The sequence below is a fragment of the Dermacentor andersoni genome, chromosome 2 (genome assembly GCF_023375885.2).
Source record: "Dermacentor andersoni chromosome 2, qqDerAnde1_hic_scaffold, whole genome shotgun sequence".
Lineage (NCBI taxonomy): Eukaryota > Metazoa > Arthropoda > Arachnida > Ixodida > Ixodidae > Dermacentor > Dermacentor andersoni.
The window spans coordinates 102287471-102359099 of NC_092815.1; the positions used below are offsets into that span (position 1 = coordinate 102287471).

The 71629-nt window shown below is 48.3% G+C and overlaps 3 protein-coding genes across 11 annotated transcripts in view; 1 reads left to right on the plus strand and 2 right to left on the minus strand.

Annotated features, from left to right (window-relative positions):
• Positions 1 to 206: 206 nt before the first annotated feature.
• Sec23 (transport protein Sec23) lies at positions 207 to 9383 on the minus strand. The gene is made up of 3 exons (XM_050188314.3): positions 7460 to 9383; positions 6189 to 6494; positions 207 to 2505 (listed from the first exon to the last, which is right to left on the minus strand). Exons 1-3 carry the CDS (start codon positions 9281 to 9283, stop codon positions 2281 to 2283), a joined length of 2355 nt encoding a protein of 784 aa, XP_050044271.1. The 5' UTR covers positions 9284 to 9383; the 3' UTR covers positions 207 to 2280.
• A 225-nt stretch (positions 9384 to 9608) lies between these two features.
• Positions 9609 to 35187, plus strand: LOC126541524 (folate receptor gamma-like). The gene is made up of 6 exons (XM_050188319.3): positions 9609 to 9873; positions 9943 to 10152; positions 25036 to 25233; positions 26889 to 27024; positions 32489 to 32568; positions 34530 to 35187. The coding sequence occupies exons 2-6, from the start codon at positions 10012 to 10014 to the stop codon at positions 34767 to 34769; spliced, it is 795 nt and encodes a 264-aa protein (XP_050044276.1). The 5' UTR covers positions 9609 to 9873; positions 9943 to 10011; the 3' UTR covers positions 34770 to 35187.
• Positions 35188 to 71029: 35842 nt separating this feature from the next.
• Positions 71030 to 71629, minus strand: part of dlg1 (MAGUK family member discs large 1) — a 735259-nt gene continuing 734659 nt past the window's right edge. For all 9 annotated transcript variants that reach the window (XM_055076706.2, XM_055076707.2, XM_055076705.2 and 6 more), the window contains one exon: positions 71030 to 71629. This exon is cut by the window's right edge and continues 3694 nt beyond it. The gene's annotated coding sequence lies outside the window, so the exon portion shown is untranslated.

A 71629-nucleotide genomic window follows, 5' to 3' on the forward strand; every position in this document is an offset into this window, starting at 1 on the left:
GTGTATTCCCACGGGCAAAAATGCCCGGTAATTTGAACACATAAGCATTTGCAATGGTTAATTCGAATATACTGCGCTCCGACAATACTCTCAGCAGCATGCCAAATCACGCAGCGGTGCCTCCAACTAGCCTTTCTCTGACCCCGCGATAGAGGAAAAGCTTAGGAGAGACCAGTACATCAAACTGATCAATATCCAAGGCAAAATAAATAAACACTTCTGTAATTTTATTAACATAGGTTCAATGTACAGTCCTCTTGATGCAAGTTTTTTATCTGCTTTGGTAGACCCCAGCTGAACACCACACGTACCCACAGCAGTTCTGAACTGCAGTTTGCGAGACACATATTCGTTCACAAGAGCTGTTCGCTATTGCATGTGTCCAGTATCTTAAAAAGTGCACACAAATCCTTGCATCCTTTGTGGACACGAGCTACAGCTTTTCTTTCTTAGAGGCTCAGAATGAGATTTACTTCTACTAAAAATAATAATCTTTTTTTGTAAAAATTATTTTGACAAGCTTTTTCAACCGAATTTTGTAGAGTACACTGGAGTGTCATATGCCAGAGCATTAATAAAATTAGCTTGTTGGTACGTTACCAAACTGCCTGCATAAAGTATGGAGCATGCAAGAGAGGCAGGATGCACTCTTCAGTCTCTCTTCTTTGCGCCAACATACACACAATTTGTTGTTCACCAATATATGAAAGCCAAATGACCTATGGTAAGCAGTGTCTTCACTCATAGGGGTTGCGTATGCTTGCTGACTCTAAAAACTTCAACAAAAGGTGAATGGGTTTTTTAAGAGAGCATAGAGTGAATGTGAAATGAATGAATTCATTTAATTGAATCATTTATTTATGAACAAATAAAAACACTTATGCCAGTATGAATCTTTAGGGTAACCATACAGAAAATCTTTAGGCACATTAGAACCTGCAGCAGAACAGTATCGAGGCTTATATATAGAAACCCAAATAGAAGAAATGAAAATAGCTAGGTGTACTACATCAATTTACACTAAAAAAAATTAACTCTCTTCAAGACTTATCCCGAAACAATAGTCATATGCCTTGTTTGCATTTCCTTTCTTGAAAATGCTGTACTCGCTATTTTCCTGACAAGAATGCTATGCCAAACTGATAGCGTGCATGCTATTCATTAACTGGAAGTACAAGGCGTTAAGTACAGTGCAAAGTACAGTGCCTTAAGGAAAGGAAAGGCATACAGGATGACAATTATTGTATGGGGACACGATAACCCCAAAGGGTGCAAACTTTTCTTAGTGTGTACCACTTACCAGCTTGTCAAATGAATGTAGCACAGTGCCTTTAACATAACCCAAGATTCCATCAAAAATTTAATTTATTCCCACTCTGTTTTTACACATCATACAACTACAAGAATGTGCAAGAAAAGACGTCAACTACGCCAAGATCATAACGGCATTGGAACATCAGAGGACATAAAAACAAAGAAAAGAAATAGAGTAATGCAGATGACTTTACTTCTTGGGTTCATCCTGATATATGTTGGGGCCAATATCTCTACACAAGATCAATTTGTGAAATACAGGAATGTTGTCAGGCTATGGACAGTGTGGCATAATCACACAGTTATGAAGGAGACTGTGTAAAAGAATGACAACAATTGTGGGGAAGATAGTTCTGTTGTCAGTAACAGCTTACAACAAAAGGTTGGGTTAACTAACTCTTTTACAGTCCCAGACAGTGCCAGACCATTACGACTACATGCACTGTGTGCTCTATTTTAAGGAAGGCCACATTGAACTCCTAGATGAGGAGTGTTGCAGTTACCAAGTGATTGTGGCACACTGTTGAATTGCACATCACAGAGCTTAGGTCCATTGCATTTATTCTCAGCCATTTATACCTCACCAGTTTCATGGGCTCACTTGTGGTCATTAAAACGGCGACCCACTGTGTCACTGCCTGAACAGCGTGTTTGTTGCAACCGGCTTTGTGCCCTCACTAGTGTTCTTTTTGATGCGGTACAAGACACCTGCATGACTGTAACCACTTTCTGTGGTGTTACTACAACCTGTGCCATCTATACAGCAAGATGTGAACTGACATTAAGTCTAGCAGGCCAGTTTCTTGGCTTGAAACAAAGCAAGAAAACGGCACAAGAACTCTGACGGCATGGATTGGATCAGGTTTGCAAGAAGGTACTGTGGCAAGCAGTCTTTGATATATTCTCAAAACTTGTGAACAATGCTGAAAGGCATCTGATGAAGACAGGAGCCTGCTGATGCGAGACTCAGGCAGAGCTGGAAACCGCCAGCTTTTTGAGGTGTTCCATAAACACCTGCAGGCTGACGTCATCTGTGAGGACAGGGGAACCACCGGTTTCCTGCTGGCCCCAGTTGTAGGCGTTGTTGTGTGTCACTGACGGGTTCACCTTGGAGAGCAGGAACCGGGCCTGGGAGCCACCTTGGTCGCACACAATGTATCGAGGCATCGGGAAGCGTGTCTGCAGGATCTCCTGTAAAGCCAGGCAATGGAGAGCAACACATAAAAAAATATCCCTAAAAAATATTGATTGTTTCATCACACCACGAATTCCCAGTAACCACGTACCACAATTGCTGCCAACAGGAGATGAAATGTTAAGGGCCCCGAACAACCTCTGACACTTTTTACAGAGCAGCTGTTAGGTGCCCGTTCCAGCGGCGAGCATCAACGTTGGCCTCGGCATAACCGATCGAACGCGCACAGCAAAAGATGAAAGCAAATGCGGAGCACAGCAGGGGGATGAAAGACACGAGGAGGAAAGCGGAGGAGGGCACGACAAAAAGGGTGACGAGGAAAACAGAGTGCTGGCACGACCGGGCATGTGGCCAGCATGGAAACAAAGCGCTGGCGTGGGCTTTAAACCCACTGCGCATGCACTACTTTGCCTATGCTGCCACTGCCGCTAGAGAATGCACTCCACACGAGCCACGCGTTCCCATGTTCACACTTTCTTTCTGGACAATGAGCAAAGCAACCGGTGGAAATGCTTAGTCTGCCGCTGATGCTAACCGAGCTGCCCAAGCAGAGGTTCAACGCCGCCACCGAGAGCACCTTGTCCTTCAGTATCGAATTGTTTGCCATGATATATCACAAATTGAAAACAATAAACAACAGGTGCATTCGAAATTTGCATCAGAGAGTATCGTAATTGTCGGTGAAATTTTTACGGATTTTAAATAAACACAGGCACTTTCTTTTTCATTCTGACATCTTAAGTTCCAGAAAACTCCAATCTGATTATTAGGCACGCTGTAGTGGGGGACTATGGACAAATTTTGGCCACCTGCGGTTCTTTTAACGTGCACCAAATGCACGGTACACAAACATTTCTCCATTTCGGGCCCATCATAATGTGGCCGCTGCAGCCGGGATTTGATCCCACAACCTCATGCGTAGCAGCGCAACACTGTAGCCACTAAGCATCCACGTCAAGTAACACAGGAATTGCACGAAGTACACCATGACAATATTTTTTTTTTCGTGAACATGGAAGCACTATGCACCACGTGGACGCTACAAACTAAAAAAATTCGGGCAGAACCCACATCATGACGAATGTCAATGCGGTCAGTAGTGAAGCATTGTACTGACACATAGCATTGTCAGAGCCAAAACATGTCTGCAGCAGGTCTCCTATCTTGCGGTTCTCACCGCACACACTGCGCCATCTAGCAGCAGCAGCGTCGCGAAGTTCTCACATGGCGCAGGTTATATTCCACCAAGCACCAAAAAAATATTTTTTGTACCTCGGCTGTTTTTTGTACCTCGTCTTGACATGCACGAAGCATCCATTGTCTATGCAATACGTATTTTTTCATACGTGCAATAAACATCAGCTGTGAGTGAGCGCGTGTGGTGTTTATTCTTCTACGTCCTTTGTGCTTTTAGCGCTCTAAGTTTTTATTATATTACACATAACCAGTGACCCAAGCTGGCGTCAAAGAGGTTCACTGAAGTGCGCACATACCCTCTGTCCCAAGTTGGTGTCAAAGAAGTTCAATAAAGAGTGGCACAGACCAAGTGACACATACTCAGTGCTCCATGTTAACACCAAAGAGGTTCGTTGAACCGCCACACATAACCAGTGCCGCACACCCAGTGACACAAGTCGGGGTCAAAGAGGTTCGCTGAAGAGCAGCACATACCCAGTGGAACATGCACAGTGACCTAAGTTGGTCCAACAGTTGGTTCCAATCCCTATTCCTTCAGCATAGCAGCCCAATGCGCTACCCATTAGACCATGGACTGCTCAGTGACCTAAGTTGGCAGAAAAACGGTTAGAGACACAGACAAAAAGGCCTTGGAAAGTGCTTCAAGTACCCTAAGAATGCTGTTCACATTTTACCAATCCTGTGCTCTTTGGCCTTATCCGGTCTCCTCTTTGCAAGTCGTGACGACAGCAGGGCCCCGCGCGTGATGTCACCAGGGTAAAAGTTGTCAGTTGGTCAGCCAATGAGGCACGATAGAACCAACGTGTAGTTAGCCGACAGTGTACTTTTATAAATGTAGGGGGCTCAGCCTTTGTGCAGGGCTGGGGATGTGGCATGGGTATCTACCACTCTCAATGAATCTCTTTCAAGATGACTTGGAGCACTGTGTATCTGTCACTCAGTCTGTGCTACTCTTCAATGAACCTCTTTGATGCCAGCCTGGGTCAATTTGGTATGTGGCAGTAGATGCGTGCCACCCTTCAATGAAAATATTTGATGCCAACTTTGGTAACTGCCACTGGGAATATGCTGCTCTATAATGACAAGAAGGATCCTTTCGCGATAGGAAATTTCGACTAGCCGAATGTACCACTAGAGATCATTTTAAATTTCTCCCATACTGCACTGAATCAAACCCATCCCACATGCATTCTTTAAAGACAGCAGCCCAACGGTTTGGCAAGCTGCACCAAAAATGCACTAGGTATGTGTCGCTTTTCAGTGAGTCTTTCACACCAACTCTTTAGTGGGCATTGCCACGAATGCACTGGATAATTGCCACTCTTCAATGCAATGCATGGGGAAAAAAGGTGCACTGCAGTGATTAAGGGTTCTGGAGCACTGTTAGACCTCTTTTATAGGAAAGCTCACAGAGGGTAGGGATGCATGCCAGCAAGTGGTGACATTGAAAGTGAGTGGCAACCACCTTCCCACACTTCAGAGCAACTGCCACTTAATACTGAGCCAGGCAGCTCAGTGCTAAAAAGTGACTCCTTTCTCCAGGATTCCTTTGTCACCACAGTTATGATGAATTTCTGACCTCCAGTCCGCAAGAGGACTAAGTGCCGAGTGTGATGCTAAGGAAATATGCAAGGGCACAGAGGGTATTCCAACTACATGTTATGTCATTGCTCACTTGTGTGAGGCCCAAGACTGTTTTCAGCAAGTTTGCAATGCTTTGCCATTTCTGTTAAGAATTTGTCTCAGTTGCAAACGATGGCTCAGCCGTTACACAATTCACAAAACAGGTCATCCGATGCCTGAAACAGCACTCTACAAACTTGGTAAACTTTCTCATGAATTGCTTGAGATGCACAGTACGTGAGAAAATTTCACTGACTATTTCTATATTCTTTGTCAAGAAGTGACGCACCTATACTTTGTTACATGCTTAGCAGGCAACACTGCAGAAGCTACTGCAAGTAATGCAGTCATAGAAGTCTCAATCCCCGCATTTTTCAGTGCAGTTTTTCTTTTATCTGTGATGCTTTCTATGGAACAAGTATTTCATATACCATAACTTGTGGACATAATGTTACGTTCAATGGCATGTTATTTGTGCACCTTAGTGCTTCCAGTATGTGACATACTATGTTTCGGTCGCAAGTGCGAGCAATGAGCTGTGGCTGTGGCTGGTTGCAGAAATGCCTCGCTCCTCTCATTTTGTGGTAAATTGGTTCAGATCTGCAACACCTTCCATGTATGAATTACGTCATATTTTGCAACACTAAAGTACAAGACTTCATCTTTCACCAAATTACATAATGCATGCCTATACCTTTCTTTCATACATAAAGTACAATTTTTTTGGTCATAAATGAAAACAGTTAGAGTAGTCTCTTTGAAATTTTCAGCATTGGCTGGTTTCTATGAAATGGAGTATAGAAATTGGCAGTAATCGTCAATAACGCAAGATAACAGAGAAAAAGTGCAGCAGTTGGACCTGTGCATCGTCTTCGGGAGCCTGAAGCAGCTGCCGGAAATTTTCATGTTCGGGTGAGTTCTGGTAGCCAGCCTTGCGCCATTGAGCGATTGTTTCACCGTGGAAGATGACAATGTGGAAGAAGGTGTCCATGAGCAGGATCCTGTCAGGCTGGATGCTGCTTGTGTCAAGCAGAACAGGTTCAGGTGGTCCATTGAAGGAGTATGCGTACAGGATGGGCTGGATCATGATCAGAGATTGGGTCATATCCTCACGGTTCAGCATGTGCCTGTAGTACGAGGTCTCATCGGGGCTATTGTTGAATACCTGCAACAGTTATACAAAGCAAGCAATTTGCGCTAAGTTGTGCTGACTGAGTTGCGCTGCAATTTGCGCTGACTTTTACTAAGTTGTGCAAACTGTCTTCAGGTAAAAAAAAGTCAAAGGCATCAAAACACTGTTTCACTAGAAAAAGACTTCTCAGCACATCTCCAGAAGCCAAGATTGAGCATTGATGAAACAAATATACAAGTACGCCAATGTAGCTTCATAGCCTGAAACACTGCAATACAGTTCAACCTCGACATAGCAAGCATGGATACAACGAATCATCAGATGTAATGAAGTAAATCTAAAATGTTTTAGTGCCTATATTATTGTCCCGACATGGCGGCATTTGTGCAGCACAGAGACATGAAGTCATCACGAGAAGCAGAATGTGGTACTGACAATACAGGTCACACAACCTGCCATTAAGTACAGGAAAGAAATACTGAGTGCCCAGGTTTGCCTGTCTGAACATGCACATCTACGAGGGTGCTGTGTGGCACGACTGCGAGGTGGCACACCTGTGGCTGTTCTACTGTAGTTTCCATGAAATCAGAGCACTCAGAGCACAGTGCTTGTTAGCTTGTCTCATGAATAAAGTAAATGGTTACGTGTAATTGGCTACTGAAATAAATAACTGAATTACTGTGAGTGTTACTGAGGAAAAAGTAATAAGCCAATTACAAGCGTACCAAGAAATGTAATTGGTTACAAGTATTTAATTACATGTAATTCATTACATACAAGTCTGCCATGAATGCAGTCGAGTTCTTGGGAAACCATCGCACAGACTTTAACTGTTTAACTACAATATCACTGCTTCCAATCCCTATCCTCAAATCCTGTAGGGTGCACGCATACATCATCCAGGCAACTTTTGATGAACACTGGTCATGGCTGCAAGTTTTCACAACCCTTACATGCCATCAAAAAACATTTACAGTGCGATTTACAGTGTTGCTTACCTGTATGAACTGCGATCTTCGAAGGTGAAACATAAACTGGGGGTATAGGGAAAAGTTCTCTGCATACCGGAAAGAACTTGGGTCGTCTTTGGCATATTCGCCAAACTTTTGGCACAGCTTTATGAGAGTCCGATCAATAAAGCGCAACACGTCAGCTCCGTCATCCTCTCCCTGTGCTCTGAAGCATGCCAGACGTGCCATAAGCACTGCTGCAGCCTCCTGGTCAAAGCCAGCAGAAATGTGATGCAGGTTGGCTGATGCATCTGCCCAGTTCCTTGCTACAGTTGTTACCCTAACCCTCTTCTGACCACTCGGATGCTGATACTGTGTGATGAACTGAAGGCACCCCCTACCACCCTGAGGAATGGGTGCATTGTGCTGGTTCGCCACCTCAAGGAATATCCCCATGGTCGTGCTGGGACTGAGGGTGCACATTTTCCACTGGCAAGTGCCGCCAAGGCCGGTTTCGGTGTCCGAGACACTGGAGCTCTTGACATTCGTCGAAATGCACGGCCCTATGCAGCCACTTATTTTCAGCTCCCGTGACGCCTTAACCTCAAGCAGTGCATTGAAGCCCATGCGAAATTCGCCGCGCGAATCTTTGGCGAACACCCGCTGGAAGGTCTGCTTGAACAGTGAGGAGTTAAACGAGTCACCCATAACGATATGGCCGCCGGTCATGTTGGGGCAGAACTTCATTTCGTGGAGCCCTGTCTGGTCAAGGGCGCAGGAGAAGATGTCAACAGCGTGTCCGTTTGCAGAAGCCCTGTGAGCCAGAGCCTCGTAGTGCTTGATGGCACGGCGCATGTGCTTGCAATTGTCTTTCGAGATGTCGTGGTGTGAGCGGATGGTAATCTTGAGCTCGTCGCCGACAATCATTCCTGGCCCTTGGGTGCATGGGCCGCCTGTGAAGAGCATGATTCGTGCGCCCGTGTTTGGGTAGCTGCACTCTAGCAATCCGACGGCTATGGACAGCGCCACACCCGTGGACCGGAGCGGGCGCTTGCCCTGCGACACGGGCCAAGGATCGCGCTGCAGGCTGTCCAAGAGGTCGGACATGTTCATGTCGCACTTGTGCACCGGCTGCAGGAAGCGGCTCGCCGGCGGCACGGGTTGTGGGTGCTGCGGCTGCTGTGGATGCTGTGGCATGCGCGGTTGCTGTGGTGCAACGCCCTGCGGTTGCTGCCCGAACTTGCCTACGCCCAGCATGTCCTGGATCTGCTTGGCCGTCAGGTCCTTGGTGCCTCGGAACACGTAGCTCTTGGCACACCCATCGCTTCCTAGCTCGTGCACCTGAACCATCTTGCCGAAGGTAATGAGCCCGATGAGAGCATTAGCAGGAAGCAGTGAAAGGGACATTTGTAGTGACTCCTTGAGCGCCGTCAGCTCGTCATCGTCGATGCAGGTGTCAACAACGAACAAGAATATCGGCGGTACGCAGGCGGCCCGCATGATGGTGTACTCGATGGTCGAAAACTGCGGGATCAGCTCAGCCGGCTGGTGCTGCTCTGAGATGGAAGCGTACTGGGGAGGAAACGGGTTCCTCTGGAAGCAAAAGTTGCACACCCACAGTTTTGCGCGGTAGTCCACCTGGCACAGAGGGTTGAGAATGGCCCGGCACGTTTGCCGGGTGCACTGGACGGGGTCATATTGGATCGGCGGAAGGTCTGGTCGCTCTTTGAGCGGCGTGAATAGACAGCCAAGGGGAATCACCAGCCGCGTCGCCTCCAGCCGGCTCGACGGCCACACATTCCAGCTAAACCTTATTCCGTCGCGATCTTCGTTTTTCTGTATAAAGTCCTGATACGTCTGGTAGGTCGCCATGTCGGCAATTTCCCCGACACCACGGTGTGCCACGTAATTGAAAGGCAGACGGTTCCCGATTTCTCGAGGAAGAGAAGTGTCACGCAAATATTCGGGTGCTGCCCCCTAGGAACCGAAAACAAGGCCGCAGCTTGTGGCCAGATTAATCGGAATTTGTGCCAAATAACTTTAACCGGTCAGGTTGTTTGTTTAGAAAAGAACTGTGTACTTAAAACAAAAAGAAGTAATTACTGGCAATAATATTGTGGACGTTTTTACACGAACTAGCTTTCATTTAGCGTTTCTTAAGTTAAAATATTAGACGCACGATGGCGACACGTGCACTAGGTCACGGGTCAAGCGGTTTCGTCTGATCAAGAAAACACGCTATCAACGGACGCGTTGAAATTATACGCCAGTCATTATGTTGAGAGGCGCGCTGATCGTACACTCGCTAAACGCCTACAGCCAAACCGCCCTAACCCTTAGGCCTTGAATCTCACGCGCATCGAAGATCTCGAAGCCAGTCTACTTTTCACAACAACATTCGCCCGGAACGCGAAGGAGACGCCGAAACACGGCCCACATTTTCTGTCGAAGTATTTATACAGGTTAGTAGACACGTTCGCAAGCGATCCCTGCGGCAGCGTCGACCCGCCCACTTTTTCGTTCCTTTGCAGGTAGCAGCTAGCAGTCAAACTTGTTTTGAGGCTCACTGATAAAAGTGCTGCGGCAGCGTTCACGCAGCGATGGAAGTTCGCGTCATTTCGAGAGTGCTGCTCGTCGCCCTGTTGGACCACTGCTTGTCGGCAAGTGCAGATGTATCGGCATGCCTGGATGCTCGAAACCACAAGAACGAGCCCGGCCCGGAATCGAGCCTTTACGGTCACGTAAGTTCGTAGCTAAACGGGCTTCCATCTCGGTCGAGCGCTCAAAGGCGCTTGTACTCTGTCACGTGGCCTCAGATGCGCCGCCGGGCGCGCGCGCGCGCGTGCCCGAACTGTGCCCGAATGCTGGCGTAGCTGGCATGACCTGTCCACAGCGCGCGCTTAAAATACGAGAAGCCGGCTGATTTAAAATACGAGAAGACGGCTGATTGTTTCAAGCGCCCACCCGCGCATGTGCCTTCATTGGGACTTAGTAAACTGAGCACGTCTAGAAGCGGAAACATAATTAACTCAAGAGTTTTCCTTTAATGCCTCTTGCGCCGTCATTCGTTAGCATTGAATCGGAACGGTGTACGTGGTGGGACGTGCTTCATCGAAGATTTCCAGCATGTTGTAGCTTCATGTTTGAACGCCCCTGCAAATGTTAAACTTTGCCGTACCCGGACATGCACAGAAGCTAAAGCAAATATAGTTGCGGAAAAGAGTTCTGGTGTCTCGCCGCCACCAAATGCCCGCCTCGAAATTTGTCTTCATCATGCGCTAACATGATGTGGCGAGTCCTGAGCGTGTGCGACCCGTATTTGTAATGGATGATGCTATGCGTACGAGTGCGCCCGTGCCGGAATTGGCTGGCTGCACCACGCACATATTGCCGCACGGCAATATTGCCACATCCCGAGTAAAAGGCTTGTCATTTGAGCCGCACAGTAGTTCGCCAATCGAAACGCACACTCGCCGGGAATTCCGAGTTTGGTTTAGACCTTTACTTGTTTTTAACCTAACCTAACCTAACAGCAACATTAATTTGCATGCTAACACGTGCTTAAAAAAAGACAAATTTCACTGATGCGAGAATTGCCATTCGCTAAATGGCGCTGCATCGTCGTGCATCCTGCCATTTCCGGCATGGGCGCACTCCGTAGTGCGCATAGCATCATTCATTTGTAATAACGATTATGTACTCCAGCATTTTGCTTTCTTGTTTTTTGGTGCGAAGGTATAGAGCTCGTAACACGTCTTCAATCCGTATGTATAACCCTATAGTGTTCTCGTTGTGATTGTGCGCTTGCACTGACGATATTGTTTGCTAACGTTGCGATGTTGTAATTAGTGAGTCAGCGCAAATAACTAGTGCAGGAAGCGCTTGTTTCAGTGAAACATGCGAGCACTCATACATATCCACATAAACACGAATGAGCGCCCAAATATATATATATATATATATATATATATATATATATATATATATATATATATATATATATATATATATATATATATATATATATATATATATATATATATATGATCTTGCGCGCTCAATATTTGAATCTCATCTTCCTCACCTGTACGTGTCATCACGAGCTGTGACGGCTTTGTCTTCGAGAATAAAGAAGTTCAGAAGTGGTGGAGGTTCTTTCTCGTTCCTCACGTCCTCTCACAGTTTCTCCCTGGAGCTGCGCTCGGGTCGTCGTATCACGTCGTACCCCACCGTTTGCTACAATGTCCAGTCAAGACACGCCTGTACAAATACTGGTAAATACCAGTGCACGAGTCTGACAAGGAGAAAACGACTTTTGCCGCCCCATACGGGCTCTGCGAATTCAACCTGATGCTTGTCGGGCTCTGCAACGCACCTGCGGTATTCGAGCGCATGGTAGCGTCTTATGTGACCTCGAATGGAAAACCTGCCTGGGCTATCTTGACGATATAATTGTCTTTTCTTCAACGTTCTCACATGTCGAGCGAAGCATGTTATGCGAAGCACTGTGAGGGGAGCTTTCCAAGTTAACGAAACGACCATGAGCGCACCAAGACGTAGGCGGCCATTTCCTGACCTACATGACACATACATGATATTCATGTCATGCCCAATTATTTATGTTGACGTAATAATTCTGCGTGCGCCCGCAAGGTGGAGAGAAGTAATTAATAAAGGGGAAAATGAGACATCCACCCAAGAGTAGCAAATTGCGACAAAAACTTCGAGGCTTTTCTTTCGAGGAACCCGTATGGGTTTCATTTGGAGCAATTTGCTACGTTTCGGTGGATGTCTCATTTTTCCCTTTATTAATTACTTCTCTCCACCTTGCGGGCCTCCGCAGAACTATTACGTCAAACTCTTGCCTTTGCTTCGAGTTGTTGACAAATTCAACTTCGCTCTGCCATCTGCTAGCCGCCTGGTTGGCTCAGATGGTAGAGCGGCTGCCCCGGAAAAGCGGTGGTCCCGGGTTCGAGTCCTGGACCAGGACGAATTTTTCTTCAACGGCGAGGCTTTTCTTTCGGGGAACCCGTATGGGTTTTCCTTGCAGCAATTTGCTACGCTTGGGTGGATGTCTCATTTTTCCCTTTATTGATTATTTATGTTCGTCATACACTCTTGTCATATTATGCCAGCTTTGGTACGTATACCAAGTTAACAAAACGACCATGAGAGCACAAAGACGTAGGCGGCTAGATAGATACTGTCAAAGTGGCAAATATTCGCCAAGAAATGCTTCGCATTTAAAAAATGCCGCTTGGGAAGCAATTCCAAAGTTTTGGGACGCTTAGTAAAGAAGGGATTCGGCCAGACTTGGAAAATATTGCCGCAGTCCTCAACTTTTCCCGCCGATGACGTGAAAAAGACGTAGCAATTTTAGCGGCCTCGCCTCCTACTTCCGCCGATTTATACGCAACTACACGAAGCTTGCGTTACCGCTTTACGAGCTCCTTGGAGCTGCCGTACCCTTCGTTTGGACAGTGAGATATGAGAAGCAGCGTCCTAGGCTCTAAAGCGAGCCCTCGCGTCCGAGCCGGTACTGTGCCATTTTGTCACGACTGCACCTACCGTCGTCCACACTGACGCTAGCGGTCATGGTATTGGCGTTGTTCTGTTACAGCGTGACCATACTTCTCGTGCGCGAGTAATTGCCTATGCCAGCGTTGCGTGTCCACAGCAGAGAAAAATTATTATACCATTACTGAGCAGGAATGTCTTGCTGTTGTTTGGGCTGTGCAAAAGTTCCGCCCGTATCTACACGGCCGCCGCTTCACGGTCGCTACAGATCACGCGTCGTGCTGGCTCTCCTCGCTGAACTTATCGGGTCTCCTTGGACGCTGGGTGATTCGCTTACAGGAGTACGACTTCGATATAACATACAGATCTGGAAAGATGCACCAAGACGCCAACGATCTCTCGTTGCCCGCTTCCAATCTCGCATCTTCTACCAACGCCTGCCCGCAAACAAAGCCCGTCTCGCGAGCCATCTTCGTCCCCTTTACAAATAAAAACTCTACTGGCCAGGCGCTGACTGGCATCACATGCTCACCAGCATGCAGACCCATACTGTCAGTCTACTCTTGACCGCCTCAGCGGTTCCTCCTCTCGCCCGTTTGAGTCGACAACTTGACCAATTTAAGTTGCACAACGGGGCCTTATACCGCTACATTTATCATCCCGGTAGCAACAAATGGGTCCCCGTAATTCCTCGTTCACTGCAAAGCGATATTTTACAAGCTTTTCACGACGGTCCAACGGCAGATCATCTTGGATATCCCAAGACTTACGACAGGATCCCAAGCCGGTTCTCGGCTGAGGAGAGGCCTGGCCTCTCCTCAGCTGTGGTCTTTTTCGTGGCTTGTCAACGCCGCAAACACACCACGTCTGCTCCCGCTGGGCCCCTTCAACCCCTCCCTTGCCCTGCCTCTCCCTTCGAGGTCATGGGAATGGACTTGTACGGGCCTGTTCCTCTGACCGGCAACGGTAATATCTGGATTGTGACAGTTGTTGATCACCTCACTCGCTATGCTGAGACAGCTTCTCTACATTCTGACACAGCGTCTGAAGTTGCACTTTTTCCCTGCGAAGCGTCGTTGTACGCCATGGAGGACCACGCGTTCTCCTCAGTGACTGCGGCAAGGTCTTCCTCTTTTCCATCATTTCCGAAGTCCTACAAGCAACCAGCAGTGTTCATAAGACAACTTCAAGCTACCACCCACAGACCAATGGCTTGACCGAGCGTTTCCATCGTACACTTTCCGACGTGATCTCAGTGTACGTCAGCCCGGACCTCAAAAACTGGGATGCATGTCCTACAGTTGGTAACTTTTGCCTATAACACTGCACATCGACGTACCACCAGCTTTTCGCCATTCTTCCTTGTCTACGGTCGCTCACCAACTTTCTTCCTTGGTGCATCTTTCCTCTCGGCTACTTTCTCATAGGGCAGTGCGTTTCTCCGAACAGTTTGTTTCCCGCCTCGCCCACCACCCCAGGACGCTCGAAAAGGCGCTGCGACTCGACTCACCGCAGTGCGACGTTCTGCTCTGGCGACGAATTATTACTCTGAACACCTAGCTGTATGTACGTGTGCCCGGTTTATGTGACAATTTCTACAGTCGTTTTCTTGGACTCTACCCGATTATTGAGCGAACTTCTCCTTTTAATTACCGCGTCTCGAATCTTTATACTCCCTCCGACCGTCGTCGCCGCGGAACAGATTGTGCACGTGTCTCGTTTGAAGCGTTATGCACGACGCGTTTCATAGTACTCTTCTGCGATCAGGCTGGACGCTTGCCATGAGGGTAAAATTAGAGTGAGCACAATATTTGCTGCTCATCTTCCTCACCTGTACATATCGCCAGGAGCTGCGACTTCTTTGTCATCGTGGCTCGCAATTGCAAGGACACCGTTCACATTCTGCCTCGAACCCTTTCCATCTCGCCGTGCATTGCCGTTTGTGTAGGTGCGTAGGTACATACATCTGTCTTTTGTGGCACGACGATTTTGTCCCCGTCATGGTTAGCAGCTGGCCCGCGAGGTCATCGAAGCCTCAGTTGCTCAACTCAGGTGTTCTTTGCTCTCAGTGATGAATCTGAATATCTTGCCAGCACATATGCTGATTACCGTTAGTCTAATCTTTTTACTGCGCTGTCACGATCGTGATGCCCTCATGCCTCTCACCCCACCGCCACTTCCTTTTTTTTTTCGTTTGTATAAATGTGAGAATTTATTTAAATTTAGAGATTAGACTAGAGACAGCTTATGGTCTTGTTTACCCTTCCCATCTGTCTTCATTTCAGTAGTGCTGCTACCATACAATGAGGACAGTTATCGTAGTGAGCGTATAAGCGGTCTCACATTGTTCTCACGCTCAGGTGTCTCCTCAGTAGCCCACATGCTTTCTCTCTCTCGTGCACAGATTCCGGAAACATGTATACACAGATGGCTCAGTAAAACTCAACAGCGCTGCTGCTGCAGTCATCATCCCGGCACAATCTGAGGAAATCAAATTAAGAACTTCATGTGTGACCACATCGACGGGTGCAGAACTCGCGGCACTCCGTGCTGCACTTGATTTCATTAAGCAGAAACCACCGCAACAATGGACAGTCTTCAGTGACTCCAAGGCAGCCCTTCAGTGCATACGAAGCCCAATGCGCCACGGACCCAATGAACAACTGGTCTCAGAAATTCGGCACATATATCATCAAAGCTATGATAAGGGACACAACATAATCTTTCAGTGGCTTCCAGGACATTGTAACATCAGCGGGAATGACCAAGCCGACGAAGCCGCCCGATCTGCACATGAAAGTGGTCAACGAGTCTTCATTCCGCTTTCGCGAACAGACGCTGCGGCTGAGCTGCGATTGATGTCGCGTGAGTGTACTTTGCCCCTGTGGGACTCAAATGTTTTCACCATGTGTCGGTTGCGTTCGTTGTCTCCGGACATACGGATGCACCTCCCGCCTGGATTACCACGACGTGAACAGACCATGCTTTACCGTCTGTGGCTAGGCGTTGCCTTTACAAACGCCTAGGCTTTCCTCATAGGAATGGCCAACAGCCCCACGTGCGACACATGTAACATCGACGAGACGCTCGCACATATTATCTGTGTCTGCCCGCGATACAGTGCTGAGAGACAAGTGATGTGCAGGGTACTGGACCAGCTGGACAATCGTCCGCTTTCAGAACTAAAAGCTTTAGGCCAATGCTCCGAAAGAACATCCACGTTGAAGGCCTTACTCGCGCTATTAACGTTCTTGCGGTCTACGGGGCTTCACGACAGACTCTAAGAATGCCGCCCCCTACCGTTCTGTAGTGTACGCGCTTTGTTCGTGCTTGTCTCCCTTTCTTTCTATCTCCCCCTTCCACTCTGTTTCTCTTTTTATCCCTCTTAACCCTTCCCCCTGCGCAGGGTAGCCAACCGGAACTACCTCTGGTCAACCTCCCTGCCTTTATCTGCATTATTTTCTCTCTCTCTCTGACACACACACACACGACGTGCAACAGGATGCGCTCTTTATTCGGCTCTGAAAAGCAAACGCAGCAGAAGAGTTATTGACATCACAGCCGTTGACGTTACATAAATTGTCCGACTTCCATTAAGAACTATAGTTTCTTTTATTTCTTGTTACTGAGTGTTACGTACAGTCCCACACGGTTGTCGAACTTATGATATTTCATAAGCAGCATAACAGCCCAATAAGAGGACCTTAGTAGTGTTGGTACGAGCTCCGTTTAACCTGCGTTTCGCAAGTAGAACAATTCTGTTTACATAAAAATACATCAGATGGGGATGGTAGGGAGGTTAATTATCTGGAACAGATACATTGGTTTGCTACCCTATACATACTGGAAGTGGTACGTGGACACTGAAAGGTAGAGAAGAAATTGAATGAAAGCACATAAAAGAAGGAGGGGCATATCAGAGTCGTTGAGCTACTGTACTTGAGCATGAGAGATTCAACAGCGCCTTGACCGCCTTTTGTTGTGACGCTTGAATCGGTCGGCACTCCAAGATCCTCTGCTTCGAAAGCGGTCGGTCGTCGAGACGGGCTGGGTGGTCGCGAGTGATCGCCTGTAGGCTCACTTATACTAGGCTGACCCGACACTGATTTCGCTCTGCCTACTGTCGGCGACAGCGTTTTTTACGTTCGTGTCGGCGCCTCTGTCACACTTGTGGGGATGCGCGACTCTCACGCATCCCCTGATATGTTGTTATCCCGCACGGCTCGCGTGGCCTGGCGCCCGCGGCGGTCGGAGTGGTACAAGCGCGGTGCGAGAGATGGCGCGAGTGTCGCGCCGCTGCGGGGTTACTTGGGTGCGGGGGAGACAAGGCGCTCGCTCTTGGATTCGGGACAGCGAGCGGGACGGGCGTGCCGCGCGTGCGCCGACCAATGCTTCTGCGAGACCGCCTCGCGTGGCCGCCTTGGAATGCGCCACCGTTCGCGTGACAGTACGCGCGAACGACCAGGCGTTGAGATCCAGCATGGGGCGAACATATTCGCTCGCTATCCGGTCGCGGTGAGTCGGACTTATAGATTTGTCGCGCGCCCATCGGCATGTTTTGTGGATACCAGCTCGGCTAGCTGGCATTGATCTATGAAAGGTGCAATAAATGCCCTTGTGATTGTTTGCACTGCTGTGTTGTCGTTCCTTTGTCCCAAGAGTACGGGAGGAGAACCCCACACACTGTACCGACGCCGAGCTTTGTGCCGACCGTCGGCAGATTGTCGGCGTCCGTACAGTGTGACAGAGGCGCCGACACGAAGGAGAAAACGCTGTCGCCGGCAGTAGGCATATAGATAGAATAAACTTTATTTTCCAACGGATAAGGTGGTCTACCCACCCCCCGAGACGCAGGTCAGGGGGCGAGTGCCGCCGCCTCAGATGCAGGCAGAGCGAAATCGGTGTCGGGTCGGCCTAGTGTGAGTGAGCCATCTGCGCTTCATCGAGGACAACGACAGAGAATATGTATGCGATAGCTTACTCGCTGCCGCTGTCTTCACAAGAAGTACTGCTGGCCATTTCGATGAGGAAAGCAAAGGATTATGTAGTCATTGTAGCTGTGCGCATAACCCCACCCCCTTCCCGGGAAAATGGAAAGGCTACGCCATTGCTTATGCGTAGAACCAATGTTGGTGCCCACGTTCCGTTTATCCGTAAGTGCCGTTTCAAGTTTAAACCCTACTAATATAGGGCGTTTAAGGAACGTAAGAGAATAATAATTTTCTCTGGTAACGCTAACGGCTGCGTTCACTTTCCAGTATAGATTCAGTTCCCCGAGAATAACCGGAGTAGAACATTATTGCAGACGCAGTTGGCCGAGCGAGCCAGCACCATAGCCATGGGCGCCGCCATATTCGTTCATATGATAGCGCCCGTCATTGAGCGTCTTCAGATTGACGTTTGCTCGCTTGTTTACAATGGCCACGGCGGCCGCAATCACGGCTTAGATAGCCGCTAGCCGCTATTTCGGCCACCAGGATGAGAAGTGAGTGGGTATAGACTACACAAGACTTAGGCCAAGGCATGAGAGGCCGTGTAAGTACACATTTCATTTATCCATTCTGTCTGCGCTGCAATCTTAAACAGTGTGCAAGCTTATCAGCTGTAGGCGACCAATGTAGGAACCAGCTACATTGTGATTGCGATGTGTATATTCTAGTCTTTACAGAGGTACATTTGTAGGGCTGGTATTGCCGTGCACCTGCTGTCGTCGTTAACTGTATGTCCAACAACTGACCAGTGCTGACCATATAACTTGGGAACAGATTTCTGCTTTCTTTTTAGTTACAGCGCAGATTAAATTGTAGTCGCGTATGCGGAGACAAAATTGTTGCAAGTGGTCTAGGGGTCGCTCGCCTGCTGTGCGATTCCCGGCGCAAAAGAAAACTTGCGGTTCCCGCCTATTATTCCACGTTTGATTGCGCTTTTGTGGAAAGTGAAGTTGCCCGAGTATGTCAGCCGCGCTTAAGCGCTAGTTCAACGTGATATATTGAGCCAGCGGTGGCGGTAATACTGTTGTTGCTGCAGCTGGTGTTAGCCTGGTAGTTCTTGCTGGCAATCGCTTGCCGGTCATTACCGGCAATCAATTGGCTATCCGGCGCTGGCGGTAGAGCTTCTCGCATGATGAACGGCCGTAAACACGCGCACTACTAGTGCAGCTGCGGCGGACCAAAGCTAGCAAAGTCTCACTCCATACATTCAACTCTCTGTCGCAGTTCTTAAAGTTCGCGACAGGGCACGTCTTCCCTGTTCTCCCCTCTGCACCTCCACATTTTAACAAATAGTACTAAGTGATTCCTGGCCTCTCGGCGGGACGTTGCAAGCGGCTGATGCCTGCTTGCTGTCGGTTCAGAAGGCGTTCGATGGCGGCGGGCGTGTGGCGGCCCCTGGTGCGCGGACTGTTCTATGTAGAATGTATATAGATATTGCAGTAAATCATTTAGGGCGCTCTGACCCTTGCAATAATTTCATCTAGGATTTAGATGTAAAATAGATGAAAAGTCGAAAATGTGACAATACTTCTTTAACACTGTCGTCGTATATACCGCTAGAAATACGCTCATTCTTGGTGCTTTCATGATTTAAATGTCGCAACGTATACTGCAACATAAAAATTCTAGTCTGATCACTGGTGTTTTGAATGAATGTATAGCAGTAACAATTGCTGAGACAGTTCTTGAGAATGCTTATATGACATGTCAAAGAAGCACCTCGAGATCGAAACGCGAGTGAAAGTAATAATTTGGTATTTTTAGTATAAGTACTGAGAGTAAAAAAAAAATCTGATATATACAAAATATGCATCTGGTTGCGAGTTCTCGACTTTTGTAAGTCATATCACGCAAACAAATTGTTACGAAGATTTGTTGGCCTCAATAGTAGCCGTAATGATGCCCGCGCTATGCGGGGACGCAGTAGCTTCGCAAATGTGAAAATGGCGAAGTTAGCATTCTACGGTGAGCATTTGTTTTTTGCTCATTGCAGCAAGCCGGTGCCTGGTTCGTTCTTTTACTGCGTTCTTTAGGTTCGCGATGCAATGGTTGTCAGGTCAGGGAGTCTGCAGAAGCCTCCTCATACTTGATATTGCGTTCGATAAGCTTTTCTGTGCGTTCAACTGGCACTGGGGCCTCCACGCGCTTTGTTCAGTTCCTGTAAAGTGTTGCACAGCAATATGTAACGTTGCACAATATTGTACAGTAACGATAAACTTGCACAGGCGGTGTTCAAAATGTAAGAGATTAGACTGCTTTTCAAGCTTCGTTTGAAGTTCGGTCTGAAATCGATATTGTGCTCGTGTGTGAGTGAGAACCCCACATGACGGGAAGGATTGCTCATAATAATTTGTACATACGCGCGTTGTCGAAGTGTTGATGTGTAGGAGCAACCCACGGTGGCGAAAATAAAGTTGCACTTGATATTAGTCGAATACAATGATCAAAATAACACGCACTCACGAGCTTCTACGGTTGCTTGAAACATTGTTAAAACAGCATATACCTTGGATCGGTGATGATGGTGATCGACTTCTGTCATGGTTCGCACCCACTAAGGGGGATAGGCCAAGAATAGAAAAATCGACAGCCCGAGAGAAACTTCTTTGTCTTCGCTGACGCTGTCATTTCAAAATTATGTTGCCGATCGAGTCGACCAAATAAGCGCAGATCTTGCGTCTCTTATTGAAGCAATGATAGGAGCACTGGAGGCTAGTTTCGACGATACTTTCAGTCAAATTTTTATTTTTCCGGACTCTCCAATCTGCCAAAGGTTGTCGAATCTGACAAATAGTTCAGCCGTTTCAGGCTCTGCATGATGTTGCTAGTAGAATAATTCCAACATAAATATTGAACAAAGCGCAGAAAAACTGTCGATCAAATCGATGTCTATTGGCGCGATAACAAAAGAGCTAAGTTTCTAATAGTTGCGCGCGTTTGGTGCATGCAAGCACAATACAGCACGTGCTAAGATACCTATATTAATTGACGCGCGTACAGCATTTCCATAACTACATGGACCACTACCGCCAGAGTTCCCGAAACATACATGCATTTCCTAAATTCGGGTAAACTTAGAGGCAGTGTGCGATGTACGGTTTCGCAAGCGGCAGAAAGATGACACGCGAAGCCGGCGTAGAGAGGACGCAGCGCGAAAGGCAAGCCCGGACGAACAAATGCACATTGGCAGACACTCGTTCGCACCGCAGGCCATATCAGTAAGCGAACGGCTCCACGCGTTTTAGCAGCTAGGCTACAAACTTGGGAATCTGGGCAATCATCATTCTCTATTGGGACAATACCTGGGCCATGACTAGAGGTTGGCCTTCAGTGCAACGAGCGACGTTATCATAGTACGAGCATGTGCTCAAGGGGATGGAACGATTTTACGCAGTGACATGCGTTTGTTGTTGATGTTTCGTCCATATATTATTTTTCCCCCGCTCTTGCATGTGTTGGTGTTTCCCCGTGCTATAGTATGATTTTAATTATCTGTTTTCCTTTCTTAGTTAATTTTTTAAAGCCAATTTATATTTTCTGTGTAGGTGAAATGGCGGAGCCGGAGGCGCACTGGCTGCTTCCGACCTCTCCATTTGGACCCTGTACTTTTACCTTGCTTACCTATAAGAACAGACAGCACACGCTACAAAAGAAACAGCCCTGCAACATACACGAGCGACGACGTTTACATCGCGCTTGACATTGGGAATTTGATCCTGCATTTCTTCTACCGCGCGAAGCTTACAAAAAGAAAGAAAGAAAAATAAGACAACAACCCAGCTGCTTCTCGTCACCTTAAACGCCACCTATTTCCCTCCCTTTCTGAACCACCGTTGCCCAAAACGTTCTCCTCCGGCGATAATCAATTTATTTCCAAAGATCGCAAGAATACCAACGCGGGGGAGACGGAGCGTCTCCTTGCAACATTCGTATTATTTTTTCTTTTCCCTCGCGCGCTCGCAAAGCGCGCGGCTTTCAGCTTCGCTTGGCAGATTTTTCTCGGGGGGCCGAAAGAGGGGTGTCTTCTATGCTCGCGTTTAATCGTGTAGGTCGTGCGTGACGCATGAACAGAGTTGGCGCCAGACGCCGCTCGTATGTCCTCGCCTGCCTTAGCGACATCGGAGATGACCAATTAGGAGTCGTTTGACTGCAGCGGCGCGCATGCCTCGAGATCTGGTGGCATACGCGTCGGTGGCGGCGACGTCGGCGCGAGCCGTCCATACGAGCTAGACGACTGACTCATACGCGGCTGTTCTCGCGGCATCGTTTGCACAACGTTATCGCTTCCTCGGGTAATCGCTTGTACAGATTCGCACACGACGGACATGTTATCACTTTCGTGCTTAGTCTTGTCTCGAAAGTATGTCAGTTATTATCGCTCTTATTTTTTTATCATTATTATCGTTCGTCTATCAGTGACCTCGGATACACGAGCGTGTATAGTCTATACATATTTGCGCGCTGTGCGAATCTAGCCCGCAGGCTATATGCAACAATGCGAAGCAATGCAGATATCGCAACATGTGCGTAAGCGAACATGCAGCGGTGCCGTTATACAAGTATAAACCGTCTGTCGTGCGGTGGTGTTCATATCATTTAATTCAGTGGTGGAATAATGGCTTCCTGCGATTAATGGCTTTGGAGTTCAAGAATATAAACACGTCACGTATACGTGTCCCACCGCATCTCGTGAAGGCTTTTTCACGAGGCCGTTTCGTGGTGCAGCGGTCTGCGTAGACCACTACGGTCTGCGATATGTGCAGACCACTACGCCAGTTCGATATATGCACCTACCAGCTGACTCACCGCAGGCCGGTGACTCAGTGGCTCTGGCGTTCTGCAGTTGAGCACGAGGTAACAGGTGCGGCCGGCTGCAGCGGCCGCATTTTGATGCTGGCGAGGTGCAAAGGCGCTCGTGTGCAGTCGCGATCAATTTGAAGGTGATCGCTCGAGCGGCGACCTAAACTAGGAGCAGCGCCACGTTACATCATCGCCGTCAGTCGAGAGGGAAACATCAGATAGCTCCCCTCTCTCTCTTTTGCTGTTCCATGAGCAGCTGTCACTCTCGTCACCCTCTACGAAATAACCTGCGAATTCATTTCGATTGCCTCATCAGCTTTTGCACAGAGACGTCATTGTTAGCCAAGATATGCATGAGACAGCGACGCACACATCATTAATTGCCATGAAAAGGAAACAAACACAAAAATGTGGCGAGTTAGTCTTGGGGGTGACGATTGCAGTCTGGAAAAGCATAAAAGGGGAAGGAGGCAGCGAATTTTTATCTTCGCAGTTCCGAAATCGGTCGCTATGCTGCTTGGAAGGCCCGCCGGTCGATGCTCGCGCGATCACCTTCAATTTGATCGCGACTGTACATAGCTAGGTGCACGTTAAACTGTCCCTGGGGGCTCAAAATTCCTCCAAATCCCTCATAACACCCACCGTGAAGTTTCGGGACGTTAAACTTTCCCGATGTAATCGTTAATTTCGCGCATACCAGCTAACCAATAATAGTTCATACTTAGCTTCTACCGAGTGTATGTCATGCACCAGTCGGAAGGTAGTAACTCCGGCTGCAGGCTATTGGCCTCGAGCTCCACCACTGGAAAAGCTGGCGCCACCGTCGGCGTGACGTGCTATTAGGGATCACGTGGCCATAGCGGCCGCGTCGGCTGCATCGGGAGCGCCGCAGCGAGCTAAGAACGAGACTTTTAAATTCCCTCGTACGCTGCGGTCCTCATTTAGTGGCCAGATTTTCCCGCTTCGAGTGTCTCCTTTACAACGCCTGAAAGCACTACGATATGTAGTGGCTGCCTTTGAAGGAGCGCAACATGGTAGGCTACTGCTCGGTCCCGCAATGCCGGACGTACGCAACGGAGCCCGATGTCAGCCTTATTCACACGTAGCCGCATGACAAGAAGCTGCGTGAAGCTTGGCTCGCGAAACATAAAACCGGCAAACAGTCATCGGCTACAACTCGGGCATGCAGCAAGCACAGACGCGAGGAAGATTTCTGCAACGGCGCCGGGTCTGCGATGTTCGGAAAACGCGCATTGAGACGCTCGCCCGAGTCCGCTGCCCGACTAATGTCATGACGGTTTGGTCTATGAACTTGTCGATGCTATTGATACTGGCAAGTTCACTGGAGTGGAAAGGGAGCGGTAAGAAGCACATTATAAAAAAGCATGACATATGGTATATAGTGTTTGTGTTATGAATTAATGCGCTGGATTACAAAAAACAAGCAGCGGAAAATCGCACGCTGAGAACACCAATAAACGTACAGTACGACGCAACTCGAGAAATAATATTGAAACGTCCAAGAATTTAGAAGAAGAAAAAAAGATTGAATCGTCGCGACGGCACATCACAGTCCCCGTAGGCGTCGACGTCTCTACAATGAAATTATTTTTGAACAGCTCTGATAGCGCTCACGCAACAATGGTTGCTTGTATACTGTCAAATGCTCATATTCTGCGGCCTAAAGCTCATGGCACGGTGCGAAAACGCGCACGCGGCGAAAGCGAAACAGTGCGCGGACAAGCATGCAGACGCGCAGTCGGTCGCTGCGAATTTGTGCGATCGCTGCATTGAGGCTTCATTCTATTACGCTCTCTTTAGTTATACAAACACTATAAGAACATATTTCACACAGTTTGCTCTCCGCGTTTATCTACCTTTCACGCAAGAAGCCGGTTCGGGAGTACGTCGCGGCGACCGCGCGCAGTGGCGTTCACTGTACGTATTCGGTAAAGAGACCGCGTTTGTAAACGATTCTGTGCTTTCGGTTTGCCCAAGATTATTATTTAGACAGTAAAAACTTCACTTGTTTCGAAAGTACTTACAGAAATATCCGGGAGAGCTAGCGCGTGGTGTTTTCAGTGAGCGCTGACAGCAAAACCTATGAGGAGCGCGCCACGTGATCCCTCATACTACGCCAGCGAGGCGCTTCCGATAGATGGCGACTCCGTAACTCCTCGCTGCCAATACCGTGGCTTACTTGCAGTTTTGGAGAGAGCGCACTATTCTAGGCGACTTTCCGGGACGCCCACTGCGCTGTCGTCGCTTGCTCGCTGCGTCAAATAACGCGCCTTCCGTCGCGCGCGCGCGCTGCAGTGCACGCCATGGAAGGACCGCGCATGTTGCACAGAGCAGACGACGCACGACGTGCACCACAAGGACATGTACAGCATGTCGCTGGACTTCTGCGAAGAGCAGACCGGCCGCAAAATGTCCCCCGCCTGCCGGGAGCACTTCCACAAGGACCTCTGCTTCTACGAGTGCGAACCCAACATCGGGCCCTGGATCGTCAAGGTGCGTGCCTGAGTTACACTTCAGAAAAGTTGAAGGAAAAGTGATAACACTTCAAGGTACTTATAGGCCCACTAAAGAAAAAGAAAGATTCCGTAAGAAGCCATCGCAGGATGAATGTCGACGTTGATGCGATTACCATTGAAGCAATGTAGCGCGACACACCGTATGGCCACCGCCGAGACGCGTCATGCATGAGGCGTGTGCGTACTGCAGCTGGATTCCTCTTTCGCGCTCATCTCTGGGCATGCTGCGCCATCTAGAGGCGACGTCGCGAAGTCCGCGCGTGTCTGAGTATGCGTATAGACAAGGTTGAATATATATTTATGACGCGGCTTATATAGATACCGCCCAGCGCCTGATATATATATATATATATATATATATATATATATATATATATATATATATATATAGTGGCACATATCCGCTACCATATATACCCTGTCTCCCAATTTGGCCCTGAAAGAGGTTAGACACAGAATAACATACATACTGTAAACTGGGTGAAGTTTCCAAAGAGGGAAGTATCCAGCTAGATTACGCCTCTCGAATACCGAATAGGTTGGTTTCATTGTGAGCGAAGGCCATAAAAGGCAAAAGCCGAATAAGACGGGCGTCAACGCCAGCTTGATGATATCGCATTATATAGCGCTCCTCGTGACGAAATACGAATTTTGGCGCTATGCATTCGGGACTGGTTAAATGCTTGTCAAAAAGTATACATACAAACCAAAGTTATATGGCACTCGAACGTAAGAAAAATGTACCAGAAACCTGCAGGCAATGTGACATTCATGACAGCGCACTGACGTCATGGACGCCGCGGTTTGGGCGTGAAATAATAATAATAAACAATGTCGTCCATTTCCTCACTTATAATAATAGACAACCTAAAAAAAAAACAAGGAGATAGTTGTTGAAGAATGCTTTACCAGTTTATACTTATCTAACGTTTCTCTTTAGCGTCTTAAAAGTATGATCAGAGTAAAATATTCAAGGTCAAGTTAAAAGCACTTGAAATGGGCAGAATTAAAATTTCTGATGCGCTTCCTGCCATTCTTTTTTTTCAGTGTATCGCGTTGAATACTGCGCCTTCGCAGAGAATGCATGGTTGCATGCAGTTCCAAGTCGATGGAACATGAAAGAGTTGCGATATGCAAGGGCACAGTCCTCAAACGATCCGTGCTTACAAGTCAGTGGATCGACTTCCATTGCGTACTTCTAATGCGAATCGACGCACACTACGTAGCCGCGGAGACGGCAGCCCACGTCCCAGTTTTGTTCAGTGGTAGGAACAACGACGACTCTCCCGCAGTTTAAAATGTATTGGACTTCACGGTGAAAGTATAGGACTGCTTTAGCTTTGGCAGTTCCGTGAAATTAAACGCCCTCGTGCGTCTATAACGCACATGTGAGCATGCGTATGCTAATACGCTTTGTGGTGTGTGGTGGATAGCAAGGGATAGATAGCTTTACGAACGTGATAAAACTGTAGCGCGCTGAGGCAATCAGCTATGATGAGTGATATTGTTTGTCTTTTTTTTTTTCATGTATCTTTGTTTCATAACTGCTGTTCTTTTGTGTGTGTGTTTTTGCCATTACGGATTGTCCTTGCTTTTCCTTTTAACTTATTTTGGGGGGAACCCACTGAGCAGGTGAACCGCAAGATAGGCAAGGAGCGCTTCTTCGAGGTGCCGCTGTGCTACAGTGACTGCCTCGCCTGGTGGAACGACTGCAGGAACGATTACGCCTGCACCCCGAACTGGCCGAGGGGATTCGTGTTTTACGGAGGTGGGTCGGAAACTTGCGGGTCGTTAAAGCCTATAGAGTACCGCGCGGCGTCCGCTGCAGAAATCGATCACGCTTACGACGAGCGTATACAGCTCGGTTCTTATACTATATGCTTTCGCATCCTCCACATATCGTAGTGCCACCACAGTCCATGCACCGTCTTTCTTCTTTATTTTAGTTCATTACGAAATTACGAATTCCTATGAAAAAAAAAAGACCGTATAGTGGAAACTTTGGAGTAGTTTTGACCACTCGGAGTTCTTCAACGAGCACGCGAAACACGAGCGTTGTATTGCAATCCGCCCCCACCGGAACGTGGTCGCCGCGGCGGGGTGTCGATCCCGCGACCACGTGCAGAGCTAGCCACGTGAGCCACCGCAGCGCTACCTCTCTCCGTTCATGTGTGCCCCCCCCCCCCCTTTTTTTGTCCTGACGCGTACTGCCAAAGGCTGATCCCTTCCGCATCGCTCAGAATCGTACCTCTTCTTCCGCCACTCAGATTCTATAGGCATATGGCGCCACGACTGTTCGATTGTTCGACGGCTTCACTCGAGTCTTCCAGCTGGCGGCTCGTGCTGAACAGATGCGTGCCGTGCACTGCTCGACTGTTGCCTGGCTGAGCTATGTTTGTGCGATTCGTTTGGCGATGTCGTAGCTAAACCACTTTTTTTTTTTTCAAATTCAAAAATCAGTTTATTCAAACGACTAATAAGAAATACATGTGAACCATGTGGGCCCTTAGCCTTCTCGGCTAGACTTGGGCCCATGCAGGAAGTGCGAAAAAAAATCGTTATAGCGAGACAACTCAGTATTTTACACAGGATTCATGTAACGGCAGTTATACTGCAGTTATACACAAAGGCAGGGGAAATGCTCAAGAAATTATACAATAGTTCGGAGGACAACATAGAAAAAAAATAGAGAAAAATAAAAAAATAAAATGAAGAATGCATCAAAGAAAAAACACAGACTTATAGTGGAGTCGAATATTGCTGGCTTCGGAAAAATTTTTTTATATCGGCGATTGAGAATTGACCTACTTTTAAGTTAGCAGGCAGTTGGTTCCAAATTTTAGCAGTGGCATAGGCGATAGTTCTTTTACCGTACACATTATTAACAGCTGGAAGGTTAAAACGACAACTGAAAAAATTTCTAGTTGGACGAGATGGATATACAAAAACAGATGATGATAGTGGGATGTTATGGTTTAGTATATGTATAACCACACAAGCTAGTTTGAAATCCCGGATAGCAAAGAAAGGTGTAATGTCTAAGTGACGAAAGAGCGGAGCGGATCTATCTGTGTGTTTACTATGTGTTATTATTCGAAGTGCTCTTTTTTGCAAGATTACTATTTGATTTAAGTACGTGTTATACGTAAGTCCCCAGGACTCCACCCAGTAAGTCATATTGCTTTGAAAAAGGCAATAATACAAAATTTTTAATGTGCGAAGCGAGAAGAACTTTCTAGCTTTTATTAGGATAAAGCAAGCCCGTCTCAATTTGCTGCTTACTCGAATTATGTGAGGATTAAAATTGAAGGCTGAATCTAGAGTTATACCAAGATATACCTGTTGATCGACTCGTTCGAGGGGGTTTGCGCCTATTCGTAACTCATTTAAGCTATATGAATTTTTATATGGACTAGAGAACACAATGTATTTAGTCTTTGAGGTGTGTATTGTTAATATATTTTGTAAAAACCACTGGCACATCTGAGAAAGATCACTATTAGCGTGCCTTTCAAGCATATTAGGGTCATGACTAGAGAAGAGAAGGGCTGTGTCGTCAGCATACATAATAGTTTGGGCATAATTCAAAGCATCTGGCAGATCATTTATGTACAAGGAAAAGAGTAATGGTCCCAATACCGAGCCCTGACGCACGCCACAAAGGATGGAATGAACGCTTGATACGGATTTGTCGATTTTAACACATTGCTTGCGACCAGAAAGATAGCTTTCGAAAAACTGCTTCGCTTGACCTCTGAATCCATACCGATGTAGTTTTGATAGTAGTATATCATGGTTCACAGTGTCAAACGCTTTTTTAACATCAACAAAAATGCCAACTACATACTCTTTGTTATTTAATGCTTTGTTAATAAATTCACTTAAACATTGTACAGCCGTGGAAGTAGATCTGTTTTTCCTAAGACCGTGCTGGTTATCTACTAGTACGTTATATTTATCTAGAAAATGGGTAAAACGTTTCATCAATAACTTCTCAAATACTGTGTTAAGGGCACTAAGTATTGATATTGGTCGGTAGTTCTGGATGTCATCCTTACTACCGGACTTGTATATTGGTGTGACTTGCGCTATTTTAAATGCGTCTGGATATGTGGTCATGTAGAAGGATGCATTAAATAATTTTTCTAAATGCCCACTCAGTTCCTCTATGTGCTGTTTAATGACGAGTAAGGGGATCTTATCTTTACCTGGCGTTCTTCCTCCAGTCATTGTTTTAACGGTAGAAATTATTTCATCCTGAGTAATGTCATCAAAAACAAAAGAATTAAGTACAGGAGCTGGGAGCTCGGGGGCTTCGTGCATACTTAGTTGTTTCGGAAGAGCTGGACCTATATTGCAAAAGTATTGATTGAAGTCTTCCGCAAGGCTTTCTGTGGTTCTAGTAGGTGGGATAATTTCTGGCAATATATGATCCTTCTCTCGAAGTGTGATGACCGAGTTTACTATTTCCCACATTTTACGCGGGGCATGTTGGTTGCTTTCTATAATAGTTGTATGATACTTCTTTTTGGATTTTCTAAGTAAGGCCAGAGCTTTATTTCTATGTATTTTATATTGTATACGATAGTATTCATTAGCTTTGAACTGCTTGTGCTTTCTATACCATTTATCTTTAGTTTGTATAGCAGCTAAGACCTCAGTCGTTACCCAAGGACATATTGGCTCAGAATAATAAAATTTTGCATTAACAATTGTTTCTGTAAAGCAAGATGAGATAACATTTATAAGGTGGTTGAATTCTTTGTTAATATTCTTACTGTTCTCAACATTGATCACTAGAGTGCGTATACGGGAACTTAACAGGTTGTGATCAATAGTTGTTTTCACGCGTTTCTTAATTTCTTTTTTGAGAGGAGAACACGATGCTAGAAAAAACACTGGAAAATGGTCAGAAATATCAGCATCAATAACTCCAGAGAAACATAGTGAGGTATCAAAATTGCATAGGATATGGTCTATAAGCGTCGCTGTGGAGGGGGTGACTCGAGTTGGTTGTGTTATTTGATTAAGGAACCCGTAAGACTCAATCAGGTTCACGTATGGTGCTGCATTGTCATTAAGAGTGTCGATATTAATATCTCCACATATTATTGCAGGATTATTCATAGAGGCGAAATGTTCTAGAGCAGGTTCAAAGGCTTCCAGAAAAAGACTAATGTGCGAACTTGGGGAACGGTATAAAACACCTACAGTTAACTTGGAACTCAGCTCAAGGAATAAGAAATCATATGCATCGGGAACCTGACATGTTAGTTTGGGACAATGCTTGAAAGGAATATTCTTGTGTACATACAAAGCAACTCCTCCGCCTCGCGTCTTTGTTGGTCGCGAGAGATAAACTGAATTAAAATTTGGAATATTAAAGAATTCATCAGGTTTCAACCACGTTTCTGACAACGCGATTATATCATACTCAAAGGAATGGGACTTTAATAAAACCAGCAAAGAGTCAATATTTTTAGTTAAGCTTCTAATATTGCAGTGTAGTATCTTCAGATTATGCGCAGCTGAAAAAGCCGCGTTCAGATGCGACACATTACACATTTCTGGAAATGGCTGAACAGATGCGTGCCGTGCACTGCTCGACTGTTGCCTGGCTGAGCTATGTTTGTGCGATTCGTTTGGCGATGTCGTAGCTAAACCGCTTTCGCAAAGACACCGTAGGCGTACAAATGGCGGGTAAAATTCTCGGGGTCGCTTTTAAGTATAGAGGTGTGCGAATATTCGAAATTTCGAATGCGCACCGAGTAGTCCTCGCCGTTATTTTATTCACATTCGATTCGACAGTTAGCTATTCGAAATTGTCGAATATTCGTTTCTGTTCAAGCGTATAAGGCACGCCAACACTTACTGGAGTCTCGATGCGAGATCGATACAAGTGAGGACCGCTTCGAATGATTCTGCGGTATAGGAGAGCCGCCGTTGTCGCGCAGGAGCGCACCCAGTTCCTGCAGTGAAGGCACGGGTGAGATAACGTGTGCTCAATAATTTCCAAATAATGCCTGCCTTTTAGATTTTGCGAAAGGAATTTATTTAACCAGCCTGGTTAAATAATAACGTGTTTATTATTATTATTATTATTATTATTATTATTATTATTATTATTATTATTATTATTATTATTATTATTATTATTATTATTATTATTATTATTATTGTAAGCCACTCCCCCATCGCGCACCATGACGATGCACGATCTGATGTTGAGCTCGCACTCGTAGACGATACATGACTGGGTATACTATACATCCTACTTGTGTTGAACAAATAACCCCGATAATGCAAGGGACCGCCAACCGCACGTATACGCACACACGCACGCAAACATGTATTCTCGGGATGCAGGGCCTATAGCTCGTCTTTTGCTGGGATTACCGTGCCTCCCGGACATTTTTAAGAGGACTCTGATTTGACATAAACGTCTCAAGCGCCAAATAAGGTGAACGGCGTGTGGCCGTCTGGAAAAATAACCGGACGAGCCGGAAGTGACAAACGGACACGAACGAGAAAAGGAGGCGCTCGTCTCGTTCCTTCGTTTTTCGTACGCGTGTCCACGTTTCGCCGCGCCGGGGGTGCGAGCTAATTATAATAGTTGGGAAAGCGAACCGTTCGATCGCCCTCGCGTGATTGAAGTTGGAATCGCGCTTTCGTAACCGCAAACGCGATTCATACCAATCACGTGAGGGCAAGAGAACGGTTCGCTTTCCGAACCATTATAATTAGATCGCGCCCCAGGGATGGTGCCATTCTGAGCATTGTCGAATTCCGGCAGGGCGTCACGTTCTGCCATTTTGGCGTTTTAAGCCAGTCACTGCTGCAGATGTATAACTGCACCCCGTCAGAATTACCACGAGACGGCGAATTCGACAATCTGCAGAGTAGCACCTTAACTCCCCGTTCAGCTACGTTGTGGGTTTTTACAGCGTCCGTTCAATAACTTGCTTATCGATCACTGATGAGACGGCATTCGAAGGCAAGCAGAGCATCAGCTGGAAGGCATTCTAAAACGTTTTGTCCTGCGCAGATACCGTCGACGTGCGCGAAAACAGCTCGAAATTCATGACGTCACATTGCACCGCGTTTTCATGCGCGAGATTATTTGTATTTGTATTTTTTTCCATATACTAGTCGAAGCATGCAGATTTGGCGTTTGTCTTTAGTGCGCATTTATTTAATCCGCATTTCGGATCCCACCTGTTCTCTTCGCGCAGGGAGCAACCATTGCCCCAAGGCAGCGACGTGCGTCACCTTCGAGAAGATGTACTCGGGCCCGGCCGACTTCTGCAGCAAGGTAAAGAATAGGCGCACTCCTTTCGTGCCACGATAGCGCGCGCTAATAGAAGAATTAATGGTTGGGCTAATGCTGCGTGGTCTATAGCACTGCTGATGAGGAAAATTGGAGCAACGAAAAGAAAACGCACACGGGAAGTAATCGGCAATGCTAGACCAACTATAGCCCAGGAATGGATTGGTTTATTGCAACGCGCATGCCTTTGTCTTCCCTTCCTGCGCGCGTTGTCTTTTTGTTTGTTTGTTTGTTTGTTTTTTTGTTTTTTCCTCATCGGCGCCGCAGCACTCGTACTGTGGCACCGTTTCAGCGACACAGCGAGGGCTAGAGCGAATATATCACTTTTAAGAAACACAAATGAGAGTCAATCGAGTTTCAACAGAAAGTCTACTGAATGCAACAAACGTTCATAGAAACTCAACAGAACTTCTCTAACGACTTTCGCAAGGGAATGGAAAGTCTACACAAAGGCGTCGTGTTGCGTGCCACACGAGCAGCATTAGCCAACTCCCGTTAATTCGACCTCGGCGAATTCGACTTCTCGCTTAATTCGAACGTGAAAGCGTGCAGTTTCGGTTAATTCGACCCCGGCTGACGCCGAGCGGCGCTCCCTCTTGCGGTAGCGGTTGCTGAAACTTTAAAAACGCAGCAAAATCAGCAGACGGCGCTTCTACTTTCGACGCTTTCGAATATTTTTGTCTCCGCCGACGACATTGTTGAGCTTGGTGGGTCACTCACCGCGACGATATTGCCTGCAACGGGACGACGCAATGCTGGGACAGCGTTTAAACATGTCGTTATTAAAGCACCGCCCAGTGCGTCACGTGTCCGTAGCTATAGCGAACAGTCGACTCCCGGCGCAAGCCCAAGTCGCAGGCCGTCAAACGTCTTAGGCTAATGCGTAATTAGGTGAAGTGCCTGTGAATGCCTGTATGTAAATAATTTCAAGCTACGTCGCAATGGGCAATCGTTTTAGTTGTCGTTCAAGCTTCGCTGTACAACCACCTTCAGAGCGTCGATTGGAGACCGATCTTTTTCCTACGTGCATCCTCAGCGTGTATACAAGTGGCTGTTCAACTATCCCTGCAGATATATATATATATATATATAAAGCAGTTCGATTCATGTACAATACATGTGGGCGTAGTTCTATTACTAACCTTTTATCTCGGAGCGGCTTGCCTTCTATAAGTGATAGAAATCGTGTATGCCGTCTAAAATTCTTTTTCCAACTAATAAATGGTCACTACAACATCGACACGTCTAACATTATCACCTATACAACAGGTTAGGCTACCAGACAGCGACACTCACTAGCTTAACTCCATTTACAACACGTGTCAACTGCCTAAAGTATTCCTTTTTTCCTAGAACTATAGTAGACTGGAATAACCTGGCCGTTAAAACTGTAACACAGGACTCATTATCACTTTTCGAGGCACATCTTTAATAAAAAACAAATCGTGTATGCCGTCTAAAATTCTTTTTCCAACTAATAAATGGTCACTACAACATTGACACGTCTCACATTATCACCTGTACAACAGGTTAGGCTACCAGACAGCGACACTCACTAGCTGTAACTCCATTTACAACTCGTGTCAACTGCCTAAAGTATTCCTTTTTTCCTAGAACTATAGTAGACTGGAATAACCTGGCCGTTAATACTGTAACACAGGACTCATTATCACTTTTCGAGGCACATCTTTAATAAAAAACCTTTTTTTGCACTTGCTCAGATTGTTAGTGATAGCAATGTTTGACTGCATGATTGGAAAAAATCGCTGAAGTAACGTTGAAGCGCTAGTTTTGGCGCCTGTGTTTTTCGCTTGTGCGAAGAATTTTTCAAGGGCAGTTCCCCATTTCTGTATATATATATATATATATATATATATATATATATATGCTTTGTGTTTCTTCGAGAGCGGAAGCGGCAGTCCGCAACAAATTGCTCGTGCCTGCAGGTTTGGGACCACTCGTGGAAAGTGGTGCCGGATGACACGCCCTGCATGCACATGTGGTTCAACGACACCAACGGCGGGAACCCCAACAGAGCCACTGCCGAGTACTACTACCGACTGCCGAAGCCGACCGAGTACCCCAGGTCTGCCGCCCACGTCGTGTCCTCAGCGGCCGCTCAGTTCTTGCTGCTGGCAACTTCGACAGCTGTCGTCGCACTGAGCGCTGTGTTTCGAAGTTGTTGAGTGAATGCGGCCCCTCCATCGCCACTCTGGCACGCGTGTGCGCGCGTCAAGCCTGCAGGACTGGGTCACAAATTGACGTGCCAATCAATCCACGACATATGCCCGAAAAACGCCACAGATGCAGGGCTGAAAACGAGTGAGCATCAACTAAAGCAGGAGGATCATCGATCGATGTGCTTAGAAGAGCTTGGGCGGAAATGCGAAAGGCATTTCCTGCTGGCACAACGACGCTGACAGTTGAGTAGAAACAAGCGTGGCCTTTTCATTGATAGTGTTGTGTGCGGCTAACCATATTACCTGTCACTTTTACTGCCTTGGAATGTTCTTTGCCCTGAAGTTAGTGCAGTTCCATGTTTTTGCTACTTCTGCGAAGGCAGCTAATTTTAGGTTCAATAAAGGTTTTGAACGGCTACTGAAACCTTGACTCGTGCTTCTGATGCCCCCTCCCCTCCCTGTACGCTATACGAACTGGCTAGCTACCAGTTCTCTACTTTGGCTTTCTCCGCGCATACTTGCAGTCAACTGGTTAATTTCGACCATTGGTAGGTCAGGTCACGCCAAATAGGTTCAATTTATACACAGGAAGATTGAGTCGAAAGCCTTCTCTTTTTCAAGGTCGCCTTTTGATGTACAGAAATATCACGTGACCAAATGAAGACTAGAAGCGAACCAAAGCATGTCCAGCCGTGTATAAGATATTAATGGTTAGCAAAGTTAACTAATGATCGATTAACGACGAACGGCAACGACGAACGGTTCCAAGCCAGTTTCTTCGAGGCGGAGTTACTACGGGTTATGGATAGCATGGGCGTGGTATCGCAACGGAGTCGACGATGGTGATTCGCTGCTGGACAGTCTTCAGATTCCCTAGTCGAGTTGCCTAAGGAAGACGACGGGATTAAAAGCAGAGACTTTTCGAGAGTGAGAACAGAGGGTTCTGATATGAACTGAGACGTTTAACTTGCTCCTGCATGGAGTGGGCTACCGTACTGGAGCCGTGTAACTAAGCCAGTAAACCTTTTTTTCCTTCATTTTCTACAACTTGACGTCGTAGTCGATTGGCTTGGCAGATTCCATGCTCCGAACGCCACCCTAGCCGCAACTCGCACTGTAATGGGAATGAAATTATGGCACTAGCCGAGCTGGTGGAACGGAATGGGAGCCCGAGATTCCGGAATGGGGTTGGAATGGAATGGGCGCCAAGTTCCTGAGCGCCAAATGTTGACCTTAGGAGAAACTACAAAAACGGTAAATTTGCCCAATTAGGCTAAAGTAGGCGTGGCCAGTTTATTAAATTTCTCAATTTGTATTGCATGCAGTCTATCTGTATCGACGACTATAGTATACGTTCTACACTTTTGAAAACCTGGAACATTTTCTGGGTTACAAGGTTGAAGTGGTTTTAAAGACGGCACCTTTTACTTGTCAAGCATGATTCGATTTAGCAAAGAAGGTCTTTCACCTATTCATAACAAAGATGGAGGTTAAAACCGACATCGCGAAGAGTTGCACCTTACGCGAGTCTACAGTGACTGGAAAAGTGCGCCATTTTTGTAACGTTGTTAAGACTTCAAAAATGTTTTTTTTTTAAATCCTAGGCACGTGATGGCGCAAGTATAGTAAACAATTACAGAGAAAGCTTCTCATTTGCTGGTATTGTAGGAGTGGAATGGATCACCTCAGCCGCTCAAGGAGTGGGAATGGTCCAACTCTCACCATTCCGAGAAGTTGCATGTTCTGCATAGCCAAACGAAGCACAATGCTTGCCCACTAGTAGGAACCATTCCCGGGGTCCAATGTGTGTGCTTTCAACTTAACCAGCACAGGACTCCGCGTCAGGTGTAGCTGTGTATGAAGAAAGATCGACGCTAAGTTTGGCACAAACCACTCTTGTTCTTCGTTCAGGATCATCAATGGAGCTGGTTCTACTAAAAAAGCAGGGTGAGCGAAATATTAGACGATGCCTTCTTGCTTTGCTAATGGCCCCAAGTACGCTGGTGTAATTTACATAACACATTGTCAATTCGCGCTGCCTCCGCCACCGCTGATCAGTTCGCTCGCGACCTGATCTTGCATGTATATACCTGAAACAAAAGGAAAATTGTCTATGCCCCTGCCAAGGTAATGAGACGTGCAGACTATGCGCATCGCGCAGCGTACATCGCACGAGTGCAATAAAAATAAAAGGCCGAGCAGGTGACTATGCGGCCGTCGTTCGTGTTGCCATCCGGCTACGCAAGGCATCTGCAACTGCCCGCACTCCCTTTCCCGAACGCGCGTGCGACAGCCAATCGCCGCGCAGACGCCGTTCAGTCTAGACATCCAGGTTGCCACGGCGAAACACGTTTCCATAGAGTTACTCACGTTTCCGATTCCCCCTCCTTCTGTTTCTTGTCATCCTACTCTTTGAGCCTCTGCCGCTCGCTCGGTGCAGGTCTTCCTCCCCCACAGTGCCGCGAACGGCAGAAGTCGGAGCACTGGCGCGTGAAGCAGACGACTGGACGAAGGCGATCAAGTGCTTCCAGTGATTTACGTACCCGGAAAAGAATTTTCGTGTGTCTGCTTTTGAGAGAGGTCGCCACTTGTACGAGGCAGGTCACATTCACAGCACCATGTAATCAGCAGAAAACGTACAATTTGCGCTGCAAATGCATTAGCCAACAGAGCTCACCGCGGTAAGCTAAGACGTGGAGCTCCAGCATGTAATTCCAGATGTTATTTTACTGTGCACATTAGCATCGTCACATACTTAATCATGTGAATAGGACAAGAGCAAGTAAAATATCCACGCGCAATGTAGAAATGTAAAATACATACCACTGGGTATGTACCCATGGGGCCGCTTGGGTGTGTGCCACTGGGTATATGCCCCAGGGGCCAGCGGGCATCTGCCGCACTTCAATGAACCTATTTTGAGGTCAACTTGGGTCACTGCAAGTATCTCAGTAACACCACACCTACACGGTGACATTCGCATAATGCGATTTTTCGTGCAAATGAGGATCGTCGTCGACGTTGTGACTTTTTTTTTTAGGCTCTCCGAAAGTGCGTTCCTGTGTCAGGATTGGGGGCTCAATCCCATCGCTCGAGATCCGTTGCCAAGATTGGAGTCCGGCATGAATTCGAAGGTAGCTGGCCCATGCCGTCGTCCAACTTATCCACGCTGAGGACGTTGATGAAGGGAAGAACTGCTTCTCATCGAGAACGAGGAATATGGGTTTATTTACAGTATTTAAAGAAGTCTAACATGACTGCTTGAGAAAAAGAGTGTCAGTCCAACATGACTGCACGAGAGAAGTGTCTCAGTCTAACATGACTGCTCAAGAGAAGTGTATCGAGCATCCGCACAACAGCAGTTTTTATACACTCGGTCCGCCGGCGATACAAGGCGGCGCGAACGTTCGTTTACTCATTGTCAACTTGCCGCCGCCCCGCAGAACAGTTTACGTAAACATAGGCACACACATTCCGATGCCCGGCGCCGGCGTCGGAGGGGTGCCGTTCCGGGAAGCATCGGAGCCAATGGTGGGTAGCTCGTTGTCTTGCGTCCCGATCGGGGCATGGGAAGCGACATAAAACGGCTTTCCCGCGGCAGCTTGCTCATGCGTAGCAGATCAGGTCCGCGCTGGAGAGCTCCGGCACCATAGTTCGCCCACCGAACTCGTTTCGTCACAACGGCGATGGGGCTGGTGGATGGAGGCGGTTTTCAGCACAAAACCCGCTTCTTCGAACGCCTCCTAGCTGCAGAGACGGAGAGTGGGGGATGCGCGTCTTGTCCCCCAGTCGTAATTGGGTGGCAATTTTGCCTTGCAGCTCGCCATTCTTAACAGCGCCTCCATGGCCCGAAAAATCTCGACTGTCTAGCGCTGACAACCGCTATAGGCAGGAAGAAAACGGCTGGTGGTCAGGGGGAGATTGATGTCTTGGCTCGCAGCGACCACTTGTGTATTGATGTCACCGCCCCAAAACATCCAAGGACAGGCAACTGCAAAATGAACCCCACAACACGGCTCTGCGCCGAGATGACGTGCATTGGCTCTCACTTTAGACTCGCTAGGCTTCAAAAAAAGAAAAACAACAACAACAACATAAGTGCAGAAACAAAAAATGCTGCATTTCGCTATGCCAATTTCTGAAGCAAATTCCTGCTGACAAATTCAGCAATCATGGAGGGAATCCTGCTAAATGAGAGGGGATCTTCTTCGCTTAATAAAATTAGCACTAGTAACCCTAAAATTTAAGCGGGACCCTCAAACGCAGAATCCAAATTAGCCTGCTCAAACCATCCGCATGGCTATGCCTTTCCCTTCTTATATCTAACGGAGAACTTGTACTCTTGGAGAGTGAGGCTCCATCGGAGCAAGCGACCATTTTTGTGTGACATTTGATTGAGCCACGTCAGAGGACAGTGGTCGGTCTCGAAGATGAACTTCGCTCCGTACAAGTAACACGACAACTTCTGGGCGGCCCAAACTAAACAAGCACATTCCTTCTCTGAAGCGCTGTAGGCTTCCTCTCTTACATTTAGTTTACGGCTGGCATAGAGGATAGGATGCTCCTCGTTATCGTCGCCGACCTGACTAAGTACCACGCCCATACCTCTGTCGCTTGCGTCGCATTGAACTATTAATTCCTTTGTGTAGTCTGGCGCGCGAAGCACAGGACGAGAAACCAATAGCGTTTTCAAACTTTGGAAAGCGTTCTCTTTGTCCTTATCCCAGTGTACGTTACTCGGTGCTCCCTTTCGGAGGGCGTCTGTTAATGGACTTGCCAATTGCGAGTAATTCGGAATGTACCGTTGATAGTACCCCACAAGTCCCAAAAATGAACGAAGGTCCGTTTTCGTGCGCGGCTGAGAAAATTCTCCAATCGTTGCTATTTTCAGCTCAGCCGGCCGTCTCATGCCTTGACCGACAACATGGCCCAGATAAGTAACCTGCGAACAACCAAACCTACACTTTTCCGCTTTCATCGTTAAGCCGGCTTCCTTCAACCGTGAGAACACCTGTTTGAGGTGCGATACGTGTTGTTCCCAGCTGTCCGAAAAAATGGCCACATCATCAAGATAAGGCAAGGCGAACTCCTGCAAGTCTTTTAGGACAATATCCATTAATTTAGAGAAGCTAAACGGCGCGTTCTTCAGCCCAAAGCTGAGTGCGAGAGGGCGAAAAGTGCCTACAGGCGAGATGAATGCGGCATAGCGGCTGGCACTTTCTGAAAGGGGAACTTGCCAGTACCCCCGCACGAGATCTATAGTTGAAATGTATTTAGCAGCGCTAACTCTTTCAATTCGTTCCTCAATGTTGGGTATCGGGTACAGCTGATCCCTAGTGATGGCATTTAACTTCCTGTAGTCAACACACGGACGAGGGTCCTTGTTAGGGGTTTCTACGAGTATTAGCGGTGACGTGTAGTCACTCTCAGCGGGCTCAATAACTCCCAACTCTAGCATGCGCTGTATCTCTGCCTCCATAATCTCTCTCTGTCTTGGAGACACCTTGTAAGGCTTTGATCATACTGGTTCGGTTGATGTCAGCTCAATTTCATGCGTTATCAGTTCGGTTCTACCCGGCCGATCGCTGAATCGGTCGAGATATTCCCCTAACACCTCTTTTAGCTCATCTAGCTGCCCGGGTCTTAGAGCGTGCGAGCTTACCGAGTGTTCTACTACTTCTTCTAGGCCGATTTCAGAGTTGGAGGTCGCCCTATACTCCTTAAACTTGGTACTAGTGCCATCCGGCTCTTTGACGGTATAGTTAACGACTCCGCTCCGCTCTACATACGGCTTGATCAAATTACAGTGATATATCCTCACTTCCTTCCTGCGACCGGGCATTCTCAAAGCATAGTTAGTATCTGAAAGTTTGTGCAACACTTTAACGGGCCCATCCCAGTGAACGTCAAGCTTGTTCCTTCTTGAAGGTTTGAGGATCATTACCTGGTCTCCGGCGTTAAACGTACGAAGCCTCGCATTCTTGTCGTAATAGAATTTGGCGTTCTTTTGAGCTATTGCCATGTTCTTTCCGACTAGTTCTTGGGTTGCGCTTAGCCGTTCCAGTAAATTTAGCACGTATTCAACCACTGTAGGACTCTCCCCTCTTTCCTCCCACATCTCTCTTAACATTCTCAGTGGAGAACGGAGTGTCCTCCCATACACTAGTTCTGCTGGTGAGAACCCTGTCGCCTCATGTGGAACCGTTCGCAAAGCAAACAATGTTGCCGGCAGACAGTTCTCCCAGTCCTCCTTGTGCTCGTAACAGAGCGCACGCAAAACTCGCTTAAGCACCGAATGCCACCTCTCTACACTGTTTGACTGAGGGTGATAGACAGAACTGTTGTTAGATATGGAGCTGTTTCCTGCGCCTACTTCGAGTTCCCCCGGACCACATCGAATCGCAGCACATTCCAGAGGATCGCTCGAGCCAACAAGTTCACGTGCCAGCAAGTTCGTACGCCGCCGGTAGCTATTCAATGCTTGAGTTTTCCAGAAAACGAAGGGGTAGCCCGGCATTGTTGCAAGGAAAGTGGGTCCCGAAACAATACGGCTGCGATGTACCGGGAAGGCCCAAGCGTCCCCCTTCTTCGCCTTTGAAGAAGGCATTTGCCACCACAGCGGGGCCGTACCACCGGGAGCAGGTGAGCCCTCGGACAATGGAGCCCAATCGTCCCCCTTCTCCGCCTTTGAAGAGAGCATTGCACCACATCAAGGCAAGACCGCGGGGAGTCGCCGGGTGTGACATCACCGCACGGGTGCCTACCATTGGCCGAAGGTGGCGTCATCGGAGCGGGCTCTCCCATTGGCCGAACATGACGCGACTTCCAGTCCTCGAAGGGTTTAAAAGAAGCATTCCAGAGAGACCGGAGCATTCCCGGATTCACCTCTCTCGAACTTCTTGCCGCGGGCCGCAGCGTCCGAGTTGCTGCCGGCCCGTAATGACTGTACAACTGTTACTTGTCTCTCACCTCTCTGTATATAATGTAAAATAAATCCTCCAAGTTTGTTTTTCATCCCGAAGTCCGTCCTCAACCCCTACAGCTGGTGGCAGCGGTGGGATAGTCCGACGACTCCTACATCTGGTCGACAGCGGTAGGACCGTCCGACAACTCTGACAACTGGTGGCAGCGGTGGGATCCGACTACGGCTCCTAGATCGGCCTACGACTCGGAAACAGCAACGGCAGCTGACGGACGTTGGCACATGGTGACCGACCGGCATCCTGATCAAGTTGGAGGCGACTTGGGATTGACCACCTCTTGCAACTGACTGGATACGGCGGGGAAGGACTGGTGATATGGTGCTGCTTCGGTGGGTAAGCGTTTGGTTTTGGCTGTAAGATTTACCAGGCTTCAATTTCTCTGTGTTTTTGGATTTGATTCGCTGGGATCTTTTACTTGTATTTTGATTTGCGTGGGTATCGCAACAAGTATTGTGTGACAGCAGAGCCAAAGCTTAAAGTAGCGACCATGGTCCTAATGTGTTTGACGAGAGCTGACCTGTTGTGGTTGTGTGAGGAGATCGGGGTAAACGTAGATGAGAACTTGAAGGAATCAGAAATTCGTAAGACAATTCTCGAAAGTGAGAATGATTTGAAATTCATAGAGCAAATGGGCAAACGAATTTTAAGTAAAAAACGGGAACAGGAAGCAATTAGGCAAGAACAGGATGAATTTAGGCAAAAACAGGAAGAAGCTAGGCAGAAACTGAAAGGGGTTTCGCAGGAAGAAGGCCTAACAGAAGTAACGAGGCAGTACATTGATGCATTGAACAATGAGATTCAAGGTTTTGAGCAGTTAATCGAGCGAAGTCAACAGCGGCTGGAGAAATCTGTAGGCTGGACGCAGCGAAAGTGGCAGGAAGTAAATAGCAGATTTTGTTCAAAAGCCGAGGAAAGTAGTAGTACCTGTGAGAGTAGCAGCACGTTCACAAGTGAACTCGAAGTGCTAACAGCTAACGAAGCCTTAGTGGCAGCAGAGGCCGTTAAAGGCCAGAGTGAGAGCGACGAGGTGCTGTGCCAACAGATGACTGTAGAGACAGCTAGGCCAGCTGCGAACAAATTGGCACAGTTACCGCGCGTGTGCGTCGCATCTCATGGTAGCGAGGTCGTTAGCGAGGTACAGAATACTGCGGACTTGACAGACGCGAGCACCCATGTCGAGTCAGATCTGCGTGCAGAAGTAATGTGCCAGCTGGACGATGCAGTTGAGAGTAGTTCTCTGGGTGGCGAGCTCCGTAGCTCACGAGAGAACAACTGCATTGTTCAGGGATCGGTGCGGCTCTCCGCCAGTCTAGATAGCCTAGATAGGGATGATTCAGTTGTTAATCATTCGGACTGTGCGCGTGAGACAGCGACCGATACCGACGGCTGTGTGCAGATGCACAGCGTGAGCTGGGCAATGCAGTAGAGGGCAGTTCGCAAGAGTGCGAGTTGCATAACTCGAGTAAAGCCTGCTGCATTGTGCCAGAGTCGGTTGAGCTGTCCGCCAGTCGAGGCAAAGTGAGAGTAGATTTTAATGTAAATCACTCAGACTGTGCGGGTAAGAGACCGATCCGGGCCGACGAGATGTGTAACGGCCAGCACGAGGCGCGAGATGACGGCATGAAAGAGAGTTCGAGGAGAAAGCGCCGCAGAAAGAAGCGCCGAAAGGATCGGAATGCGGTGGCTAATGTAGCGAAGCCAAAGACGGCGACAGGCGCGAAAAGGCAGGGCGCGAAGAAAAGACAGGTGCGGTCGTCACGGACGATGCTGACGCATCAAACACGTTCGAGCCACCGGTCAAAGGGCGGTACCGAGAACTGTCCGGCCTTTTCACCTGTGTGTATGTGCGGCACGTGTATGTGAGCCCTCATCCTCCAAGTCGACACACCTCATCCTCCAAAAAGGCGGGTCATCTTGAATGACGTCGAACTATGACGTCGAGCAAGGGCTTATAAGCAGCGTTTGCCGGCTGCTAGTGTGTGCTCGTGTCGTGCTCGTTGTCGGGAGCTGAGTGCTCTGTCATGCTCGAAATGCAGTAGTGAGCTGTGTGCTCGTAAACTGTTTGCTGTATGTTAGTTTTGCGGGCTCCATATGGGAGTCGCGCTAGACTGCCAATGTATCCTGCTTAAACTGTTAATATGTAAATAAATCCTGTTCACCGAGTTCCTGTCTACGACCTTCATCTCCTTCAAATGGTGGCAGCGGCGAGATAGTCCGACGACTCCTACATCTGGTCGACAGCGGTAGGACCGTCCGACAACTCTGACACTGTGTATTAACTTTACCCCGCACTTCTGCAAGAATGTGGAAGTCAGTGCGCTCGTGAATGCTGACCCTTGATCTGCCTGAATTTCGGCTGGAAACGCAACTCGTGCAAACACTGTCAAAAGCGCGTCTACTACTTCGGTGGAGCTGAGCTCTTTCAAAGGAATTGCTTCTGGAAACTTAGTAGCCGGACACAGCATGGTAAACAAGTATTTGTAGCCCGATTTTGTTTTTGGAAGAGGCCCTACCATGTCTATTACAAGTCGTCTGAAAGGCTCTGTAAATAAAGGCAATACCTTCAGTGGAGCTTTCCATGTCTCTCCTGGTTTACCAGAACGCTGGCAGGCGTCGCATGATCTTACAAAGTTTTCTACGTCTTTGAAACAGCCAGGCCAGTAGTATTCCATAAGCAATCTTTCCTTTTATTTGTTTATGCCTAGGTGGCCGGACCACCCATTTCCATGACAGAGACTCAAAAGGTCCTCCCTATACTTAGTAGGTACGACTAACTGATCTAAAATCCTACCCTTTCGATCTCTGTAATGCCGATACAACAATCCTCCTCTCTCATGTATCGTCACGTTGCGCCTAGCAATGCCTTCTTTAGCTGTGTCATGTAATTTAGCTAAGCTCTCATCATTCTTTTGCTCAGCTGCCAGTGACTCTCTATCCACACGTAAGAGCTGATCAAAGTTCTTTGAGGCCGGTGATAATAACGACCCTGTCTCGCTTGTGAGTGCGTCAGCTTGCTCTTCCTGCAGGCTAGAACTTTGACACTCTAGTGCTACGCTCTCATTGAGCTGGTCAGCTGGCAGGCTCTCCTCAACTGTTCTTTTGTCCCTCGGGCCTAGCTCGGATTCGCGTATTGAAGTTATCCCCTTTTCTGCTTCCGCTGGAGGAGCTTGTGCATTTTCAGTCGAAAGCGCCGCGATCTTACGAGCTTGGCCTCGGGTCAATGCCTGTACTATGCCCTCTCCCAGTTTGAGCCCTCTGTCACGCAGTAACTGATTCGAACGATTCGAAAAGATGTAAGGATACTGCAGTGACAAAAATTTGGAAACTGCAGCCTCAGTCTCTAGCTACCCATGATGGTCCACTGATTTTGACTTTGGCCATGGGCAGAGACACACGCTGTGTTCTTCTACAACCTGTTTTATCCATGCTACTTCTCCGGTGAAGTCATCTACCGTCACGTAAGACGGATGGACAATGTCCATCGTGGCGGCACTGTCTCTTAGCACTCGGCATGGTTTTCCATTAACTTGGAGGTCGTGGAGATATGGACTTAAAAGTTCCATATTCTCATCTTTTTCCTCCACGTAGGACAAAACTACGCTAGACTTCTCGCAGTTTACAGCTATATGTCCCAGTTTGTGGCATTTGTAACAGCGAATTGGTCTAAAAGATTCGAATTTTCTTTTCTGTTCTTTTTGTGCAGTTTCTCCGTTAAGTTTCTCCTCGCTCTTTTCTGCGGGCTTTTCCGCCATGTCTACAGGCTCCGATCGTCTAGTCTGCGCACCCTTTTTGAACGGAAATGGTTTCCGCGGTCCATTTCGACCGTCCCAGTTTCCCTCCTCGGCGTTCAACTTTCTACGGGTTGCGTACTCTTCGGCTAATTCAGCCGCCCTTTCCACAGTGTTTACATTACCTCTGTCTTGCACCCACAGTTTCACAGCTTGGGGGATGGTTTTGTAAAACTGCTCTAGACACATGCATTCAATGATCATGTCTCTGCTGTCGTACGCTTCCGCGCTTTTAAGCCACTCGACTAGGTTGGCCTTTAAGCTATATGCAAACTCCGGATATCCCTCGCTATCTTTCTTGCCTGTGCTCCTAAACCTTTGCCGAAAAGCTTCGGCTGAAAGTCGGTATTTCTTCAGGAGACTAGCCTTAACTTTTGCATAATCATATGCATCCTGTGCACTCAGTCTGGCGATTACTTCCGCCTCCTCACATGGCAACATAGACAGCAACCGCTGTGGCCATGTACTCGGGCCGAAGTTCATCTTTTCGCAAGTCCTTTCAAAATTGCTTAGGAACAAGCCTATGTCGGTCCCGACCTCAAATGGCTTAATAGCCTGTCCATGCGGTACGATTCTGCCTCACTTGATCGTCCCAGAGCGCCTTCACTTCCTTGAGACAACTCCAAACGTTTGCTTTCAATTTCAAGTTGCATTTTTCTTAACTCGCGATCTTTATCGCGTTCCTCTCTCTCTTGTTCTTTTCTCTCTCGTTCTTCTCTCTTTTTCAGAAGTTCAAACCCCATTTCAATTTCTTCCTCACTGGCCTTTTCGGAAATTCGCTCCAATAATTCCGATTTTAGCATTTCCTTGCGCACATCTAGGCCAAGTTCCTCACCAACAATCAACAACTCGTCTCTCAGCAGTGTCCTTAACTCCATGATTGCTGCTTTACTGCCTTGATTCTGCTCTCTAAATCTAGCTAGGAAAACACAACCTAGCTAACACTCAACAATCTAGCTTCCCTACTGTTTTAAACAGAACAACCACAAAATGAAGCCTAGAGAGTCAAAGCAAGAACCAAGCACTCACCGCAGATACAGCACCATGTCGCAAAGTCCATCTCACCGCTGTCAGCCAGTTGTCAGGATTGGGGGCTCAATCCCATCGCTCGAGATCCGTTGCCAAGATTGGAGTCCGGAATGAATTCGAAGGTAGCTGGCCCATGCCGTCGTCCAACTTATCCACGCTGAGGACGTTGATGAAGGGAAGAACTGCTTCTCATCGAGAACGAGGAATATAGGTTTATTTACAGTATTTAAATCAGTCTAACATGACTGCTTGAGAAAAAGAGTGTCAGTTCAACATGACTGCACGAGAGAAGTGTCTCAGTCTAACATGACTGCTCAAGAGAAGTGTATCGAGCATCCGCACAACAGCAGTTTTTATACACTCGGTCCGCCGGCGATACAAGGCGGCGCGAACGTTCGTTTACTCATTGTCAACTTGCCGCCGCCCCGCAGAACAGTTTACGTACACATAGGCACACACATTCCGATGCCCGGCGCCGGCGTCGGAGGGGTGCCGTTCCGGGAAGCATCGGAGCCAATGGTGGGTAGCTCGTTGTCCTGCGTCCCGATCGGGACATGGGAAGCGACAAAAAACGGCTTTCCCGCGGCAGCTTGCTCATGCGTAGCAGATCAGGTCCGCGCTGGAGAGCTCCGGCACCATAGTTCGCCCACCGAACTCGTTTCATCACAACGGCGATGGGGCTGGTGGATGGAGGCGGTTTTCAGCACAAAACCCGCTTCTTCGAACGCCTCCTAGCTGCAGCGACGGAGAGTGGGGGATGCGCGTCTTGTCCCCCAGCCGTAATTGGGTGGCAATTTTGCCTTGCAGCTCGCCATTCTTAACACTTGCAAAATATGACCGTCAACATCGCGTTTATGCTCTTTAAGGTATTTTCGTGGGAAATATTAAGCTAAAAGACTTTCCCTGCTACCGAAGCGGTTCACGAATACTGTTGTGATTTTCTCGTTAATGTTACAATGACGAACTATTTGTCAGAAGACCAGAAAGCTTACCAGAGTAACTGCGGCGGTTATGAGCGATAACTCGTAGGCTTGCGCCGAAGGATTTCGCACGCTCAAGCACATCGTTATAAAGGAGGTTGAGTGTTCGACACGACTAGCGCGTATACGTCACGTCCCACATACCACGAGCTAGAGCTATCACGATCCGCCCGGGTTCGTGAACGAGGGATGGCTCGAGGCACCCTCCGTTAGACAGACGCTCCGCAGCCTGGTGGTGATGAACGATGACTGACCGCCGAGCAGCTGTGCTCGTCGGTGTTTATGGCGGTGCGGTGACCAATGTTGCCTACTGAGCCTGGCAGGCCACCGAGCCTGGAGGGCCAGCGAAGATCATGCCCGAGGGGACGTCACATGCTTGTTACAAGAGCACTTGTGTGCGTTCTAGCTTCCGTTCGGCCACTACGATTAATGACTTTCTTCCTTGAGTCATGAGCGGGAGCATGTCAGTTTGTCCCATTCTCGCCTCGTGGCAGCTAACGCTTTGGGACGCTGTGTTAAACTGCATGCCCGCCTTCGGGGTCGGCTCTCATTCCCTAGTCCTTTCCTCGTAGCGGAACGCTACGAAGACGCTGCGAGACATTGCACCGCATTCGGGTTCGGCCTAGGTTGTATTGTTTCTTTCTGGATTAAAAAATTCGCCGTCAATTACGATACCCCCTAATACGATCCCTACGATACTCCTTAATACGCGCTTTCATTTCGCGATATAATGGTTGACGCGGAAAATCTGTCTCGTGCGGCACACTGCAAATGGAGCGAGGTGTGGCGCGACTGCCTCGCTAATTGGGAGATCGTGAGAGGCAGCGTTTGGTTGACACGTGGGCGCAATTCACGGCAGCCGCCGCAGACAGAGCTCCACTTGTGCGGCGCTTTGTTTTCATATATGGTATCAGTGGACGCGCTCTCCGCACGCCATTGGTGAACAGACGACGGCGCGCTACTCTGGCGCCATCTCGTAGCCGTCGTCGCCGCAGAACCCGTCTTGCGCGGTATTACGCTTTTCTTCTCATGATTTCGCCATATCATCCTCCGCCTCATGGTTCCGCTGCACACTCCTCCTCCACTTTTTTTCCACGCGCTCTCTTCGCTATCGCCGTCTTTCATGCCCCGCTGCGCTCCGCGTTCGTTCATCCTTCGCTCTGCTCGTTCGCTCGGTTACGCCAACACTCAGTGCAGGAACGGACGCCTAAGTGTTGCGCTCTAAAATCACGTGGAAAAAAAAAAAACAGACGTCATCTCCCTTTTTAGTAGCACGAGCATCGAGTGACACTCTTGTTTCTTGCGCAGCACTTCCGGTTCACCTCCTGAGACGACTGGGGAGGAAATTCAAAATAAATCAGAAAAATAGTACAGTACAAAATTCATGGGATTCATTATTGATATGATATGAGAGCATAATTTTAGCAAAGCTTAATTTTAGTTACAAGATAAGTTTCTGAAGTGTCCGGAATAATTAGAAATATAAATCACTGAGACGACCGGGCACGAACTTAAAAATAAATCAGAAAAAGAATAGAAAAAGTAGTACAGTACAAAATTCACGAGTTTCATTATAGATAAGCTATCAGAGCATAAGTTACGAGTTGAGTGACTAAAGTGTCTGGAATAATTAGATCTAATTAGAAACCATCGATTACCGCACACCAAAGAACAGAAACGGCGACTTTAAATACCCGCCACGTGAGCGCGACTTTGGCGAAATCCGCCTCTTTCATGGCGCGACGGCGCATGCGCCCTGCCCTAGCGGATTAGTCGCGCAACGTTTTGGAAGGGTCGCGCGCGTGGCCGCGCGCCGGAAAGTCCCCCGAAAAAAATGAAAGCGCTCGGACGCGTGCTGCTGCAAACACTCGTGCCGTGTACTGCGTTGAAAAGGTTGAAATTCTACTGGTATAGCTCGACGTCGATGCGGGGCCGAAAACGCGCGTAGCGTAAGACTGCAACTCCACTTTAAAAGAGAAAGCGGCCAGGGCATCGTCCGAGTTTTCCGGACTGCACCGTAAGCCAGGTAGTTGCCGCCCTTCATTGATGGCTAGCAAATTTAACGAAAAACCCGTGCGTTACACTTGGGCGACACTTAAGTACATCACGTTGCTGTAAAAGTCTTCTTGCCGCGTCGGCCCTCACTTGCTGGTGGTGGCAGTGCGTGCCTGACTGCACGTACTCGTAAGGCGCGGCAAGACTGTGTCGATACGAGACCGACAAGACGCTCACTCCAACGATTAACCGACTATTGTGCGTCACTGAAACGATTTTATCATGCCAGGTCGACAACGTTGCAACCGACGAGTGCGACGGGCTTTCTTGTCGACGGCACCGGCAAAATCAGCGTGCCGACCATCGTTTGACCGAACCCCGTGTGATCGGCCGTAGAACAGACAACACGATAGCGACAACGTATTCGCTTGTATATATAATTAATCGTGCTCAAAATGAGTCAAACCCGCCTGCCACGTTGAAATGCACAATCTTCAACCCTCTCAAGCCGTGCCCATTAAGTTTGAGCCAATGTCGATCCTTTTCAGTGAAGGTTAACCTGGTGCCGTCGAATTCATGCATCCGCTACCGGCGGCCCTGAACTGAAATGTAAGCAGTTAGGTCGAACGAAACTGCTTCTATAGTTCAGTTCTGGCCTTAGCGATTTGAAATCAACTACACTTCACTTCGCACGGCGTGTGCACAATAAGCGGTAAGCGGCGACACAGCGTTGTACCAACATTTGTACGTCACCGTATACCTGTAGGCTGTCGGTCGCATTCGCTACGTATATGGGTGGGTCTGTACTACTTGCTTTGCCGACACATTTCTCAATCTCAGAGATGCACTGTTTGCCTCTGCGTCAAGCGGCAAACAAGAGACTGTGTAGTCGGTATACAGCAGCATAAACAACCGCCTCGCTCAGTTATACCAACGCCGTGTGAGCGATGGCATCCGCGCGTTTTCGTGAGAGAACAACACGGCCTACAAATGAGCACTTATGCGAGCACAGTTTTCGCTAATAACGCTCTATGGCACGCTGAAACTGTAAGTATGATGGAGTTAAAGAGAAGCGAGAATCAGAAATAAATTAACAGCCCGTAATATGGTATCTGGAACACAGTAGCCGTGTTTAAGTGGTTCGGCCGCTCATATTGACTCATCTAAGGGTGTAACAACACGGGACAACAACAGCAGCATATCTGCGCACATATTCACAGATATGCATGTTTTGCTACGTTTTGACACTGTTTCATATCAGCGAAGGACCTTTTCCACAATATTTGACGATTTGTGGCGGTAAATGTCGATGTAAACAAGTGCACCGCTTTGATAAATCCGACGCAGAAGGCTGCGCTCGAAGATGTCTTGAATATGCGAAATGTCTAAATAATGTGTAAAAAGAATACAAAAAGCGATGTCCAAGTGCAGAAATCAGTGACAAATTCCAAGGCAGCCGTGTCGCCAAACGGAACTCAGCGTGCCTTTATCGGCAGCACTGTTCGCAGAACAGCGCACTCAGGCCTGCTCCCCTGCAGTAGTCGGTGAGTGCTACACGGCTTCCAGGAACGACATGCTGTCCCGAAGAAGCTATTAATAATGATTCGCGATCCACGAAACGCAAAATTGACGCGCACTGAACGTGGGCGCAGGTACACAAATCAACTGGCGAAAGCCCCGGGGCCCGTTTTCAGCGGCGTGCGGCAGAGGGCAGCACAGGAAAATGAAAAAGGCGGATTCCCGGAAACTCGAAAGTAGAAAGCGAAAATAATGACTTAACTAATGACGTCACACACAAGTAGGTGGCATGATATTTAACCGGCTAATATATGGTAAACAGCTGCCTCCGAGTTAGATTCGCGCGTTGCGTTCACCTACAGTTCACCTAAACAACACCAACGCCGAGGTGCGAGTGCCACTAAGAGACACCTAAGCTAAAGCTTAGTGTCGCCTAACACTTCTATTTTTTTTTCTTGAGCTGCTTCGCCAATCGCACATGTGTCATAAGTTCCCCTTCTCTGTCCGCTGTAATGATATTTATCTTCGCAAAGCTTCGTCATACATAATGTCTTAGAAACTAGCCCAATCTTCAGTCATAGTCCATTTCACATAGCTTAGTGCGACAAGAGCGTTGGTGGCGGCATGTGTGAACACGCCCTAGAGTTTGCGATCGCCGTCGATGCACAGCAAACAGTCATGTGCCGGACGCAACCAGAGCTGGGAAGCGCGAGGAAGGAAAACACACCTAAAAGGAAGGCTGATGCACCGATACGGCGGCAAAATGGCGGCTCCAAATCTGAGCGTTCGCCTTCGTATCCCAAGCTCCGGAGCCGTTACAGCTGCGGAGGCGATGACAAGCAATTATCATAGGACACGAAGCTCTTGCGTATGAACGGCTTCTTTATTAATGTTAGAGCTACTAGACAATAGCAAAGTAGCGCCGGAAATGTACAGTGCTCAGTGATTGATACGCAACACTCGAAGCGCGCTCGGCTGTCACCGTTATTTTTATTTAGCTCTAGGTCATCGCCGTGGGACCAATAGCAGTCACAATGCGTCACAAAGGTTCTCGTTTTCACTGTATACCACAATGCATCAGCGCGTTGTCCCCAGCGCTTACAGTCGGCGCAAAAAGTGCCGGCGACCATACGCTTCGAGTATCGCGTTTCAGTTGCTGAGCAGTGTACGTACCATTGCGTACACACCGCACGAATCCAATCTTTCCGCTGTTCCATCTGGTTAGGCCGCGATGAAAAACGATTGAAGTGAATGTCCTAACCAGCTTCAGTCATGTTTCAGTAACTGTTCGTGCACCCAAAAACGCAACATGTGTGATTAGATTTGGTTTGACGTGGTATTCCGTCAATGCAAACAGAAAAAGGTAAAGCCAGTTCCACGCAATGAAAGCTGTCAAAACAGCGAAGCTGGTGGTCGTTTTCTGAAGTTTGAACTCGTGGTTAAGGCAATTTTTATGAAAGTCTTTTGTCTCGTTGTCGTCGTTTTGATAGATTAAGAGCTTCGGTTCCGGATTGCGCACACTCTTCATTTGCGTGAGGTTGGGATCAAACCAGTCTTATCACACACCTTGCAGCTGTGGCCGCACTCACGGTCGAGGAATTCTCTCTTGAACCGTCCATCGGCACCTTCCGTGGGAGGAATCTCTCTGCGTCGACGTCTCTGCTCGGCCTCCTACTCTCGAAGTTGGGGCTTAGCTTGCCTCTGCTGGCGCTTGGCTCGGGTTGCCTTCTCTTGAAAGTAGTGGTTGGTTTGCGCTTCCCGTTCTCGATCCTCTGCAGTAGCGGCTTCCCCTTGCTGGCGCTTTTCCTGCGCTTCTCGCTCAGCTCGGGATTTGCGCGACGCCAGCGCTATCGCTCTCGTGCGAGCTCCCGCTACCGCTCGCGCCGAGCGGAATCCATAGGACAAAAGGGCGCGCGCCGGCGAAACACCTGCTCCTATACCCCTCTCCTTCCCCCTCACCCGGCACGCACTCTGCCCCCCTGCGTGACACCGGACAACGGACGTCGAAGGCGCGACTTAGAACAACTCCGCGGTTAAAAACGACGGAACATATTAAATGAGCGCAGCTGGCGGCAGCGCCTGCTGAGCCCGGCGTGGCCGTCACATGCCATTATATTCGTGGTGCCGCCGGATGAAGGCGCCACCAGTCCAAACTCATCCGAGGAAGTGGGCGAAACCTCGCTGCGGAGCGCGTAACATCCGAGCGCATGCGAGTACTGTATGTTGTCTGCGATACTGTCGTTCAGCGCGACTGACGTCATTTCACTTTTGCTGGTCGTGCTACGCATCTACGCTTCTGCGAGGTACTTCTGTTCTTTCGGCGGAGCCGTCGGACCACGTCGAACTAAACCGGACTTTAAGCAGTGGTCTCGTGAATCGGAGTTTGATTTAACGTCGGCGATACGTAGGAATGTAGTTTTCGCGCAGGCACTTAACTTGGTGCCATGTAAGAAGGAAAAAAAAAAGACGTAATTACACCCGAAAGGCGAAGCATCGATTGCAATAGCAAATTAATACGCACCTATACGAAGTAAGAATAGTTGTTTTATCGGTCATATAAACTTGTAAACATTCGCTAACCAAATTAACAGGCGTGGTTTCACGCGCGCACAAGCAAACCTGGACATATCTCACTCGATGACAGCGGGAACTCGCTGTCAAAGCGCTGGATTGAGGAAGCGCGGCATCAGCACCTTCTTGCGCGGCACCTTCTTGATGATTCTCGCTTCAACGCGAATTAATCGGCGAACACACAGCGCACACGGATCTATATGAGCACTCGGCGCACTGTCCCCAACGCAGATCGCTTTCAAGGTAGGGCCCACGCGGCCGCGCCATATGCATCTGCCGCCGGAGGTGAACCCCATCCCCCCGGTGCCTTCCGCGCGACGAAAGACGGCGTCCTTCCTCCCCGTTTTCCTCCTTTTCGCGCCCGAGATTGAGCCGCCATCGTCGGTATACGGCGCGCGGCGATGTTATCGCCCTTGGACTATACGGAACGTCACGGCGACGACAGAAATGCGCCTGCATGGAATGTCCTAATAATTGTTATCGCAATAATAATAATAATAAAAATAATTAAAAAGAACTAGCCATCTGTCCTTCCTATCGGCGTGCTGATTCTTGGGAGTAGGCCCTGAGCGGATGCTGGGCCTTTTTAAGACGCGGTATACAGCGCTTAGTGGGCCCTCGTCGATATCGAACTGGAGTCCCTAATCGAACCTCGCCCACGCGCTCTCTGGTCTACTCTCTCCCGTTCTGTCCGCGCGCTGTGCGGGTAGAACTTGCCGCTCGCGCATCGCGTGATGCGCTTCTTTTCCCATGAGTATTTCCTTTATGTTTTGATGAGTAGGCTTCAAAATGGTAAGGCAGCGCTATAGTCTCCTTGCTTCCTCTATGTTTTGTGATCTCGCTCAGCGCGATTGAGAACAAATATGGATGTCAGTGCAGTGCCACTGGTGAAACTGCGCATCTGGACTCACCGCCACTTTGCGTCTAGGCACACCTATATACTATTAATTCTGCGAGTCGACCGGCAGTCGAGAAATTCTCAGCGCCTAACGAAATGTCCCGACAACCCAGAAAACAAAACAGCGAGCCGGACTTTCCGCGGTGCTCTCGTGTCATTATGCAAAGTTGAACTTTCTTTGTGCGCGATTTTAACAGCGTCCCCTTTTGCTAACGAAACAGGCATTCATACCGCGGTGTCAGAAAGAAAAAATCGAGTTTATCCTGATCTGCCATAGAAGCACGCACGCAAAAACATACAAATTAAAGTGCTCATTTTTTAAAAAGATCCATTTAGCCAATTATATCCTTAAGACAGATAACTTTAGCACTTCCAAAATCGCGCGCTATAGTTTATTTGCAAGGGTGGCTGAACGGGCATGTTGGTAACGAGAGGAAACTTCAAGGCGCCGCCTTATGTACGTTCCGTGTGATAAATTAAATATACGCCGTTGTCATAACTTTTGATTGTGCAAAAAGGCATCAATATTGGTTACAATACAAACGAAGCATTGAAAAGTGGACAACGTAGCAGAAAGTTTGCTATGTTTAACCAATATTATTTCGTATAAACGCGTTCTTTTAAAAAATGATGACCCAGAACACAAATGCCAACACCACCCGAGAGCGATGCAAATACTATGAGCACGCGTTATGAACAAAATGTTTTCATGGCGCAAACGACGGGAGAAATGTGGCGATACGCATTCCTCTCGGCTGCCATGGCATATAGCTGCTCATCAGCATAATTCACGCGGCTAGTCGCACTAAAAATTATGTCGGCAAATCTGTGCAATGGCGGCCCAGCGCAACGTCAAATTGACGTTTACGAAACGGTCCTTCCTGTGACGCTCCCCACAGCATATTCCTTCAGCCAATCAGCAAGCTGACATGGCGCCTATCTTGGATCGCCACGACATATTCGCGAAATCGCAGATGCATTGCCCTGGCTTCTGTACGCTACCGCTCACTTTCTTTTTGAAGCGATGACGTCGCAATATACAGGGTGTCTACCAAGTTGACATTTCCAAATTCCCTCAGTTTTCCAGGTTTTCCCTGAGTGCCTTTGCAAAATTCCCTGAGTGATGCAGAACTATGTTTTATGTCAAGATGGACTGAAACCATATCGCCCGATGCTGTCACTGTCTAGTAAGCATATGAAAAAAATGTAAAAAAACGCCTTAATCCAACTTGAATAGTGTTTATGTTATTCAAAAAAAGAATATAATGGAGGGGTTAGTAAAATGCACAGCAAATAAAATGTCTTCTAAAAAATATTGCAAATTTAGTCAGACATTCTCAAATACAAGGAGATCCATACAGAAGCAAATATTTTCGAATATGACCTATTTCTATCAACTGATAGCAAGCTCAGTGGTACGAGGCCCGAACTTTGTCACAATTGAGATTCTCTCTCAACAGCTTGTATAATACCCGTGTCACACGGGCGTTTGGAAGGCCTTCCAACCGATGGTCAATTGAGTCAAAGGTCAAGTTCGAGCTGCTACACGGGCGGTTTCGAAGGCCGCCGAGTCAATAGTCTATCGAGTCAACGGAGCACCCTACAACTCTATCGAAATCTCGATGGCCTTTGAGCTACGGAAGCGGAAACAGCGCGAACATGCCCTCTCGTACACAGTGTGATCGTACTCACAGTTAGAAAGAACAAATCAAACCAGATGCTCTAAAAATACTATATATGAGTGTTATTCATTATTCAATAAAGTGTTTTTGCCACTTGACATGTAGCGAACACACACCAAAACGGCAGCCGCATCGAGCGGCGCAAACGTTGCCTCAGTTTCGTTACTCAGCAACTTAAAAACTAAACATATATGTATGGCAATGTATAAACAATTTTTTTAAATGTATAAACAAACATAAAAGAAATTATAGTGCTTTTAAATGGTTTTAATGTTGTTTGACTTTTCGTGACATGAAAACGAAAATAAAGATTCGCAGCGCCACACAATTTTGCGAGAAACGCCTGAACCACTCAACGACCTTTCAAAAGTGCCGTGTAGCAGCGCGACAACTCCTTTGAGCCGATAGAGTTGTGGCATTTCAAAGGCCGTTGACTGGAAGGCCTTCCAAATGTGCCCGTGTGACACAGGTATAAGTCAACCTCAACTGTCCTGACATACTCTCAGCCCGCGCACGACGCCTCGGTTTTGGGTTTCACTGCTTTAAAGGATTTATTTTGGTTTGGATGAGAGACACCTGCATCTCGGCATTAGCCAACACTTTGTTTTTTGAGCTCAAAACGGCAGCAACATGCTTCCTTTCCCGTTCATTCCCCAATGCGTAGGTACTTTCTGTTCTTGTCCTCCTTCCGCCACTCGTTTGCCCCACGGACCATTTGAAGCATCTTCTTGGTAAGTTGCACAGTTCACGTCCGATTTTTCGAACTCCCTAGGGGCTGCGAAAACGCCCGAAAACTCGGCCAGTTGAAAAAAATAAATGCATGTCATTTACTGCCTTTAAGGGCTCCATCCGCCACAGGCACATTCGAAAACGCTCTGCAGGCCTGTCGGTACACGTATTAGGCATATTGGTGCTCGTACTGTGACAGCAAATACCGGGTGCACGCGTGTATAATTAAGGAATACATACTGTGTCCCGTGAAAATAGCCCCTTGCTACGCTTGTTATGCTTCACTGCAATACTTCACCAAGTAACATTGCTGTACAGATGCGAAACTGACTTTCGGTAACCGGCATTATGCAACGCACCGTGCTTTCCAAGCTTCTAAGCCAATCGCGAGGACCACAAAGGCGGAGTCCGTGCCATTGCTGACAGCAGCGAATTCTTTCAATAAAAAACGCGGCACCCAACGGCAAGAAGCTTCACAGCGAACGTCGAAGCAGCTAGGCCTAGCGTTGCCGCAGTGGTGGCTACGGCTGCCAGAGGATCTGCGTGCGAGAGCGCCGATTCGATGATGATGATGTGTGGTGTTTTATGGCGCAAGGGCCAGGTAGGGCCAAAGAGCGCCATGACAAAGGTAATGTTAACGGTGCATTGTGAATGATGCAGGCAATGAATTAGACAATGAATTTCTCATGGTATATGTGACATGGCAGTAAAAAGGCCTAAAATCGGTCGCTGTGGATGGCGTAAAATATATAGTTGCTAAAATAATGACTCTGACTAAGTAGTGCTGTGGGCTATGGTAATGGGGTTTCGTTAAAAGCATGATGCAATAAAAACATAACATTGACACTTTAGCTTCAATAAAGCCTTTGAGCACAGGGCTGTTATGCGTGAGCTAAAAATTTCCTGGCCAAATAATTTCGAGTGTGTCTGTTTCAGCTAAAACTCTAAAACTAGTTTCGGATTAAAAAGCGGTTCATTGCTGAGAAAAAATTTCGGGTGAAGAGGAATATTTTCGCGATATGCGGAAATGAAATACTTTTTCCTCTGTGCTTCTATTGCAGGGCATTGAATAAGAACGTGCAGGACTGTGAGATTTTGGCCGCACTTACTACAAGTGGGAGGATACCCCCCAGTCGAGAGGTAAGAGTGAGTGCCGTAAGTGTGTCCTATTCTTAATCGGCAAAGGAGCACTTCGTTATATCGTGATGTTCTCTCCGATACCCAATATCCTAATTTGGGTTTTATCAAGTGCAGTTTATTTGATATCTCAGCATTCCACTGTTGCTGCCAATGGATTTTGAGCTTGTGACGTAGGTATGCTTTAAGATCGGTGGCTGGGATGGGTATGTTTATGTCCGTGTCACTAAAAGCTACTGAAGTAGCTTTCTCGTCAGCAGCTTCGTTGCCCTTTATGCCACAGTGGCCAGGTACCCAGCATAGGATGATCATTTGTTTAGCACTATAAGCTGAGCATAGCAATGTATACAGTTCATTAAAGACAGTGTTTTTATGTTTACGTACATTCATAAGGGCTCGCACTACACTCAATGAGTCTGTAAATACCATAGCCCTAGTAAGATTCGTTTGCCTGATGTGCTTCACTGCAGAGAGTATTGCATATGCTTCCGCTGTAAAGATACATGTATGTGGGTTCAATGTACCGGATATTAAGAATGCTGGTCCTAGCGCTGCGTAAGCAACACCAGAAGAAGACTTAGAGGCATCTGTGAAGAATTCAGCACAAGAATATTTCTCCTGAAGCTCAAGAAAATGTGACCGTATGTGTGCCTCAGGTGCTCGTTTTGATATTTCTGCAAACGAGATGTCACATTCGATAGACTGCCATTCCCACGACGGTGGAAGCCGCGTAGTTACCATTATGACATTCTCTAAAATCGGCGAACCTGTTTCTTCGCACAATGCTTCCAACCGAAGGGACAGAGGAGGTCTAGTGCCTGGGCGGTTACGGAAAAGCCTAGCCGTAGACAGGTCGTAAATAACTGAATGGCATGGATGATGGAAATCTGATTTCACTTTTAGGGCGTATGAGAGACTTAAATATGTTCTTTGAAGATGTAGGGACCATTCGTTAGATTCAGCATACAGCCTTTCTACGGGGCTAGTCCTGAACGCACCAGTAGCAACACGGATACCCAAGTGGTGGACAGAATCGAGCATCTTCAAAGCAATAGGCGTCGCAGAGTTATACACAATGGCTCCGTAGTCAAGGCGTGACCGTATAAGGCTTTTGTACAAGCTCAAGAGGCATCTTCTGTCACTTCCCCAAGATGTGCGGGACAAGAGCTTCAGTAGATTCATTGTCTTCAAGCATTTCATTTTCAGATATCTTAAGTGTGGGTAAAAGTTAGTTTGGAGTCTAAAATGAGGCCTAGAAATTTATGTTCATGACTAACAGATAGCCGTTCTCCATTAAGATCAATAACGGGCTCCGGTATTACCCCTCTCTTATTGGAGAAAAGAATGCATGTACTTTTTTCAGGGTTCAGTTTAAAGCCGTTCTCGTCTGCCCACTTAGACAACTTATTCAGGCCAAGCTGCACTTGTCGCTCGCAGATACTAAGATTACATGACTTGTAACCTATTTGGATATCATCCACGTATACGGAATAAAACATTGAACGTGGTATGATAGTATGGAGCGAATTCATTTTTACAAGGAATAAAATACAGCTCAGCACTCCACCTTGTGGCACACCTGTTTCCTGAGTAAATAGACGAGACAGGACGTTACCAATCCGAACATGAAATGTGCGGTTGCACAGATAACTTTGAATCACCTTTAGCAAGTTGCCTCGGACGCCCATTCCAGCTAAATCACGAAGAATTTCCGAAACGCCAAGTAGTATCGTATGCTTTCTCCATGTCTAAAAATACCGATAAGAAAAACTGTTTGTGCACAAAGGCATCCCGGATATTTGTCTCGATACGAACAAACTGATCTACCTGCCGTGGTTGCTCAGTGGCTATGGTGTTAGGCTGCTGAGCACGAGGTCGCGGGATCGAATCCCGGCCACGGCGGCCGCATTTCGATGGGGGCGAAATGCGAAAACACCCGTGTACTTAGATTTAGGTGCACGTTAAAGAACCCCAGGTGGTCAAAATTTCCGGAGTCCCCCACTACGGCGTGCCTCATAATCAGAAAGTGGTTTTGGCACGTAAAACCCCATATATTATTATTACGAACAAGCTGATCTGTTGTGGATCTATGTTCCCTGAAGCCACACTGCAAGGGATCTAGTATCTTGTTACTTTCAAGAAAATGCACCAAGCGACGGTTAGTGATTTTCTCAAAAAACTTACATAGGCAGCTTGTTAGGGCTATAGGCCTATAGCTGCTGGCCAAAGACGGGTCCTTGCCCTCTTTCAGAATAGGGATTATGACTGCTTGCTTCCAGGCTGACGGGATGTAGCTGGCAGAGAATATGGCGTTAAAAAGGGAGAGGAGCGTTTTGTGTGCTTCGGGATGCAGGTGTTGAATCATCTCGTAAATTATTCGATCGGTTCCAGGAGCTGATTTATTACAACTATGTAGTGCAGCCTGAAATTCAGCCATATTGAAAGGACGGTTGTACGATTCATCGCTCTTTCCTTTTAGGTCCAGAGGCAGTCTCTCAGCTTGTTTCTGGTATCTAAGGAATGCACCGGAGTAATGCAATGGGCTAGAAATGTTTTCAAAATGTGCCCCAAGAGAGTCAGCTTGGTCCTGAAGGGTATTTCCTTGCGTGTTTACTAATGGTAGAGGATGAGTTTGCCGACCTTTGATTTTATTCACTCTGTTCCAGGCTTTTCGTTCGTCAGTATAAGAGTTGATGCTAGAAATATATCTTTGCCAGCTCTCCCTTTTGGCACGGCACCGCGTTCTTCTACCCTCAGATTTTATTTTCTTGAAAATGATCAGATTCTCCGTACTTGGAGAGTCTCGAAGGTTGTTCCAAGCTTTATTTTGATTTCTACGCGCTTTCTTGCAGTCATCGTTCCACCATGGAACACGTAGCTTACAGGACGATCCATTTGTTACGGGGATACATACTGAGGTCGCATCAACTATGAACGCCGTGAAATATGTCACTGCATCTTCGATAGATAGATTACAGATGTCATTCCAAATCAAATATGTCAGCTCCCTGTATCGTGTCCAATCGGCACAATCGACTTTCCACCGGGAGACATGTGGAGAGCACTCATCACCTTTTGTTAGTTTTATGACAATGGGGAAATGGTCACTCCCGTACGGATTCTCAATCACGTTCCACTCCAGATGCGGCAAGAGTGAACTCGATGCAATGCTCAAATCGATAGATGAAAATGTTTTGTTTGCGACACTGTAAAATGTGGGATCTTTTCCGTTTAGCAAGCAAGCATCTGTAGAGAGGAGGAAGTTTTCCACTAAGCGTCCTCTGGCATCACAACGACGGCTTCCCCAAAGGGTGTTGTGTGCATTAAAATCTCCAACGATAATGTAAGGTTCGGGCAGTTCATAGATAAACGTGTCAAATTCTGTTTTTGAAAGTTGGTAGTTCGGGGGGATGTATACAGAGGTAATTGTAATCAGCTTATTAAACAGTACCGCACTGACTGCAACTGCCTCTAGGGGTGTTTTAAGCTGTAGTTGCCGACAAGCAACACCCTTATCTACAATAATGCCACACCGCCAGACGAGGCAAGGGCGTCGTTGCGGTCTTTTCGATAAACGGTATACTGCCGGAGAAAGTTCGTGCGTGAAGGATTAAGATGTGTTTCCTGGACACACAGCACCTTTGGATTGTACTTATTTAAGAGTTCCTTAATGTCGTCTAGGTTGTGGAGTAAACCCCTGACATTCCATTGTATTATCTGTGTATCCATAATGTATGTGTTTTGTGCTGTGTGTCTAAGAAATATGGATTAGATTATCTCACGAGACCTTTCCAGGCCCCGTGAAACGAGATCTCTCTATCTTCCGGGCGCGCTCAAGGGAGCTGCGCCGTTCCTTGGGCGTCTGAGACGCCGGATTTATGCTCGTATGCATCACCTCATCTGAGGCGGTGGATACTGCCCGCGCAGCGGGGATTTTCTCGGGAGTGGTGGGCCGATCTGCACGAGCAGTGGCCCTGGGTTCAACAGGCCCGAGGGTCTGCTGTTCCTCCTTTGCGGGGGCTGGAACAGCGCTGGCTGTTCCAGCCAGGGGGGGGGGGGGGGGGGGGGGGGGGGCTAATGGCGTGACCGCCGTCAGACTCCGTGCGACTTGGGCGGCCGCCGAATGATGTAGCGCTGCCCCCCCGCGCGCCACATCGATGTAGGACGGACTAGATTGGTTCAACGAGAAGCGCTTGCGCGCCTCTTGGAAGGAAAGGTTAAGTTTGACTTTGATTTCGATTATTTGTTTTTCTTTTTTCCATGATGGGCAGGAACGAGAGTATGCGGGGTGATCCCCTTCACAGTTAGCGCAACGTGTGGCGGAAGTGCAAGTGTCGGATGAGTGCTCGTTTGATGCACATTTTGCACAAGTAGTGCGCCCTCGGCAACTTTGCGAACCGTGCCCGAACCGCTGACACTTGAAGCATCGGCGTGGGTTAGGAATGTATGGTCTTACCCGCAGTTTGCAGTATCCTGTTTCTATTGAATCTGGTAAGTTGCTAGTTCCAAAAGTGATGATTATGTGCCTGGTTGGTATTTCTTTGTCATCTCGCCTTATTTTTATCCTTTGTACCTTGAAGACGTTCTGTTCTTGCCATCCTTCTAGTAATTCACTTTCGGTAAGTTCGATAAGGTCATCTTCTGAGATGACACCGCGCACTGTGTTCATCGACCTGTGTGGTCCTACAGAAACGGGAATGTCCCCAAACGCTACAAGTTTTGATAGTTTGTCATATTGTGGCTTGCCGCGAACTTCTAGTAGAAGATCGCCACTTCCCATCTTCGTAACTTTATAACCTGGGCCTATTGCTTCAGTGATAGATTTAGCTACAAGAAATGGTGATATCATTCGGACTGTCTTGGTTTCGTGCTGACTGTGGACAACGTGGTATTTAGGAAAGGACACTTTCGGTTGCATGAAAAAGTTCAACTGTTGATCGGTGCGCCCCCTCTTCAGGGAGCGACCAGATAATAGGGGAAAAGCTTCAGCCATAAAAATTTGGAAAATTCGGCGGCGATGGTGGCCACCCACCACCGAGCCCAACAAGGGGACGCTTCAAGATTGGAAGCCTGCAGACGCCAGCCATGCATCGCCACTATAACCTAATATAAAATACCCAAGGTTGGATAATTACACCAGGTTAACCCTCGCCGCCAGGAATACGGAAGTGAGGAGAAGTGATGAGAAGACAGGAAAGATGAAAAAGGCGAGAGAGAAAGACGAAGATTGGAGAGGAGGACAGGAAAAGGCGACCGCCGATTTCCCCCGGGTGGGTCAGTCCGGGGGTGCCGTCTATGTGAAGCAGAGGCCAAAGGAGTGTGTTGCCTCCGCCGGGGGGCCTTAAAGGTCCAAACGCCCAGCATCAGCTCAACCCCCAGGATCCCCCTTTCCCCAGACACGGCTAAGCCGCGCACGGCAACACGCGGGAGGGTCCAACCCTCGTGTGCTCGGGTACGTGGTGTCGCAACACACCAAACGCCTGCTGACGCAGACGCCCCTGCGGGGAGAGCGCCGATTCGAGGCGGCGAGGTAATCAATATGGCAGCGGTGGCGGCTTTGAGTAATGCTGTTTCGGACCTGTGGTCAGGGCAAAATGTCGGGAAAATCGTACGGCAAAGAGTTCTTGCGTCCGAATTTTCAGGCGTTCTGATACATTGAGTCTATGGGGTATATGTTGGTGCCGCGAAGCCGTCGGAATTATCGGGAATCCGGAAAGTCGGTCGTTGAATGTACACTGGCAACTCCTCCAGCCCACGACAGGGCGTCAAATACGATTAATTACGATTCCTGTTTGTTACTTGAGCCAGCATTACCACGACTTTCGAACCTTTCAACAAAATTACAGCTAATTTTCCCTGATAGAGGCACAAATTCCTGAGTTTTCCCTGAGTTTTTCCAGACTACTCAAGATCCCTGAGAATTCCCTGTTTTCCCGGTTGGTAGACACTCTGATATAGCTGCCAAGGACCAAAAAAATGTATTAGTCAATAAAATTTGCAGCTCCACGTCACGTCATCCTGATGAAAACGCAAAATTGCATTTTGCAGAACTTCCGTTTCGCGGCACAAATTTAAAGGCACGTGAGCTCTCCACAGCCAACCAGAGTGTCAACATGGCGGATAATGGCGGCCGCGCAGCCACCATGCGAGTCGAGAATAGCGCCCCTGGATTTGCCTACTATCCGATGATGGGCAAAGCTGGTTCGCACCAAGTAGCACGGCCAGACTGGAGCACGCGAACGTGCACTCCAGCCCTGCCGTACGCTCAAAGGTACGTGCATATGTCGTTTAATAATATTGTTACTTGTAGCTGAAGCTGAATGCTATTTACAATTTATTTACAAGGAAGCTAACGGAGGCCAAAATGGCGATGCTATATCAAGCCGGCACACACGTCGTCTTCTTTCTCCTCAGTGCAGCCACACTGTGGCGGCTGTTCCGTAGCATCACCCCCGGCTGTAGAAGCACCGTCCCGGTGCTTAATCTACACATCCGCGGTGAAAGGTGTCTGGTATGGTTTTAGTCTCGCCACGTGCACGATGTCACTTGCAGCTGATGATGACGCTGAGAGGTCGGCGGGGATGATTTCATACGTGACATCTGTCACTTGTCGCACCACACGGTAAGGGCCAGTGTAGCGCGACAGAAGCTTTTCGGAAAGGCCCACACGTCGAATGGGTGACCAGAGAAGCACCAGAGAACCCGGAGAAAAGTGCACGTCGCGATGGTGGCAATCATAGAGGCGTCTCTGATACTCCTGTGAGGCCTCGAGACGGGTGCGGGCGAGCTGTCGCGCGTGGTCGGCGTGTGCGATCGCGTCGCGGGCGTATTCAGTGGCTGAACGTGTGGCCGAGGGCAGCAAAATGTTCAAGGGCAACGCGGGTTCTCGGCCATATAGGAGATAGAATGGTGAATAGCCGGCGGTGTCGTGACGCGATGAATTGTACGCGAACGTCACATATGGTAAGCGAAGATCCCAGTCATGGTGATCGGTCGCAACGTACTTCGAAAGCATGTCGGTGATGGTCCAGTTGAGGCGCTCCATGAGGCCGTTGGTCTGTGGGTGGTAGGACGTGCTGAACTTGTGCTTTGTCGAGCAGGAGCGGAGGATGTCCTCGACGACTGCCGAGAGAAAGCTGCGGCCACGGTCAGTGAGTAAGTGGCGCGGAGCACCGTGCACTAAAATGATGTCATACAGAAAAAAGTCAGCAACGTCAGTAGCAGAACTTGTCGGGAGGGCTCTGGTGATTGCGTACCGCGTAGCATAATCAGTAGCGACGGCGACCCATTTATTTCCGGAGCCCGAGAGAGGAAATGGTCCAAGAAGGTCTAGACCAACACGGAAAAAGGGTTCGGGTGGGATATCGATCGGCTGGAGACATCCAGCTGGAGGTGTGGAGGGCTTCCTTCGGCGCTGACAGGGCTCACAAGCGGCAACGTAGCGCCGCACGGAGCGGGCGAGACCCGGCCAAAAGAATCGACGGCGCACACGGTCGTATGTGCGGGAGACGCCCAAGTGTCCAGCCAAGGGAGCGTCGTGATGTTGCTGGAGGACAGTCGAACACAGGTGCGATGGAATGACGAGCAGAAGGTCAAGGCCGTGTGGATCAAAATTGCGGCGGTACTATGCCCCCTCCTTAAGGAGAAACATCCGGAGAGGCGTCGCCAGGAGTAGACTCCAGACGGTCGATGAGGGCTCGTAAGGAAGGATCGCGGCGTTGCTCGTTGCCAATTTGAAGCAACTGGGACACAGAGAAAACGCAAGTGATGGCGTCCGCATCAGCCGGCTCGTCGACGGGGTAGCGGGACAAACAATCGGCATCCTGGTGCAAGCGTCCCGTCTTATATACCACAGGGAAGGTATATTCTTGCAGGCATAACGCCCAGCGAGCGAGTCGTCCCGTGGGGTCTGAGCGTACGGAACGAACGGATTGCAGGCCGACGTTGGACAGCTCTTGACGGACGACGGCCTAGATCAAGGAGATTGTCACCGGAGAATGATCAGGTAACGGGAATGAAGGGGCCGCCGGTTGTGCCGCTTCGACCTCACGACGAATGATGTGAGTCAAGTTGTCTAATCGCGACGGCTGGTGGTAGAGTTCGTCACAGGATGACGTAGCGGCTGTGTTGGGAAGTCGCGTGATGTGCTGGGATACCCGGCGGTATTTAGCATGCTCGAGACGGCGGCACTCCTTGAGGATGGTATCGATGCTGGTGACGTTTGTAAACACCAGTAAATTGAAGGCGTCGTCAGCAACGCCTTTGAGGACGTGGTTAACCTTATCGTCCTCAGACATGTTCGGGTCAGCCTTGGCACAAAGGGCCAAGACGTCGAGAATGTACGACACGTAGGACTCGGTCGACGTCTGTACACGTGTGGCAAGGGCTTCCTTGGCATTGACTTGTCGACCAAACGGATTGCCAAAAAGGTCGCGGAGCTTGTTTTTGAAGAGATCCCAGCTCGAGATCTCCTCTTCGTGAGTCTGGAACCACGCCAGTGGAGCTCCGTCGAGGTAGAAAAGAACGTTGGCAAGCATAATAGTCGGATCCCACCTGTGACTGGTGCTGACACGCTCGTATAAGCGGAGCCAGTCGTCAACATCAGGACTGCCGACTCCGTTGAAAATACCAGGATCCCGAGGTGGGGAAACGGCGACGTAGGTCGGGGCTGCAGGCGGAGACGCTTGCGTAGATGAAGTGCCGCCAGCAGGAGCCGAAGTTGCATTGTAGCCGTTGCGACCGCTGCTAAGCTCCATGACGGGTACAGGGAACGTCCACTTCCACCAAATTAATGTTGCGTGTAACTGAAGCTGAATGCTAGTTACAATTTATTTACAAGGAAGCTAACGGAGGCCACAATGGCGACGCTATATCAAGCCGCACACACGTCGTCTTCTTTCTCCTCAGTGCAGCCACACCGTGGCGGCTGTTCCGTAGCAATATTGAAAAATAGATCATGCACTTACCGCGGCACTGTCATTGCTCAAATTTCGTAGAAAGATCGCAATTTGGAGCTTCAGTGAAGTCTGCTGGGAGAGCTGCTGTTGTTACGTTTCGCCTACGACGCGCGGTATAGCCGGCGCGGATGCAACGGACGCCGGGGCTTCATTCAAAGCGGCGGACATTTTGGCCCGTTCAACGCTGCCGTAACGCCTCCTGCCAAGCGCGTCCAGGCATGTTTCAATGCCATTCGTGTGTGCGTGTGTGTGTGTGTGTGCATGTTGGTGCCCACGCTTGTCAAAGCGCGGCAGCCGGGGAGAGGAGCTCCCCAAGTGTGAAGCGAGGAGGTCTGACCGGCGCCGGCCCGGCGGATGCGTCACTACACTCGTCTCAACCTGTCTCTCAGCGTGTCCGTGCCCCGTCACGTGCGCCTCTATCGAGGCGTTCCTTCTTGCCCTCAACTCCGAGAGTATAAGAGCAGCTGCCCCCGGACGCCGAGAGAGGCTCCGATTTCTTCTGTCGAGTAACGTGCTCTCCCATCTCTCCACTTCGGTCGACCTGACCGGCCGCTCTTTTGCGATGCTAGAATAAACAAGTTGTTCTGTTAGCAGTCGACTCATGCTTTGCCAGGACCTTCGGATGCTTCCAGTTGTGCCCCAGGCCGCCAGGCCAACGCTACCCTTGGGGCTTGCGACCCAGTTGCAACAACTCGTGCCAGCGGTCCGATTGCAACAACGGGCGTCAGCGCTGAGATTCCAACACTGTATGTTCCAGAGGTGCAGGCAACAAGCGGCAACCCTTCCCGACCCGCTGCTTTCTGCAGCTGCCGGCAGGCGGCGACATAAGTTCTTGCTTGCTAAACCCCCTAAACTTCGTAAAGTAACGACACTCTCCTCCTCCGCCTTCACTTCTCCTTTCTCTCTTTCACGCCCCTTCTCGACCGTGGCGCCACCTACACTGCTCGAGCGTAGCAACAGCGCCAACATGCGCTCCTCGCCACACCGTAGACGCTTCTCGAGCAAAAATGGCGCTTAAGCAAGGCGCGAGGGCTGTTAAGAACGGCCCAGCTGAGATGCAAGTGTTGCCAGCCAGTTGCGACAACGGGCGTCAACGTTTTCTAGAATGCCGCCGCAAACCTCTAGCCACGGCGTCACTAAATCGCCATTGTGACTGAATGCGTTCGGCGGGCCAACTATTGTTACCGAACCAACCAACGCGGGCCTGATCTGCCGCGAGCGGGGGAGTTGCCGCGGGAACGTCGTCGGGGCCCCCTTCCCACGCGCCGACCAAGACGCAGGACAATGGCTACCCGGGCGCGCTGTGAGGGTCCGCTCCGAGTTCTACGAAATTCGTGTGATGTCGGTTTCGGACCGTGAACCTGTGTGTGTGTAAGCCGTCCCGGGGAAAGGCGGCGTGTTTGCAATGACTGGACGAACGTTTCGTACCCTTGGAATCAAGGGGAGTACCGAGTGTTTATAAACCGCTGTTGTGCGCATGCTCAGGACACTCTAGAAGTCATGTTAGACTGACACTCTCTCAAGCAGTCATGTTAGACTGATACACTCTCTCAAGCAGTCATGTTAGACTGACACTCTCTAAAGCAGTCATGTTAGACTGTCACTCTCTCAAGTAGTCATGTTAGGCTGATGTACTTTTCTGAGCAGTCATGCTAGACTGATGTAGATACTGTAAATAAACCCATATTCCTCGTTCTCGATGAGAAGCAGTCCTTCCATTCATCAACGTCCTCAGCGTGGATAAGTTGGGCGACGGCATGGGCAAGCTACCTTCTAATTCATGCCCGACTCCAATCTTGACAACGGATCACGAGCGATGGGAATGCGCCCCCAATCATAACAGGGCCCACGTGATGTTATTAGGCCAATAGCGACGCGGCGTCGGCCAGAGCGCGTGAGCAGGAGGTGGCATTCCTCAAAGCGTGTCGCTACTTCACGAAAGGAAGGTAACTTTGCACTTTTTTTCTTGAAAACTGTAGTCCTCAGAACGCCATCTTTCTGCAAAATATGAGCAAGAACAGTGCAGCGGTAAGCGCAAAATCGTTCATTGCAACTATATGGACACTCCGGGCGCATTTCTACCATCGTCGCCGCCGTGATGTTCCGTATAAAGTCCAAGGGCGATAACATCGCCGCCGCGCGCCGTATGTGTACGTACGAGTGAAAGCGCGCGAGGGTGAGCTGACGATGGCGGCTCGACCTCGCGCGCAAGGCACCGGGGGGGGGGGGGGGGCGGCGGGTGGAGGAGGCGTTCTACGCCGGCTAAAGCCCCGGCTGCTGCTGCGTTTGACGCGGCGGAGCGGGCCCCATCTTGAAAGTGGTTTTCGCCTCTTGGTTCGCATTGAAGCGAGGCAGCACGGTCGGTTCGCTCGCTGCTGCTGCCGCGCTTCCTCAGTCCAGTCTCTTGGCAGCGAATTTCTGCGGTCATCGGGCGAAATGTGTTCACGTTTGCTTGTGCGCGCGTCACACTGTGGTTGTTAATTTAGTTAGTAAGCGAGTGAATGTTTATACGGCCGACAAAACTGCTATCCTTACTTCGTATGGCTGTCTACTAACTTGTTCGAAGAAATCGATGCTTCGCCTTTCGGGCGAAACTGCGGCTTTTTCTCCAACACTAAGCGAAATATACACGGCCCTGTATCTACGCTTGCACTATGTATATAAATTGGCAATATACTTCTGGGAGGTACCATACTCGTTCCAAGGCGTTTCTGAGGTTTCAAAGGTAGTCGAGGAACATTTTAAATGTCTGGCGCTTGTAAACGCTCTGCATGCGTTTTGTGGTGCATTCAATAAACGAGAAAGCTCGCGTGAGTGAATCTGTAGTCTAAGTGGACCTGCCCGAGTCTGAGGACTTGCAAGTGCGAGGGAGCCTGGCGGAGGGTAGCTTTGTTGAGTCAAAGCCTTAGTGAGATCTAAGCAAACAACTCAGTGCCCTTCTACTCTGTGAGAAAGGATGACCAGTGAAGCTGTGTATGTGGGCCCCTTAATGACGAACTGCACCTCCGCCGCGCGTCGGCCCGGCATTGTACTATCTTCGTGATCTTTTTTTTTATACACGCGGACACGATAGTGGGGAAAGTAGCCCTTAACAGCTTCGCTGTAAACGTACAGTTTGTGAGCGAGTCGTGAGTTTTCCTATGTTGGTATGTAGAGCTACCGGCGTTTTTAAAGCGAAGCGTTCTTTACCTACCTCTCCGCGATTAGGCGTGTCGTACGTCGTATTTCTCACCAAGCAGAAGCTGTCACTGATCTAGCGACAACACCGTCCCTGTTGGAGATAAGATCCCTTAGGACTCTGGCAACGGAAGCGTTGGCCTTTCTGGCACTGTGTCAAGCTCGCTATCTTTGCATGGCGCCAAATCTACGTGTCCGGTGCCAAGTCACGCAAAATCTCGCGAAAGTGATCCGACATAGTATTACTGAAAGTTACCGCTCGTGAATATCACCCGGAATAAGGCTTACCTTTGCTCTCCAAGGTACTCCACTGACCATTACGGACAGGTTATGCGAAGCGCGTTCCTTTCCGAAATCTGCTAGGAATTATTTTAACGTGAAGTGCCATTTTGTCTTGCTGGCTCATCGGAGCTTCGCTTAAATCCCACAATTCGTGGCAACTGCAAAAAATTCTAACAAATTCAAATTAAGATATTGCGTTTATTGCAGCTCTGTTATCGCTCGAATTTCGCAGCAAGATCGCATCTTTTGGTGCGCACTGTTCAATAACAGAGGTAGCACACAAAGCTAGGCCAATGTAAGCCGAGCCCCACGTCAGGCCAATATCAACCCAACGCTGGGCCCATATTGGCCCCACATGCCCAAAGTATCGCCGTCGTGTGCGCACCTTGCCACTGAATAGTCGAGCTGCAGAGACGTGGGCTGGTTTGGCTGCCCTCCTGCTACAAAGTCTCGACGGACCACAGTAACGATGATGACGACTTTCAGTGAGTTATGAAGACCGGCAAATCTTGTGAAATTTGAATAAGAACGAGGCAGCAGTTAGCACAAGATCTTTTAATGTTGTCAGGGCAGAAGCACAGGTCACTGTACTGCAAGGCTTGGTCGGCACTTGCTGCGTGTGCAAAAGACCATTCTACGTGGAGTAGTGCTGTTCGCACTTCAGATGTGGTTGGCTGTGGCTCCTGCACAGGTTCACGGTTACTGCTGCTGTCACTTGGCAGCCCCAAAAGTGCTAACCATGCCCCCCCCCCCCCCCCCCCCCCCAAAAAAAAACTCAGTTTAAGTACAGTCGGCAACATTGGCACAACCAGTTATATTTGTAGTTTTATCGCTAGCAATCTGACGACGTATAATAATTCGTTTTCAAAAGAATGAGCCACACTCTCCAAAAGACATGGACACATATTAGGAATTTTGAAGATGAAAAAACTAAATGCACTCAAAAGAATTCTCGTCTACTACTATATATATCTGTATTTTCCAAGTCATGCCTGCAACAAGCATGAGCACTCCAAGCATTTTCCTCATAAATTTATTTGTATGTATACCTGTATACATGTACATACAATATATATATCTGTCTGTATAATCCTCAGTCAGATCTCAGTATCATTCTTTTTTTCGTTTTTGGGGGTTCTG

What these genes read in the sequence shown, in the direction of transcription:
- Sec23 (XM_050188314.3), bottom strand. Translation starts at nt 9,283, where the DNA reads ATGGCGACCTACCAGACGTATCAGGACTTTATACAGAAAAACGAAGAT. An exon ending in GAAGATCGCAGTTCATACAG is followed by an intron (nt 6,495 to 7,459) that starts GTAAGCAACACT and finishes TAACTGTTGCAG; the next exon opens with GTATTCAACAATAGCCCCGA. An exon ending in CTCCCGAAGACGATGCACAG is followed by an intron (nt 2,506 to 6,188) that starts GTCCAACTGCTG and finishes CTGGCTTTACAG; the next exon opens with GAGATCCTGCAGACACGCTT.
- LOC126541524 (XM_050188319.3), top strand. Translation starts at nt 10,012, where the DNA reads ATGGAAGTTCGCGTCATTTCGAGAGTGCTGCTCGTCGCCCTGTTGGAC. An exon ending in TCGGGCCCTGGATCGTCAAG is followed by an intron (nt 25,234 to 26,888) that starts GTGCGTGCCTGA and finishes CCCACTGAGCAG; the next exon opens with GTGAACCGCAAGATAGGCAA. An exon ending in GGGATTCGTGTTTTACGGAG is followed by an intron (nt 27,025 to 32,488) that starts GTGGGTCGGAAA and finishes CTCTTCGCGCAG; the next exon opens with GGAGCAACCATTGCCCCAAG.